At 46.1% G+C, this 72,089-nt stretch overlaps 1 protein-coding gene and 1 long non-coding RNA gene across 2 annotated transcripts in view; one reads left to right on the top strand and one right to left on the bottom strand.

Moving 5' to 3' along the window:
- Positions 1-11,334: 11,334 nt before the first annotated feature.
- LOC128626157 (uncharacterized) lies at positions 11,335-30,514 on the bottom strand. The gene is made up of 3 exons (XR_008390083.1): positions 30,436-30,514; positions 27,023-27,115; positions 11,335-11,612 (listed from the first exon to the last, which is right to left on the bottom strand). It is a non-coding gene; the product is annotated as an uncharacterized LOC128626157 (long non-coding RNA).
- Positions 30,515-70,478: 39,964 nt separating this feature from the next.
- Positions 70,479-72,089, top strand: part of LOC119039771 (histone-lysine N-methyltransferase PRDM9-like) — an 11,355-nt gene continuing 9,744 nt past the window's right edge. The window contains exon 1 of the mRNA XM_053657425.1: positions 70,479-70,677. Coding sequence (XP_053513400.1) covers positions 70,489-70,677 — 189 coding nt within the window. The 5' untranslated portion in view covers positions 70,479-70,488. The remainder of the gene's footprint in view (positions 70,678-72,089) is intronic.

A 72,089-nucleotide genomic window follows, 5' to 3' on the forward strand; every position in this document is an offset into this window, starting at 1 on the left:
CAGGAGTTAGCAGTGTCTCACCATTCATTCCACACTTCCGGCTTTTCTAAACTGTGAGGGATTTAAAACGAATTATTTTCCAAAAACCTTCTCAGCTCTAATACCTGTGGGATAATAAACAAAATAGCATAATCAGATCAATACAAGATACTCAACATTTAATACGTGCATGACTACAAATGAATACGGGACAATGAGGTGATATCAGGTATATAGGGCCCTTGGGAGTCTGGGGAAACAGGGTCTTATACCAGTACAATGGGTGATAGGACATTTATGAAAACTGCAGCCTTCATGGAATGTTACTTTTTGTTAGAGAATCCCACAAACTACAGGACACAAGCTAAATTAATAAACTCTTCCAAATGTCATCAACATAATCATTCAGTTGAGAATAGGTTGCTTTGCTGAAATTGTTAAATCTTGTGGCAACAGCAGCAGACATGGCCTGAAGGAGCAAAACCAGCTGCCAGGGGGTTGCTCGCATCACCCACAGGGGGTGAAACGACTGAGTGTTTCTAAGTGCAAACCATCCACCTGTCTGCAGCTGGCAGAAGGCAGCAGAGCCCACAAGTGCAAGGCAGGTGACCTTGAAGCCACAACCAGGAGGTGAGCCACGGCCACACAGGTGGGGGACAATGTCGCAGTCAGGACCTCAATGCTGTACGTACATCAGGTGGCTGGGATATGGCAGCATTTGAAACATCGATGCAGTTGGGAGATCAATGAGCTGGGACATCGATGAAGGAGAACAAAGGCACAGGCAAGACACTGACACAGATAGGACATCAACAAGGCCAAGACATCAACACAGAAAGGACAGCAGCCCAACTCACATATTCCCTTGGTCAAGGCATTGACTCAGACGGTACAAAAGTGCAGCTGGGACACTGAGGGAACCGGGACATCGATAAAGATAGGACAGTGGCACAGCCAAGAAATCTATGCAGGTGGAACAGTGGCACAGTGGGAACGTCGATGCAGACGGGATGTTGAAATACAGGCAGCACAGCAGCAGGACCTCGAGATCAACACACACAGGACAGTGATGTGGAAGGGACACAAACACAGACAACACGGCAGCACAATCAGGACTTCAAGGCAGAGGGGACCTACACACACAATCATGATTTGGGGGAAGCTGTGACATTACCGTGGCGAGGATGTGGACACGAGAGGGACATCAATGCTGCCATGATGCCAACACACACAGAACAATGGACCACAAAGACACGGACACAGCTGAAACATGAACACAGGTCCGGCCCACAACGGGTGCCTAGTTACCTGACATAGAGACACTGCTGTTGTACATGGGAGAGAGAAGGAAAAATGAACTACAAAGTTCATTTATATGAGAGTAATAACATCCATGACTAAGTACCATTCCATTCAACATTCGTACATCATTCACTACAGCCGACCACCTTTCCTGCCGGCCTGCACTAAGGGGTTCTTCCCAAGATGCACTTGAGATGAGAAGAGAACCACACTGAGAACATTTTGATGTGACCATAATGAACCATGAAGCAAGATTACACAAATTACAAAGAAATAAAATTATATACAGTATAATTCTGGCTCTCACTGCTCTTAATGTAGAAATCAGGAACACATGGTCGTTAACAGGTCCTTACATTTAAAAGTAATGAAACACACTTCTAAATAACACTGCAATCAACACTGGTTGATATTCCACTGGAATCAACCACTTTTCCTGCAGACCAGCACTGAGGTGTCATTCCCAGGAAAGCCCGCGACACGGCAGCAGGATGCAAACTAAAGACACTTTGGAAATGACCCAACTGTACCATCCATCAGTTTTCCACAAACTTCAAAGGACTGACATGATAAAAAAATACATGTGTTGTCCTCATAGCTGCTAACACAGAAGTCAGAAACAGAAGGAGACTAGAAAGTCCTGTCATTTAAATGTAATAAAAAGACACTTCTCAAATAACATTCCATGAACCCTGAGTAGATAATTCACTATAATTAATGACCTTTCCTGCTGGTCTGCATGAAGCTGTTATTCCCAAGTGACACGTGACATGGCAGCAGAGGGCCACACTTGGGACATGTTTCAAAGGGACCGCCCTCTGCTAAGGCAAGTTCTAGCAAATTTCTAAGGACTGAAATGATATACAGTATGTTTCTTTCTGTCATTGCTGTTAATATAGAAATCAGGAACAAAAGGTAACCAGTAAGTCCTGATATTTAAAACCAAAAGGTTCATTTGGTTTTTAGGTAAAGACACAATAAAAGAGATGTGATTCGTTTTCACCATTAATTTCACTGAAGAACGTGTTCACCATTTTGTCCCACTGCTTTCTTTCATCTCTCAGGCATCTCCATAACTCCATCTTCCCAAAAGTTTTTTCTTTTGACCAAGCCAACATAAAGCCAGTTTCAACAAGCACCGCTGCACTGAAACTATATACTATATGTTTCTCTAAGTGCTCCTATTGCACTGAAGCTAGAATTCACTAAAACTGAGTGACGGGAAAGTCCTTATATTTGGTAGTTATGTAATACACTTCCAAATAACCACAAAAATAAAACAATTTCAATTGTTACAAAATACACTGAATGGGGATAAAGATACTACATGCCAAAACCTGACAAAAACATATTCACCCTTAAATGCACAGTATCAAAATAAAACCTGAAAATGTACAACCTTTGTGCCCATACTTAGAACCTAAAACAGTAAGTGAAATCCAGACAAAGCAGACAGAAACATGCACATCGACATATCTGCAAGTGTATGTACATAAACTGATGGGCTGTTCTTAACTCTTAGGGTCCATTTTTGATTAAAAATTTTTCTCATTGTTTAGGTGAGTGGCAACAAAGTAAACTAAACATGCTTTTCAAGCACACTTCGAACTTTTTAAAAAATGACTATTTAGCTATACAGCAGTTTGCAACAAATGTCTCACAAACTATGCTATTTGCTCTCTTTGTCATTAATCTTGAAACCAGTCACAAAGTAACTGAAAGTCCCTATATTTAGATGTTTTAAAATACACTTCCAAATACCTTCCAGAAATAAATCACAGTCAAAGTGGAAAATAATTAGCAGAGGAAAATAATAAAAATACTGCATGCCAGATCAACATCTTTCTGGTTTCAAAAATGATAAAAGCTTCAAACTGTTTCTCAATCAAAGGTAATTCTTGCCCTCAATAGTACTTAGGCAACATACTGAGCCATTTTAGATTGTCCTGAGGGGAAAGCAAGTGAGGGTATTGGCAGCGAATAGAGGTACTGAATGCTAACAGGCACCTACAATGAATGCAGAGGACAATTCCCCAGGAGAATGAATTCTCTGGCCCAAAACGTCCATGGTGCTGAGAATAAAAACCCCTGCTCTGTATCATGAAGACTCCATTAGAATACAAACAACATGTCCCTTTGCATCCTACCTCTGAAATACTGCCATTCTTGGAATGGGAAGCATGGAAGACAAAACTTAAAGAAAAAAAAATGCCAGCCATCTTGCCACCATTGGGGAAAAGTATCCTGGGCAATAGGTCAGGAGGCAAAGGAAGATCTGTCCACTTAGGAGACCAGATCACACTGTGATTACACAGAGTAGTCATCTGAGGATCCCTGCTTCTTTCCGCTGCTCATACATCACTTTAATAACTGACTCATAATGTCGCTTAGAACAAAGAATCTTACTATTAGATTCCACATCTGACCATCTGAAGTTTTCTTCTTTGAAAATGTGCACATTTGCCACCTTCCGTGTTCCTCAGATGACCTACCTGGGGCACATTGCCTGTCACAAAATACTTCTGATTTCTGGAACACCGTGCTTCCGGGCCCTAAACTCATTTAAAATACTAAGAAGGATGTTACTCTTTTATTTACTCATTAATGTATTTATGACAAAAAAAGACCATTTTTCTAGCTCCTCACATTACCTCACATCTTCCTGTTTTCATTCAAGCTGTAACTATTTCTAGGTCACCTACAGCTACGACCATATAATGATCATTATAGCATTAGAGCATGTTTACCCTCATAACTCATGAGAATCAACAGAAAAGTATCACAAACAGAACTTAGTACAATAATAGGGAAATAACATGAAAAGAAATATGTAGAAATAGTAAATTAAATATATAAATTTAAGAAAAAAAACTCAGTAGCAACAACAGGTAGAAAAAAAAAACCCCCTGGGAATAAACCTAACAACAATTTACAGGATTTGTATGAGTGAAATTGGAAATTGCTACACAATAACAGACACTTGAACAAACAAAAAATATCATCTCGTTCTGGTGTTAAAAAGGGCTATCTTTGTATATCCATTTACCAAAGTTATCCACAACAGAAATATCTAGATAAACGTACAAAGCATCACCTCGTGACCACGGATATCGGCAGCTGGCAGTCCCTGACCTCTGGCAGCGCCTGACCTCCAGTTCCCATAGTTGTTCATCTCTCCACCAGAACGGGCCGCCCCTCACTCCTGCCAGCCTACATTTGCTTCCCGCCCAGCCCCACCCACATCTGGGGCCCCCTCTCACCTCCAGCCCAGTCCTGCCTCTGACCTTAGGCCCCACCCCCATCTGTAAGTTTGATTTTTAATGGACCATTTAAACAAAACCAGCCAGGACTCAGGTATATAAGTGGACATGCAGTGTAATGAAGAAATACATTAATAGTGTATACTATATAAAATTGAACAGTCTTCTGAAAAAGTTCAGAGAGTAAAAGGACAAGACACAAACTGGGAGAAAAGAAGAATGACCTAAAACATGGGGTAAAAAAAGATTGAAAATGAAAGAATGGGAAAAGACTCACAGGATGGTGCAAAAGCAGTTTTACAGTTTTTCACATGGATAATAATCTCATAATTATTAAATAATAGGACAACAAAAAACTTTGTTTCTTGTACTCACAACTCTAAACCTACTTTTGCCCCACCCTGTATTATGCAAACATAAACCACATGAAAATTACATACTAACATGCAGTGGACTTCAAGGTAACAAGCATGACTAGAGATGAAGGGCACTTAATATCAATGAGTTTAATTGACCAGGAAGATTCAAATTCATAAACAATGTCATAAACTTAAATTATATTGAACAGAGATATAAACAAAAATGTATACTCATAATAGATTTAACAAACCTCTCTCAGCAGAAATACAGCATTCCACTTTCAGAAACCAGAGACCACCTCTGTTGTAGACCGCTCTGCCTGGTACTAGGAATTGTATCTCAACCCCTTGTGGCTAACAGTGAGAGAGGACCTTTGGGTATGCGAGCAGCAGGAGACAAAGCTTGTCTCTGGTAGCAAACGCTGCCTCAGTTTCCTCTCCCTGCCCCCAAAGCTTGGGCGGAAGTCAATGACGGGTAAGATCCTTCACAGTGGGGGACAACCTAAGCCAGACTCGATCACTTGGGAGGCCTTCATGGAAGGACTCGGGGTGGGGGGGGACTGCAACAAAGAGCAATGGACTCCCGCGCACCCCCCCACTTTGACATAACCCAAGTCCCCATGTTCTCTGGGAGAAGTGTTTCCTGGCTCTCATCCCCTTAAGCCTGAATACCTGTTGGGGAGAGGTGCAGCTCCTTGCCTTGCTAGAGTGTGTCCTGGGGGAAAATTGGCATCACAAAGATTTCCTGATAAACCTGTGAAATCTGCTCTGCTAAGAGTGCTTTCATTCATATGTTAAGGGCTTGAGCAAGAAACCCTAAACTCTGTTCCTCACAGACTCTGACTCATAGTAAGCCCTCAGATTTTTTTGAAATGTTATCTACTGTTTGATCCTTGCTGCCCTGTATTCCTGTGTATTACAACCCAATAAAAGGCCGTGGAGGAGGGGCCTCCAGACCTTTTTCTCCTTGGAGAAACTGGCCCCTGCTGGCCATTTTCCCCCTGAGAAACTGGACACTGCTCACTTCTCCTCCCCAAGCAGATCACATCATGTCTCAGTCATATTCATTCTCATCCGTGACTACTAGGGGGACTTGCGAGCAAAGTCACCCCCACAAACCACCGTGTGAGTTACAAAATAATTTGAACTGAATGATGCTAAACATATTACACACTGAAACTTAAGAACAAAATCTGCACCTTTGAACACACGGGTTAGTCACAAAACGTCCAATTGTACAAGACTTGCACCCATTTTAGGAACTAAAAACAGTAAATGAAGCCAAGACACACTGGTGGGAACATGTGTCTAGACATGTCCAGAAGGGCACACACATGAAATGATAATGATGTTATTTTATTTTATTGTATTCTATTTCTGGATGGAGGATTTGAATTGTATTTTCCCCTTATTTAAGAAAGCTGCAACAGACAAAGCAAATTAACCTGCACACCACTCAAGGTAACTGGACAGTGCGGACATTTAGACGCTTTGGAATGCACTTGGAAATACCACTACCCTCAAAAGCCATTGATACTGCACTACAATTAACCACCTATCCTGAACTGCACTGAGGTGTCATTCCCAAAATAGCCACAAGACGGCAGCAGAGACCACCACTTGGAACTTAGGTCCCACAAATGGCTCAGCTGAAAGGTTCCTTTCACTTTTTACTGTGAGACGCGATGAAAGGCACACTTTTCATTTTCCTCAAACACGGTGACTGCACAAGGTCGTCACTATTCTGTTCCACTGTCTTCTGCCACCTTTCAGGTAATTTCACCATTCCATGGTCCCTCGAAAAGACAACTTTGTTATCTTTTGGAGCAGAGAGCTCTTCCAGGTGGCTTCTGCAGTCTTCCAGGGATGGAAATTTCTCTCTAATAAGAGAAATTTAGAAAGACCTAAGTAATTGGCCATGTGAAGGTGCAAGGCCTGGTGAGCACTGTGCATGAATCAGGACTGTGCAGTCAGGCTGGAACTTTTTTTCACTGGTCACCAAAGACAAACATGCATTCTCACTTTATCATGAAGCTTCTACTGACAAATTCCAGACTCATTCCCTCAGGCAGTGCTTTCAGTTGGTCTGACCTGGAGCAGTGCTTGTTGCAAGTCACCTGCTGGCTTTCTACAAGGAACTCCTTCTGCAGGACCCCCTCCAGAAACCACCACGAGGGTAGTAACATCACCTCTCTCGGATGAAGACCACCCTTTGGAGGGGCCTGGTGTTGGTTCCTTAGCTGACCCTCAATCTCTCCCACTCCACGTTATTCTAACACATAAACCATTCATCACCCCTCACAATTTATTCTGGAAACACAATGTTTTCCTTACATTTCAGTAGAGAACCACATGTGGATATGTGTTCAAGATGGGTCCCCTCCTTGTACCACCTACTTTCTGTGGAACCCAGACATCAGGATGACTAATCTAACTGTGCTGGTGCAAATACTTTTCAGTGCTTGATCAGGATACTTTGAGTATGTTGCCTGTCTCCAGCGAGCCACACCACGGTCTGTCTTCAGTAAACATGTGCCCTGGACGGCTTTGCACTACAACTGGTCTGCCAGACCCGTGGGACAACTGCACGCCAGAAATCTCTGGAGTGAAACTTGAAAATACACTTGTGACACGTTCCATCACTCAGAGCGATGCCTCCAAACACACCCCAAAAATCTTTCTTTGCCTTACACTTCCACTTGGAACATTCTCTGGGAAGGACCAGGGATGAGAAGCTGCTACTGTCTCCGACTCTCACCGTCCCTCCTCCGAGGGGCGACTGCCTCCGGGCATTTTGCTCACCATCACGCCTCCCAGAGTCCCACGAGGGAGACGTGGGCAGGACAGGGGACAGCCCAGAGGCAGAGGGTCCGAGTCCCCCCTTGTGAGGGGTCTCGGAGCGCAGAGCAGAGCACTCACATGGCTTCCAAACGGAGTTTCCAGGCACAGTGGGTCCCGACCCCACACAGGGCCGCCTGCCAGCCCAGACCACCTTCCGTGGCAGGTTTCTTCACCCAGGCCCTGGTCTCGTGTTCTGGATATGAGCGATCTCTCCACACATGACCGTAACTCGGTCTCTGAAATCACGTTTCCTGACCCCTGGCACCTTCCAGGGCACCTCCAGGCACAGGCTGCAGGGGGAAGCAGCTCGCTTGGCGGAGGCCTGGCAGAAAGACGCGGCGGGGAGCAGACGCACTCCGTCCGAAGCTCCCGGCCTGGATGGAGTTTTGAAGGGAGCTCAGATGGAACAGGGTTGGCCAGTGCCCAGAAGTGTCCACAGCAGCAATTCGCTAATAAGTATCCGTTGCTTAAAATGGGCGCAGCAGGGAAAAGTGGGGGAAAAATTAGGACAAAGTGAAGTGAAGAGAGGTGAGGCGGAAATGAGAGGAACACTGTACTTTCAACACCCCAGGGAGCCCCTCTGGTGCGCACAGCTCACTGGGTCTAAGGGCTCGGTGACACCAGAGGGACTGGGGCTGGGCGCCCCGCCACCGCATGGTCCGGGACCTCCGCCCGCCGCCCCTCTGAGCCCTCGTCCGGTCCCCTTTCCAGGTGGGAAGCACGGTTTTCTTCAGGTGCAGGAAAGGCTACCACGTCCAGGGCTCCACCACACGCACCTGCCTGGCCAACCTGACGTGGAGCGGGACCCAGACAGAGTGCATCCGTGAGTGAGCCCTTCCGCGCGGCCGCGCCCCCGGTGTCCCCCAGGGTCCGGGGAGGGCTTCCCTTCAAGGGAGGTAATGGGAGGCTGGCCTGGTTTTTTTTTTTTTTTGATTGATGGTTTTTTAGTTCCCTAAACTAGTGTCTCTCAAAGTTGGACTCCCTAGAACGAGCAGCATCAGCGTCCCCTGGGGGTTTAGTGGACACGGGGGTGGGGGAGGTGGTTCTTCGCCTCTGGTCCACACTCGCCAATCAGAAACCCCGGGACAGGGCAGGCCCGGCGAGGAGGGACAGTGTCTGGCCTACCTGGCGCTCCAGGTGATTCGGGGTCCCCGCGAGCCTGAGAAGGCCCCCTAACCCTTCACCACAGTGCAGGGCAGTGTAGTGGCATCACAGGGAGGAAGCCGCCATCCTTCTAACGCATCCCCATCTGACTGCCAGAGAGGGCCAAGTGGCTGAGGCGAGGGGTCCGGGGGTCAGCAAGAATGTTGGAAATGACCGACTGTCCCCACGGCTCCTCAGGATCCGAGTTTATGTCCTGACTAAGCTGTGAGCATTCGGAGACGCATCCACCCTGCTGGGTGGACGGTTAGCGAGTCAGCGTCCACCCCCACCTCCTTGGCATCTCTCTCTCAGTGGTGAACATCGTAAGAGCAGAATGTTGTAAAAATTACCCCCATAGTAGATAAGATACGATATTTGTGTGTATTTATCAGTATTGGGTGATACGCATTTATTTCAAAGCTATCAACTCGACCCTCAATCACTACTCAAATTATGTATATGGGTGTTAACACACACACACAGACACACGCTTGTGCTCACACCTGTGCGTGGGCAGCCTCCTGATACCGGGTCTGCATGGCACTGACATTTGCCGAAGTCCAGACTATGACGATGCTTCCAACAGCTGCGTTCACAATTGTAACGTCATAAACTTGTTCCGTAACAATCTGCCCGGCCCTGACTTGGGGCGTGTGTGTCAGTGGATAAACTTCAGGAAGGACGTGAAGTTACTCGACACTGAACATTGAAATCTTGCTGATTCCTAAATTATATCTGGAAAGGGAACGAGACTCTCTAGTAACTCAATCACTAGACACGCACCACATGTTCGCCAAAATTAATTATTCATTTAACTGAGTAGTCGATGCACTTATGGGCCTTGAGACCAAAATCAAGGCACATTTCTACCCATGTGCCAGTCTGTGTTCGTTCAGTTTGTAGGACTGGCCGTCTGAGGAAATCCGACGTGTTACTGATCTCACTGGTATGTCCCAAACAGTCTATGTTATTTCAAAGCTGTGATTTCTATTCTAAATATGCATACACACAGGTGGGCCAACGTCGGCTGGGAGAAATTCATATGGGAAGTAATACAATAACTATGAAATAATAGTTCAGGAATAAGTTCTGTGTTTTGCATACTCATAACTGTAAGCTACTTTTGCGTGTGTGCGTATATACGGGGATAGAGGGAGAGAGAGCAGCAGAGAGGAGGGAGGGAGGGGACAGACACCAGCTCTCCCTGGTGCTGAAAGGTGCAGAGGGAGGGGGCATGGGTACCGGTGATAATTCAGTTGATACTGTGTTCACACTTCCGAAATACAGACTAAGTGTAAAGCCTTTCCAGAGTGTCGCCCTCTTTCTTCATGTCTTCATGGGTTAAGTGCACAGTAAACCGGGTTTCTGCGTCCCCTAACGGGATGAATGCTGTTGCAGCTCACGCCTGCGGACAGCCAGAGACGCTGGCCCACGCGGACGTCCGGGCCATCGACCTGCCCACCTTCGATACACCTTGGTGTACACCTGCCACCCCGGGTTCTTCCTGGCCAGGGGGTCTGAGCACCGCACCTGCAAAGCGGACATGAAGTGGACGGGGAAGTCGCCTGTCTGTAAAAGTAAGTTGCCCACGAGCCTGCCTCGCAGAGCCGAGAGGAGGCCCGCCACCCACCAGGCTGGGGTGCCGGCGGGAGACCCCCACACGAACAGCTTTGTGGGCACCCAACTTTGTCCGTGCTTCCTGTGTGTGTGCACATGTGTGCGGTACGTGTCTGGCACTGTGGAGGCGTGGGCGAAGGAGAGATGCAGGCGCTACCGTGTGCTAGTCATGTTTTAACCCAGAGAGAAAAGCTGTCTGGTTGAAGAAAACCAGTATGCGTTCAAAGAAAACAGCATACATTTTGGAAAAACTTATCTTTTAATGAAAACGGACAAGTATCGCCACGTATGGGTGCACAGTGAATTAAACTGTCGTTTTTAAGACCACAAACTGTGAGGTGGTGGAATCAAAGCTTACGTGTCCTTGACACTGGTTCTGGTTTTTAAAATTGCAAAAACAATGAACAGGAACATGATGCGTCCGTGACTCCCAAATTTGTGCACTTACGAACGAGAGGAGTAATCCTGGCCCAGACTTGGTGGTGGCCGCTCTCCCAGGCCCCTTCCCCAAACTTAGATTCTGCACACACACTGGGCACAGAACCCCATCAGTAAAGGTCGTGTGTGTGTACGATCGACCCCACGACTTTAGCTTTGGTTCCTGGAGCTCATTCATAGTTCCATTCTTCACCCTTACGTTCATTGCCCTCGCCCTTCTCCAACCAGAAATCGAAGTAAATAGACTGAAAAAAATTATAATCTGTACTTTGATACAGAACTAGAAAAGCTAAGAAATCATGAGTTAAGTTTAACTCGATAGACCAAATTAAATGTTCTGCAAGAGACACGATTTGGCATTATTCAGTATTAACTTATAAGAGCATCGACCTGGGCAGGGACTTGTCGAGTTATGGCAAGTTCTGGAATCTGAGTTAGTTCATCACCTTTCGGTCGGGGGCAGCATGTCCCACGTAGGAGTCAGAAACGGACCTCAGAAACCCTGCTTTGCAAGGCTCTCTGTTGTAGACACTGAGTGGAAGGAGACGCGTAGGGTGGACTCACTGATGCTTCCCCTGGAAGCTTTTCCCACCATCGCAAGGGATGTCTTCCGGGCATTCAGGGGTTAGAATGGATGGGGATGAGACGTGCCTCTCCTGGACACTTGAGGAATCTGGAGAAGGGAAAACTGCTTCAATCTGACATTTTTTTCAAACTGATTCCAAAATACCTGTTTTTGAAAATGACAATTTTTCTTTTTACTTGTAGGTAAAGGAGTGAGAGAAGTTAATGAGACAGTTACTAAAACTCCAGGTTTGTATACCAGACCAGCTACAGATTTCAATCAAGGGCCGTGATTGGTCCTCTACTCTGGGCAGCGAGACAAATTTGGGTGTGCAAGTCTCCGACCCCACTAGTCCCCGACCGAGCGGGCACGTCGGTGACCGAGATCGCCAAGGCCACGCAGCAAATTCCTAGCGCTTTCTCGACCGCAGTTGCTTAACGCAATAGCGGTACTTAGGAGGGGGAGCTCCCGGCGTGATCTCACACTGTGCCACCAAAGGTGCCGCGGGCACTGGGTGGCAGGTGGGGGCCAGAGTTGCCGACAGAAAGTGATATAATGGAGAGCCTTATAAAGAGGGTTAAGGTCCTCTCCTCCCCTTGAGGAAGCAGACCTGGGTGAGGCCTTTGACCCCAAGTCAAGCAGCTCAAACATGAGCCCGCTCTCACCACGGGTCCCCAAGCTGCAGGCAGCCTCTGCCCCCGAGACATGAACTAGCACGGCTTGCTGCGTGTGGCGCCTGGCTAAACGCACGATGGAGCAAATCAAAAAGACACAGCCCTGCCTCTCAAGGAAGTTATTTGTTATCACTCCCAATCAACCACCCTGACTTACACATGGCATTAACTCCAGACAGCGTTTAAATGATACAGTGCTCCCCAGGTCATCACTTAAGTCAAGCTTTTTTCAAACAGCAATAGAAAATCTTGGTAAATATACAAGGCCACTTCCCTGGATTTCCCACACTTGGGTTTTAACACTGGTTTCTTGGGCTTAAGGATCTATTATCACGTCAACTGTGCAGGGTGTGAAAAATGCTCTTGCTGGGTCACACTTGAAAATCCTCAGAGGAGGCCAAAGGTCACTGTGTGGTTACAGGAACTGCTACAAGTGCATCACGGAAACCCAAATTCCCAGGCTCTTCCGTGTAGCTGTTATTTACAAGTTGAACGCTGAGTGAAATCAGCACTCCCTCCCCAGGCTGCACTGTCCCCCTCGGAAGGAAGGAAGGAAGTGTCGGTGGTGGTGGTGGTGGCTGAGGCGTGTGTCCCCCTCCTGTGTGCTTACGTTCTGTTTGAGAGACCGAAACAGTGTATCCACTCTGTGTGCTTTCTGAGGCGCACGCGTGGCCACTGGTAGACCCCATCTCCTCTTGGGAGGGGCGTGCATGCGTGTTAAATACGGCTCTGATCAGTGTGGCACGCTCTGACACGCCCGCTCTCTGGTGGCCGCACCACTGCACACTACCAGCTGACAGTCCGATGACAAGGACCCAGAACGACCCATCAGCTCCTCACGGTCACGTGCGAACAAGAACGGGCCACTTCCTAGGCCCCCACCAAGAGTCCCTTCAGTGAAGCCCCCGCAAGCACATTAGAAGCCCCACCCAGTGGGTAAATTCTGAGTAGGGGAAATCAAGCCGCCTCGACAGTATTTTAAAGGCTGCTCATCTTGGTAAGGGAAGCCGCGAGGGGCTTGCCGGTGAAGACCCGGCGGCCATGAGGCTGGCAGACAGCGGCCGTGTTTAATGTCAGTTCTCAACCAGCAAACGCATGGGACCCCGGCGTTGATATCTCCGTGTTACTCTTATTTCATTTCTTGAATTGTTGTGATTCGGGAGTCGGGTCCACTCAGAACAGCAGGGAGTGACGACGTTCCCTCCGTCTTCGACTCCCCCGCTGCCAGGCTGTGTCCTGCGGGTCAGCCTGTCGGGGAAGGCAGGGAATCGGCCAAGCGGACCTTTGGATGAGGGGCCACGGCCACAGGTGTGTCCCGGCATCAGCTGCTCTAAGTGGGTCTGCAAAAAAGTGCTTTTTGGGAGAAACAAATCTTTCATTCCACCCCCGAGTCGAGCAGTGTGTTTCCTCCGATGCCACTTGTGGGGGCTCCTGTCCCACTGTCCCACGTGGTCCCTGCCTGGGGCCCATCCGAGGGACAAGCAGTGAGGCCCCTTCCCCGGTGCACCCCCGGCCAAGGCCGTGAGATGGGCGGCGGTTCAGGCGCGTGGGCCAGCAGAGGTGTGGGAAATGGGTTTAATTTTCAGTCAGTGAACAACCAGAGAGAACGTCTCAGCAGTCTCTGTGAGTTATCCTGTCCCAGGTGGACTTTAATGTCTTACACAGACTGCCTGCCGTTTCTTTCTGAATTCACCCACACCCGCGACGTGGGCCACCCTTCCATCCGTCTGTCTTCCCTGTGGTGGGGCGTCTCCACGGGGACAGGGCAGGGGGAGACGGTTTGGCCCGCGGAACGCAGCAGGCTGTCTCTGTGAGCGGCGTGGCCAGCCCACACGGGGCCGGGCCGAGCAGGCTGCGTGAGGGCGGGACGTTCCTGACACAGGTCCCACGTCTGTCCCCCGAGCCTCTGTCTTTCAAAGCGAGTGTCACTGACGCGTCAGCAGCGATTTTCTGGGGCCGTTTGCCATGCGTCTCATTAAGCACAACCCAGCCTAACCTGGTGTCGGTGGTCCCGGCCCCACATACGCTCCAGCCACACAGGTCTGCTTTGCATCTGCACTCTGTCTCCCCCAAACTGACAAACGTGTGTCCGCCCCTCGAGGGAGCCCCTGGGGGTGCACTTGAGCTCCACACGCCGTGAGGGGCCTGCGTGTGGTCCGTCACCATCGTCCTTGTCACTGTGCTCGTGTCTGGCATCTCCCCGAGCGAGTCCGCCTTCTCTGTTGTGAAAGACCCACGTAGCTCGGTTCCACGTGGGCTGATCTGTGCCTGTGTCTCCTCCCTCGCAGTTCCTCCCGACGTGTTTTTCGTCAGCTCCGTGTGGCAGGGCCATTACGAGTATTTGGGGAAGACACAGCTGGCGACGCTGACGGTGGACGGCTTCAACGCCACCAGCCGCAAGGTGAACGCCACCTTCCGTGCCGCCGGCCAGGTGGAGCTGAAGCTGACAGGTAGGCCCGGGTTGTCCTAAGCGGGGGACCTGGGCGGGCAGCCGCTCTGGGCGTGGGGGTCACCCTGCCCCAGAGCCCGTCCCGCCACGCCACGTCACCTCGGGCCCAGGCCGGGCGCTTTCCTCCTTTTCCGGCTCACAGACCAGCACAGAAAAGTGCACCAACGTGCTCAAGGTTCTGTGCACAGCATATTGAGTCAAAGATGGGGGATTTAGTCCAGAGAGGCAGGCCTCTCAGAGGGATTCTTTGATAAGTGGGGTTTTTTCTTTTTAACCCAAATCTTAACTCTAACCCTAGATATTCTCTCTTTTTTAAATGTGTTTGCTCCTGGTTTTGTGGTGTTTTAGTTTTTGAGGGTTTTCTGGGGGATCATCCCCCAGTTGATAAAATAACGACAGCTTAGACTTGCCGGCCAAAGGTCGTTCCCTCCACCTGCAGCGCACAGAGTGGGTCGGAGTTTGAGAGGTTCCAGAGACGTAGCCCCCGAGGGTGGGAGGGGACCCTCGGCCACAGGCAGGCCCTCGGGCGTCCTTGTCATCTGGGACTTCGGTGGTGGCTCCCCACGGTCCCTGTGCCCAGGGCAGCTGGGAGGTGAGAGCGCTGCTTCTCTCATTTCCGTGGGAGATTGCGCTGCTGTGCACTCCAAGACAGCAGGGCTGCCCCTCGTCCTGCCTTCTCCACACAGAGGAGACAGGCTCACCAGTGTGTGTTTCGGTGCCTTCGTCCCCTCCCGCAGGCAGGGGACTCGAGGCATTGCCGACAGGTCCCGTGCGTGCCGACCACCGCACATCTGAGTGAGGAGAGTGGGGGACAGTCCCTCCGCCTCCCGAGGAGCCGGGCAGTGTGACTGTGGAGTCACCTCGAGCCTGAGAGCATCCGGGCCACCGGGGCGTGTCCGTCACCCCCTGGCCCCCACACTGCTCTCTCCACCCTAATGGGTGAATCGCCCCTTTGTGCACAGCTGTCTGTGGGGCTACGGCTGTGGGGTGGGGGCCAGACTCCCGGCCCCTTGTCAGCACATTGTAAACAAAAAAATGTTGGATTTCAAACATGAATATAATTGAAAGCATGTTAGTTTTGTTTTGTTTTCCGTGGGATAAACAGGTGGAAACGTTTCACCAGAGTGAAGCGGACGATGCCCAGTCGAGAGAGACAAGGACTTTCGTTAGAGGTGATTTTGAGGAAAGAGGTACCAGAGCTCAAATTTGAAAACATAATAACAATCTTTCTTCTCTGTGGTATTACCACCTCCAGGCCGTATTCCCAGCCAATGGCTGCACGCCCGTGCCGGTGGGCCCGTGAGTCCCAGTCATGCAGGGGCACCGCCCTGGTCTCTTCGCAGGCGTGTACAAGAAGGAGGAGGCCCACCTGCTTCTGAGAGCCGTTCGCACGCACGGCCCGGCGGACGTCTTTGTGGGCAAGCTGGATGACGGCACCTGGGGCCTGGACGGCTACGTAAGTGCCTGGGCGACGGCTGAGCTCCGCCGGATGGGCCCCGGGGTGCGGGCAGCAGGGGGCGTCCATGAGTCGAGGGGGAATGGCCGGTGCTTGGAGGGATGCTGTGGTCCCCCTGCAAAGTGACTTGGCTCTGGTACCCCTCATCTGAGCACAGAAGAAACCGAGTCCCCAAATGAGATGCCTACGGGCCGAGGCAAATGGGCTGTCCCTGCCGGGTCACAGCCAGGTGTGGACTCCGGTCCCGAGGCCGCTGACAGCCACTCCGAACGTCCCAGACTGCCACTCCCAGATGAGCAGGGACAGTTAGGACGCCCCCTTGAAGGGGCTTCTCTGCACCTTGAGCATGTGTTTGCTCTGTGATTCATCCCCCGACCCATGGGCACAGCCTTACATGACGCGTGTCAGCCAAGGCGGTGACACAGGGTGTTTTGCATAACTCGGGTTGTGTGTGGTTTCCTATCTTCATCCCTTTCATCGAAGGCAGCTCATCCACACGCGTGTTGTAAATTTACAAGCCACTTTTGAGGCCAAAATGAGTTAGGATTTACATTAGTTACATGGTCCATCTGTATATTTCGCCATTTAACTACATAGTTTCACCCTAAGGAATGGCGAACAGAGAACATTAGCCTGTGCTCTCTGAGCAGGGAAGGTCCAGTGATCTTAGGGAAGGAGGGGCGAGCGCTCGGCCCTCATTCCGCACCCTCTGCCCCCTCCCCTCCCACAGCAGGTCTCGTCGGGACTCGAACGGGGAGGGTTCACTTTTCAAGGTGACATCCGTGGCAAGGACTTCGGAAAGTTCAAGCTGGAGAGGCAAGGTGAGCGGCTACTTCCAAAGGGAGGGAGGGGCGGGCAGGCCGGCCTTTGAGCAACAGTGCAGGGAAGTGACCAGGAGGCCAGGGCGCCAGAAGGGACCCAGTCGCAAACAGCGGGGGAGGCAAACAGGTTTCGAAACTCAATGGGGAAAAAAAGAGACAAAGTGGCCAGACAGAGCTGGAAAGACACAGGCGGTGTGCCCGGTGTGGCATTGCTGCCTCACTGTGGAGAGGGGCGGGCGTGAAAGTGAGGGGGAGGAAGAAAAGCCAGAGAACTCAGCGAACTCTCTCACCTGAAAATTACACGTAAGCACGACTACAAGTCACCAAAGAGCAATGAAAAGAGCGTCAACTTCAAAAATGTATATGATGGACTCAGAGATAGGTCATCGTTAGTTATCAGAATTCCCCAGTGTTTCAAAAATGATTTTTGGGGGGAGAGCAGACTCCCTGTGGGAGTCCGTCCCAGCGGGAGTCCCGGAGGGTGTCACGAGTAGGTACGCACAGCCCGGCAGCACCCTCTCACCCCACAGTTCCACCCCAGGGTGTTGCAGACGGTGTCACAACTTTCGTTTTCCTAGCCGGGTGTGTCTCAGGCAGGACCGGTTTTAATAGCTGACATCCGAAATAATCTCTCCATTCCACATAGCGATCATAGAGGAACTGCTGAAAGAAACAACTTGGTGCTGGGTTGTAGATCACACAGAAATAATGATTTCACTGAGCGCATTCTGTGACAGTGACGAGGCTATGTATTGGTGTGGGCAGACGTCCCTGCATCTGTGAGAAAGAGCCCACTGGAGACAGACAGGCAGGCAGGTGGACACACCCTCCTCCTTTCTTGGTCTCTCTGTCACTGCTTGGGCTTTACCCGGATCCTGTAGAAGGAACGCACTCAGCAGCCTTGGACTCGGGGTGAGGGACGGCATCCGTGTCTTCCTCGGCCGTCCCGCCATTCTGAGGGAACGAAGCCACTCACCGAAATCCACGTGTCACCTTCGTTTCTAGGAAACGCCCAGAACAGGCCAGTCTATAGGCAGAGGGTAGATCCGCGTCTGCCTGGACGTGAATCAGGAAGGATGAGAAATGCCTGTGCAGGGACCCCGGGTTCATTCCAGGGGAGGGCACAGTGTCCCGAAAGTGGATCATGGGCGTGGCCGCAGCCCTGGAAACACGAGGACAGACAGCGAGCTCGCAGACCTGGGCTGGCCTGTGTGCTGTGAACGGGGAGCTCGCTGGCCTGTGCGCGCCTTTCCATGGCGCTGCCTGCAAGTGGAGGGGCCCAGGCCGTGGCAGGCGAACCGCTGTCGGCCCTAAATGAAAAGGTGCAGGTGAGACAGTGAGAGCAGCCAGAGCAGCGGCAGAGGGTCACACTGATGTGGAGACCTGGGGGGTGGCAGAGGGAGGGGGAGGCGAGGGGAGCAGGTGGCAGTTCCTCATCGCATGGGGGCCAGGATGGTTTTGTCACGGCCCCTACGAAACAACACTGAGAGGAAGCCGGACCACCGCCTTGGAGGGCAGTTGGGTGAGGAACAGGGACGCAGGGGGTATGTACTCAGCTAGACTCCGTCCCAAGTGGTCAGACCCTGCTGATGGGCAGACGCGGCCAAGGGACTGCTGCACCATTAGCGAAGGACGCTGGGAACACCCCGATGGCCATCAGCAGTGGGTTGGCTGGACAAACTCTGGCTCGTTTCATGAACACCACAGAGCACTACGTTGAACCTGACCTCCGGTGGAAGAACCTAAAGTGCCCAGTTCAGGTGAAAAAGCCGAATCTAAAAGCCGTGAGTCATCCTCCTGGTTGTTAGAAAGGTAATAAAAGAGACACAATCATGTGTGTGAAGAGTTCTTTCCACAAGGTCACTACCAACACTCCAAAGCTATGGCTCACGGGGGCCCAGGGGACCTTCGTTTCCATCGACCCTTCGACTATTTATTTCCGTACCTTTTTATGCCATTTTAATTAATACCGTGTGCATGTATTGCCCTTTAAATTGCTAAAACAAGGTAAATAACTGAAAGTATCTAGGAGCTTCAGACGGCCTCGTAATTTCTGGGAAAGGTTAGCTGCGTGATTCACGCACCCTCCTTCCTTGTTAGGGGGTGAAGTCCCTGGTGATGCATAGATTCTCCAGGACTTTGTTGATCGGGAGGCTGACACCTAGTATGGCCAACAGTATGCAGTCTTGTTGCAGAAAACACCTCAGTGAATTTAAGCAGAACACAGATTTGGGAGAGTGAGGGAGGAGACCCCCAGGATTGCAGGACCTGGAGCAGGCCGTCGGGCAGCTTCCTGGGAGCCAGGGGACACAGCCCGCAAGGCTCCAGAGTTTTGTCTCAACTCCAGTGTCAGAAAGCCCCCTTTACTTTTTCCTGCTGGTTTTCTAGGCACCATGTTTTATTTTACCCACAAAGGACTTAATCTTGGCACGGGAGAAGGCTATTTCCCTCTGACCCACCAGAAATCCATGAGGCAAAAAAACGCTCAGCGCGGCTCCTGAGCTTTTTCTTAACTGGTGAGTGAGCAGGGCTCCTTTACATTTTCCAGTCTAGTGTGCAAGCCCAGTTTTCATAATTTAGTTTCTCTAAACTGAACGGGGCACTGGAGAAGGCTATTTTTCATATGAAGAACTTGAACCAATTCCACAAAATCCTCCTGGTGTCGTGTAAGTCTCCCGAGTGTTGTCTTAACTTCTCAGTCAGCAAGGCTCTTTCTGAGATGGATCTGGGCTTGAAAACTGTCCTGAAAAAACTGTTCCAGATTTCCCAGGCCAGTTTTCAAGCCCAGTTTTCATATTTTGCATCAAAGAACTCTGCAGGGCACAGGAGGAGGCTATTTTTCATATTAAAAACCGGAAACCAATTTGACAAAAAATACCACCTGGCGAGTCTACACAGTTCTGTCTTACCTGCAGTGTGAGAAAGGCTCCTTTACGTTTCCAAGGCTAGTTTTCTGAGCCCTGTTTTTATCTTTTAGTCTCAAGGAACTGAAGAGGGCACAGGGGAAGGCTATTTTTCATGTTAAAGACCTGAAAGATGTTATACCCAGCTAGGAAAATTACAGCTAGGGCATTACCCAACCCTAAATCTGCAGTTCCTGGAACAGGGTAATGAACAAACATCCGGGAACAATTGGGTTTAAAATTCCAGCCAAATAAGGTAACTAACCCGGGCCGCCAGAAAGTGCCCGCCAGCAGCAGCACCCACCAATCAGGGACCCTCGCCGTTTCTAAATAAGCCAATAGCTAACCGCCACCTCTGCTTCTGTATGCCTTTGCTTGCTTGCTAGAAAATATAAATACCCAGTAGTCTGTAAGCCAGGCGCGACTTCCATTTTGTAGCTCTGAGTGGCTACGTGACTCCGGTCACAGTTGGGGAAGTTCGCCCCTGTGCAGGAAAATCTTTGGCCATTAAAATTTTTATCAATTCGGTTCTGGACTCCGAGAGTGTGTATTTACCCGCCGATCGTCTACAACACTACCAAAGAGACTTAGAACGCTAACCAGAGCGGTGGCGCCACACTAGCTGTTTCCTAGCAACAGGTAAGATTTCAGTGAGCAGGCTGGGCTGGTAGCATTGAAGCTGGGTTTCTAAGTTCCAAGTCTTGCTGTGTGAGGAATTTTTAGTTCTAAGATATTTGCCAATAAAGACCTTATAATCCAACTGGTCTGGCAATTGTAAAACGGGCTCATCATATTTTCAAAAATCTCTTTAAGAAACAAAAAGGGAGAATCTTGAGCCTTCCCCACCCTCAAATTTAATTTTATTGGCCATTTTAACTCTTAACTTGGAGAAGAGGGTATGCTGTTTGCTTTTCAGAATGACCTTTAGAACTGCAGGCGATGAGAGTGAAGCCATATCACAGAAAAGGCTTCCCCAACGGGTGACGGATCTCCACACATAGACACTCCTGTCCAGATTTCTCCAAGCTGCGTGGAATTCCAACCAACACCCCTGGAGTGGTCACCTAAGAGAGACTTTTCCTACCAACTTACAGGGACTAAATTTATGCTGCCGGACAATTAACGCTTAACCAAGCAGGAGTTTTGTTTTTTTTTTAGATTCTTCATGCTGAACTGTCTTACCCTGAGTTCAGATACTAGCCCTTGCTGCATATCTTTAAAGTAACTTTGTGAAGTCTGTACTAATTCTTCCCAAAATTGAAATGTAACCAGACCTGTTACTTTTGTCTTTCCCATGCATTTATATCACTTTTCAACTGACTCAATTTAGGAGTTTGAGTTATAACAACCCAGGAATGCATTGTTTTAATTCTTGTTTGTACTCTATGATGTATATGGAAGTTGTTTTCTTGTAATTGCATTCGAGAATAGCAAATAGTGGATTTCACAGGCCTATTTTGATTTAATTTTATAAACAAGAATAGGGAGATATTGCTGACCGCTCTGCCTGATTTTAGGAATTATACCTCTACCCCTTGGGCTAACGGCAAGAGACAACCTCTGGAGTGCCAGCCGCAGGAGACAAAGCTTGTCTCTAGTAGCAAACGCTGCCTCAGTTCCTGTCCCTGCCCCCAGAGCTTGGTCGGCAGTCAATAACGGGTGGGACCCCTCACAGCAGGGGGCAACCTAGGCCAGACTCGATCACCTGGGAGGCCTTCATGGAAGGACTGGGGGGGTACAACAAAGAGCAATGGACTCTCACCACCCCCCTGGCTTGGACTAAGCCCTGAGTCTCCATGTACTCTGGGAGAAGCACTTCCTGGCTCCAATCTTCTTAGGCCTGAATGCCTGCTGGGGAGAGGTGCAGCTCCTTGCCTTGGTGGAGTGTGTCCTGGGGAGAATCTGGCGTCACAAAGACTTGCTGATAAACCTCTGAAATCTGCTCTGCTAGGAGTGCTTTCATTGATATGATAAGGGTCCAAGGGGGGATGGTGTGTCTCCCAGGGTTTCTGCAACTCTCTTCCTGACAGACACTCCCTCAGACCTCTTTGAAATGTTATCTACTGTTTGATCTTTGCTGAAGAAGGGTTAATTGGGTCTGATGTGTGCTTCAGCCTGAGACAAAGCAGCGTGTCTCTGCCATGAGACCGGGTCTGAAGGAGCATGCCTCTGCAAGACACCAGTGAACGCACTGGTGCAAGAGAATGCCTCTACCTGTGTTGTTTTAAAACCGTGTTTCGGATTTTGCTCTGTGTCTACTCTGAAAGGAAAAACAAGGAGCCCACTGGCAGGTGACAAAAGCCAGGGTTACAGGGGCCTACAGCCCTCAGCCTAGCTGGCTTGGACTCAGACCAGACTGCCACAGGGCTTCAGAGACTCTCCCACTCCCCTTAGGGGGGGGACTGGCCAGAGATCTGGAGTCATTCACAGAGAGGGAGACTAACCCAGTGTTGCTGCGGTGTGTGGGTGGCCTCCTTTCAGCCACACTGGCCCAGGATGGCTGCCGGGAGGGCCCTTGCCAGCTGTTTGAGCTCTCTAGGACAGGGCACCGGGTGTCCTTGAAGAAGGGGCGCAGGTCGGGGCAGAGTAGGTACACTGTGTGCTGACCCCAAAGCTCGAGAAAGATAGAGCGCATGGACCGGACTCTCGGGGAAGCTCTGGCTGGGTTCCACTGGGAGGCTGGACTGATTTGCTGCCACTGACGCTGCTTAGGGTTGGGAGTGCCCCTAGCCCTTTGGGCTGTGCCCTGTGCGGATTTGTCTTTAGGAGACCTCCTCCCATCCTCAAAATAAATAAAAGGGGGCCTCGCCCCATCCCCAGAGTGGATGGGGGGGACCTCAGACAGCAGGGGCTCCAGTAGTGACACTGCCCTCTAGAGAAGTGAGGCCCACTACAGCTCTTTTGCCCTGCAGGTGGGAGAAGTCTCCACCACAAATTCATAGCCTCTGCAAGTGGGCTCTACTCACCCGCTGAACCAAGAGTTAGCAGAGGCTTCCTTGACTCCCGAAAACGGAGCTGCAGGGCCCCCACCTTCAGAGGCTGGCGGGACCTCTGCCCCACCTCCACTAGTGACTGCAGCCTCAGTAAACCACCCCAATGGGTGAAGGGTAGCTTTGTGGTGCCTCCTCACCCACAAGTAGGAAGGGGCCTTGGGGGCTTCCGGGGTTCCTGAAACCGGAGTCCTAGGACCTTTGCAGGTAGGCAGAACCAGAGTCGGGGTACTGCTATTTTAGGTAAAATAGATGAGCCACGTGAGTGCCCCACCTGGAGGACAGAGCATTCATGGGCGTCACCATCTTAGAACTGGCTAAGGCTTCTTTTCAGATTATGAGCTGTATGCTGCTGCTGTGTGGACACTGCAGCAGTCAGGTTCTCTGTGCAACTGGTTCTGATAGGAACACCTCTAGTTTTGAAGGTCATGATCTGAGGTCCAAGGCTGACCATCTGATTTATAGGGTGTTTGCAAGGTCTAAGCTTCAGAAATGTGGAAAATGTCCCTGCAAATATAGAGACTTTTAGTAGAAGATGCCTATAGTGCTAGGGACTTTTAGCTGCCAGATATTGAGTTTAAGGACAGTCCTTCCCAGTGTGAGAAAGGAACAGGGATTAAAAGTGAATTATGGATAAATCTGGATAGGTAAAAAGGCTATAGAAGGTCTGTAAATATTGCAGAAAGTCTGTGGGAAGCTATAAAAATAAATGGAGATGTGAAAGTTTTAGAAAGAAATTATGTGGTGTTAGTGATAGAAGCTGTAAGGCATGGAGATGCATCTTGATAGGTATTAGAAGGAGAAAGATTTCCCTTCAAGCTTTGTGGGGTTTTTTTTCTCCCTACCTGATCCCTCCAGAATTTGGCATTCTGAAGGATTAAATGATAATGTAAGGTTTCTTTGCATAAAACCAATAAGACCAGTCATTAATAGTAGTTTTGTTAACCAGGACTTTGACTGGAATGTCACGCCTGAAGGAGGCATGTATGGGTTCTGGTCATTACCAGAAAGCTCAGAGGAACTAGGATTGACCTGTGAAGCTAGCGAAAAAGCCCACAAGAAAAGCCTGGTACTTTGGTTAGTTGTGTGGTTCCAGCCAGCCTTTCCAGGGAAGGAATGAAGGTTGCTTTGCTGAAAGATCGCTAAAAAGGAACCTGTAGATACAACAGAGGCTCAAGGGTTTGAGTTAAACGACTAGTACAGGTGAAGCCAGATGGCAGATGTGTGGCTCTGCTTCTGTGCCCCGAGGGGCAGACTGAGAAGTCAATCTGAAGGTTCCCTGTGTGAGTTCCAGCAAAGCAGACTTAAGGATCAGAAGTGATCCAGGCTGCTCTTGGTGTGTTTATGCAAATGAACAGTCAAAATCAAAAGCAGGACCCAAAGTAGTCCCTGTAATAACAGTGAGGGTAATCTTAAGGAGAAAAATTATAGTTCAAGGAAAAATCACTATATTCAGTATTAGAAATCAGAATGGCACAGCTAACTGTCTTAAAAGTTTATTTTCATTTAAGAGTTGAAACCAGGGTTGTGATGTCACCAGAGATGTACAATATACAAGTGCAAAGGACCTGTCATAATCCCACAGTAAATGTCATTGCAAGAAAGGCCTTGCAATAGAATGTCACCCCAAAAGACAGTCTCATAGGCACAGAGACTGGTTTGGGGATTATTATATGAATTAACCTGTATATTCTGTTTTCATAGGGTGTATGCCTATGCCTATGAGTAATTAGTTACAATGTAGGCCTCACTTAAGGAACCCATCTTTGTCATCGCCCCCTAAGACTCCACGGTTTGATTGAACTAAGTAACTAACTTGATAAAAAGTTAGGGCAGTCTATAGGCTTCACTTTAGAACTGATTTTCCCCTTTCTGCCTTGATAGCTTGGACAGAAAGGGCTCAGAAATCTGAAAGGAGGGAAATCCTAATGTATTCCCCTCAGCCTGAGTAAAGTATAGTAGGCCCCAAGAGTCTTGGATAGGTGTAGCATGCCTTGTACACCTTCCTCCAGATAAGCCATTCTTTACTGAAGTATCTGCCTTTGTCAATTAATAGTTATGATTTAATTGTACTTCCAATTTCTTGCCTAATCTGTCACCTCCAGAATACAACCTGACCAGGATGCCAACAGTCCAGTAATGGCAGCCTTTGGACACCAAGCCTGCGACGTCCAGGTGACAGGCTTGTAAGGTCTTTCCCCTTACAGGAAGGACCCTGTAAGGTCTTTCCCCTTACAGGAAGGACTCTCTCTGTGCTGCACCCCCCCCTTTCAGGGCACCCCTGACCCAGGGGTAGGTAGGACAGCATCCATTTCCAGCCTGAAGCAGTTACAAGAAGATAAGACCTTCGTCCATTTTCCTTTATATAATTATAAAGTAGATATAAATCTGAAAGGAAGAATATTGATACAAGGTGCAGCCAAGGGTGGGGCCCCGGAAAGGATTTAGGATAAAGTCCGAAGTTCAGGGTGTCCAAAAATTATTGAGATAACTTCACCCCCCAGGGGGAAAGGACGAATAGAGCAGGGCCATTGAGAGATATTTTGCATAGCAACGGTTTTGCAGCTGACCTCTAGAATAATTATTTGACATATCTATAACCTTTAACTAGTTTTGTAGATATATTAAATAGTGTGGCCAAGCTTAGAACTGGGGATAAAGTCACTTACCCAGGATGTAACTAAGGACTGAGCCCCTGAGGCGGGGGGGGCTGTATAAGAGGTTAGAAAAGATCGACTCCAGGACATGAAGGGATAACTGCCCAGGTGAGGAGAGCCACACGGTTTGGGGCAGAGTGAGGATTTCTACAGTCATGTGGGAGAGAGCCATGCGGCTTCAGTGAAGTAAAAACCCCCTCTTTCCCAGGTAAAAGGGAAAACCATGCAGCTTTGCCAGAATAGAGATCCCTACAGCCAGGTGAAGAAGAAAGCCACACACTTTTAGCAGAATACAGACCCCTGCAGCTTTGGTAGAGGAGGCCCACGCGACTTTGGGGTGCCCCCTTTGGCCGCGTGGCCTAGAAAGCAGGAGAGACTTTGACTGAAACTTGGTACAAAAGAGCTCTTGCCAGTAGACCGTAAAAGAATGCCACATGACTTTAGATTAACTAAAGATCCTGCTTGATACAGTTGACAATGCCAGCGGCCCGAAACACAGATGTGTGCTATTTCTTGATTTACAGCACCTGGAGTTAGGACCGTGAGAATAAAGAGCAAAGACATGAAAGTATTTTAAGTTAAAAAAAACTTAGTTTCTGACTGCTCTTTTGCAATAATGAAACCCAAATTGTAGGCCATAGCAGGAGGAAATACCTAGTCTTTACACCATCTGTATTCTTTTTGTTCTGAATCTTTGTTTGCTTTATTAGAACTATGTAAGTAGTTCTACAAAGAAGTATATAATAATCCAGAAGAAGAAAGGGGCCTCAGAACCCCTCCCTGATAGTAGATCACAGGAGGAGAAAAATGAGAAAAGAAACCTCATCAATGCTCTGAATCCAGGAAAAGGGGGGACTTGTTTATTCCTACAAGAAGAATATTGTTATGCTTAAACAAGCACAAATGCTGTTTAGCGTAAAAGGGGGGGAATGTTGGGGGAAATTGATAGCTATTTTAAAATATAGCACAGCAATTAGGGGACTGTTTTTTACAGCCCAGATGTTTAACAGCCCAGTGATTTACCTCGTTTCTTCTAGCTTATCACCTACATACCAGAGACAGTGAAGCGCTCTGCTTTCTGCTTCTGTAAATTATCTCCAGCTTTGGTCTGAAGGACAGGCCTCCCCCTCGCTCTATCCCCCAGCTCTATAAAACGGCTGCTTTTCCTTTGTTCAGGGCTCAGAATTTGGAGACTTCCTCCTCTGAGCCCGTGCACGTTAATAAACCTCGTATTCCAGAAACCCTCGGTGTCTGGTTGCTTCATTTTCCTGCAACAACACAACCGAATACATTTTGATTCTGAAGCACAGGCCCTGGACACAGGACGCAGACCTCTAACCAGGATGCTGATTTGTAACCAGGATGCCATGGCCAGAATATGCAGCTGGAGCCAGACACGGGGCCCCAGTTGCCAGAGGCCAGAGGCAGGAGCTGAACCAGATCCTCCCGTTGTAAACAAAACTGTGATTCAATAAGATAAAACCCTTGTTTCTCTAAAAGCAAACTTCAAAATCTTGCCAAACCCAAAAGCAATAGGCCAAAAGACAGTGAACAAAAAGGATGCTGACCTTGGAGGGCAGATGTCCATGATCTCTCAGCTTCAACAAGTTCAGAAGTTAGCACTCTCTCACCATTCATTCCACATCGTCAGCTTTTCAAAACTGTGGGGGATTAAATAGTCATTATTTTCCACAAACCTTGTCAGCTCTAACACCAGTGGGATAATAATCAAAATAACATAATCAGATCAACACAAGATATTCAGTATTAAATATGTGCATGAGTACAAATGAATACCAGACAATGAGGTGATATCAGGCGTACAGAGCATTTGGGAGTCTGGGGAAACAGGGTCTTATAGTGGTAAAATGGGTGATAGACAGGAAATTTATGAAAAGTGCAGCATTTGTGGAATGTTACTTTTTATTAAGCAATCCCACAAACTATAGGACACAAGCTAAACTAATAAACTTTTCCAAATTTCATCAACACAATCATTCTGTTGAGAATAGGTTACTTTGCTAAAATTGTTAAATCTTGTGGCAACAGCAGCAGACACAGCCTGAGAGCGCTACCAGCTGCCAGGAGGGCCTTGCATCGCCCACAGGGGGTCAAAGGTCTGAGCATCTCTGTCCAGTGCAGTGCGGACTGTCCTCCTCTGCCTGCAGCCACCGAAGTGCAGTGGGGGCAGCAAGTGCAAGGCAGGGGACCGTGAAGCCACAACCAGGAGGCGAGCCATGACCACACAAGTGGGACAATAAGATTTGTCATCTCAGTGACACATGAGATGGCAGCAGAGAGCCGCACTTGGGACAATTTTCCTAGGGACCATCCTGTGCTAGGGTAAGTTTTAAATTTTTCAAAGGACTGAAATTATATACACTATGTTTCTTTCTGACATTGCTGTTAATATAGAAATCAGGAACAGAAAGTAACTAGTAAGTCCTGATATTTAAAACTTACTAAACGCGCGTCTAAATAACATTGCAATCAACAGTCATATTCTACTGCATTCAACCACTTTTCCTGCTGACCAGTCACTAACATCTTATTCCCAAAAGGCCCACGAGATGGCAGCAGAGACACACCTGGGAACATTTTACTATTTGCTTGGCCAACAGGTTCATTTGGTTTTTAGGTAAAGAGACAATGAAAGACGCTTTTCACTTTAACCAATAATTTCCTTAAAGAACGTATTCACCATTTTGTTCTACTGCTTTCTGCAATCTTTCAGGCATCTTCATAACTACATCTTCCCAAAAGTTTTTATCTTTTGGCCAAGCCAATAAAAAGCCAATTTCAACAAGCATCGCAGCATTGAAAGTATATACGATGTTTCTCTAAGTGCTCTCATTGCACTTAAGCTAAAATTTACAAAAAACTGAGTGACTGGAAGCCCTGGCTGGTGTAGCTCAGTGGATTGAGCGCGGGCCTGCGAACCAGACAATAGCGGTCTGATTCCCAGTCAGGGCACATGCCAGGGTTGCAGGCAGGTTCCCTGCAGGCCAGTTCCCTGCAGGCCAGTTCCCAGCAGGGGACGCACGAAAGGCAACCATACATTGATGTTTCTCTCCCTCTCTCCTTCCCTTCCCCTCTAAAGATAAATAAATAAAATCTTTTTTAAAAAAAACTGAGTGACTGGAAAGTCCTTTTATTTGGTAGTTATGTAGTACACTTCTAAATAACCACAAAAATAGGACTTCCGCCAAGATGGAGGCATAGGTGGAAACACCTTGCGTCTGTGCACAACCAAATCTAAGAACAAATTTTTAACAACAATAAACACAACTAAAAATCGACAACACGGAGTCCAAAAACAATGAAATGCTCAGCTAAACTGGTAAGAGGGGCGAAGCCAGCAGCGGAGCAGGTTGACCAAAAAGATCCCGACCTGGTGGTGCGCAAGCAGGCGAAGGTGCAGATCACAGGTGCGGGCTAGCTAAGAGGCACGGCTGGCTGTTGGCGGTAGGTCGCACATTTGCATGCAGATAAACCAGTGAAGAGGTGAGCATTGAGACCGCACGGCGCAGGGCAGCAGGCTTGCACAATTCTGCTCCGATAAACAGACCAGGGGGAGTGGTGGGACGGACTAGGCTAGTGGAGAGGACAGCCATTGCTCCCTCTCTGACCCCGCCCCCACATACAGCATCACAAACCAGCGACCTGGGTGGCCCCACCCTGGCAAAGAACTAAGGCTCCGCTCCTCATACTTAACGGTGCAAACAGACCAAAAATGGCTCAAGAACAACTCAGAGCCCCAGAGATGATAAATCTAAGCGATGAAGAAATAGCCAAACTTTCAGATGCACAGTTCAAAACACTGGTGATCAGGATCCTCACAGAACTGGTTGATTTTAGTCACAAATTAGAGAAACATGAAAGCTAAACTAATTGAAATGAATGGTAATGCACAGGAAGCCAATAGTAATGGAAAGGAGACTGGGACTCAAATCAAGGGAGTAGACCAGAAGGAAGGAAAAAATGACCAAACAGAAAAGGATAAAGAAACAAGAATTCAAAAAAATGAGGAGAGGCTTAGGAACCTCCAGGACATCTTTAAACATTCCAACATTCGAATTATAGGGGTACCAGAAGGGGAAGAGGAACAATCACAAGTGGAAACCTTATTTGAAAAACTAATAAAAGAGAACTTCCCCAATCTGGCAGAGGAAATAGACTTCCAGGAAATCCAGGAAGGTCAGAGAGTCCCAAAGAAGTTGGACCCAAGAAGGAACACACCAAGGCACATCATCATTACATTAACTAAGATTAAAATGAAGGAGACAATCCTAGAAGCAGCAAGAGCTAAGGGGACTGTCACCTACAAAAGAGTTCCCATTAGACTGTCAGCAGATTTCTCAAAAGAGACCTTACAGACAAGAAGGGGCTGGAAAGAGGTATTCCAAGTCATGAAAACCAAAGACTTACAACCAAGATTGCTCTATCCAGCAAAGTTTTCATTTAGAATGGAAGGACAGATAAAGTGCTTCTCAGATATGACCAAATTCAAGGAGTTCATCATCACCAAGCCCTTATTATATGAAATGTTAAAGGGACTTATCTAAGAGAAAGAAGTTAAAAAACATGAACAGTGAAAGGACAGCAAACTCACAGTTATTAACAACCACACCTAAAACAAAAGCAAACTAAAAGGACAGCTAGATCAGGAGCAGAACCATAGAAATGAAGATCACATGGAGGCTTAGCAACAGGGGAGTGGGAGAAGGAGAAGGGGGGAGAAGGTACAGAAAATAAGTAGCATAGACAGTAGATAGAAAATAGATAGGGGGAGGGTAAGAATAGTAGGGGAAATATAGAATCTAAAGAATTTGAGACACATGGTCATAAAGTAAAGGGGGAAATCGTGGGGGAGGGGTGTGCATGGTGGAGGGGAATGGAGGGGGGAATAGAACAAATGTAATGGCATAGTCAATAAAAAAGTTAAAAGAGAAAAGAAAGAAAAACAAACATGCACTCCCACCTCAACCCCAGGCTTTCCTATCTTCTGCTTCAACTCTTTCCCTCAGGCAGTGCTTGCAGTCGGTCTGATGGGGCAGCACGTGTTGCGAATTTCCCCAAGGAGCTCCCCCTACAGGACGCCCTCTGGTATCAGCACACAGGCAACATCACCTCCTTTCAATGAAGACTGCCCTGTGGAGGGGATGCTGCTGGTGCTTCCTTCATTTGCCTACAATCTTTCCTGTTCCACATTATTCTCAAGTTTCATCCGTTCACACCACCACACAATTTGCTTGCAAGCAGAATGGTTTCTATATATTTCCATAGACAACCCCATGTGGAAATGAGGTCAAGAAAGTTTCCCCCACACACACACCCAGCTTAACTTCTGGGGAACCCAAACATCAAAGGGATTCACTGTAATCTTGCAGGTGCATATGATTTTTGACACTGGATTTGGATACTTTGAGTATGTCATCTGTCTCCTGCATGGCATGGTGTGGTCTGTCCTCAGTGAACATCTGGACTCTATGGCTCTGAACTGCCAATGGTCTGCCAGACCTGTGGGGCACCTTTGTGTGAGAAATCTTGGGATGAAACTTTGCAAACCACCTCGGACACATTTCATCACCTACAACGCCTTCTCCATACACACCACCAATCTTTATTTTGCATTCCAGTTGCGTGTTCACCTTTCTTGAAATGACAGTGTAATGTGCCAAAAGCATTCCTTCTGTTCATCCATCTTCAGTATGAAAATGACCACAAAATCGCAGTGGTTTCGATGAGTTTTTTTCTTTCAATGCACATTTGTATGACATTTGTCACAGTGCAGTCTGACCCAACGCTTTTCAGTAAAATTAGACAAGTTAGCAAACCAGAGTCACAGGACAGGGCAGTGAGAGGGGTGAGGGCCAAACTGACTTTTGGGCCAACTTGATATAAATGAAGCTTCAACCAGAATCGCATCATTTACAGTATGTTTTTTGTTCAGGCAGCACTTAAGCTAGAATTCACTGAAAATGAGTGACTGGAAAGTTCTGCTTTGTACTTCTGAAATAGACCCCTACAGACCTTCCAAAATGAACCACCATGTGAGTTACAAAATAATTTGAACTGAATGATGCTAAAGATACTACACACTGAAACTTAAGAACAAAATCTGCACCTTTGAACACATGGGTTAGTCACAAAACCTCCAACTGTACCAGAGTTGCACCCTTTTAGGAACTGAAAAGCGCAAATGAAGACAAGACACACTGGAGGGAACTGTGTCTAGACGCGTCCAGAAGGGCATGCACATAAAATGACAGTGATGTTATTTTATTATGTTTTGTTTTATTTTATTGTATTCTATTTCTGAATGGAGGATTTTGAATACACTTTACTTTCCCTTTGTTTAACGAAGCTGCAACAGACAAAGCAAATTACAAACAATTTTCAAACACACTTCGAACTTGTGAAGACTTCACTCTATGACGCTACAAAGCCATTACCAAATAATGTCGCATAACACACGTTCATCGCTCCCTTTGCCCTTAACTTGCACACCACTCACAAGGTAACTAGACCGTGCTGACATTAGACGCTTTGGAATGCACTTGGAAATACCACTACCGTCAAAAGCCATTGATATTCCACTACAATTAACCACTTTTCCTGCTGAACTGCACTGAGGTGTCATTCCCAAAAATAGGCACAAGATGGCAGCAGAGACCGACACTTGGAACTTCTTTCCCACAAATGGCTCAGCTGAAAGGTTCCTTCACTTTTTACTTTGAGATGCGATGACAGGCGCATTTTTCATTTTTCCTCAAACACAGTGACTGCACAAGGTCGTCACCGTTTTGTTCCACTACTTTCTGCCACCTTTCAGGTAATTTCAACATTCCATGGTCCCCGAACTTTATCTTTTGGAGCAGAGAGCTCTTCCAGGTAGCTTCTACAGTGTTCCAGGGAATGGAAATTTCTCTCCAATAAGAGAAATTCAGACAGACCAAAGTAATTGGCCACGTGAAGGTGCAAGGTCTGGTGAGCACTGCAGATGAATCAGGACTGCGCAGCCAGGCTGGAACCTTTTTTCACTGGTCACCAAAGAGAAACATGCATTCTCACCTTATCATGAAGCTTCTGCTGACAAATTCCACACTCATTCCCTCAGGCGGTGCTTTCAGTTGGTCTGACCTGGAGCAGTGCTTGTTGCGAGTCACCTGCCAGCTTTCTACAAGGAACTCCTTCTCCAGGACCCCCTCCAGAAACCACCAGAAGGGTAACATCACCTCTTTCGGATGAAGACCAACTTATGGAGGGGCCTGGTGTTGGTTCCTTTGCTGACCCTCAATCTCTCCAATTCCACATTATTCTAACACATCAACCATTCATCACCCCTCACAATTTATTTTGGAAATGGAATGTTTTTCTTACATTTCAATAGAGAACCACATGTGGATATGTGGTCAGGATGGCTCCGTCCTTCTACCCACTTAACTTCTGTGGAAACCAAACATCAGGGAGACTAACCTAACTGTGCTGGTGCAAATGATTTTCAATGCTTGGTTAGGATACTTTGAGTTTGTTGCCTGTCTCCCACCTGCCATAATGTGGTGTGTTTTCAGTTATCATCTGCGCTGGATGACTCTCCACTTCGACTGGCCTGCTGTCAGACCAGTGCAGCAACTGTGCACCACAAATCTCTGGAATGAAACTTGGAAATACACTTGTGACACGTTCCATCACTCACAGCAATGTCTCCATACACACCCCAAAAAAATCTTTCTTTGCCTTACACTGGCACTTGTACCTGTCTTGAAATGACAAAGCCTAAAGGACTGAAAATGTTGCTTATGTACTTCCATTTTCAGTGTGAGAAAGTGGCACATATTCTCCAGTTGTGATAAGATTTCTTTAATGCAAGCTGGTATGACAGCTGTCATGATGCAGTCTAACAAAATGGTTTCAAATGACATAAAGGCAAGTATGTGAGACCAGAGCCAGGTGATGGTGTGGGGTGTGGCGGTGGGAGAGGGTGGGGGGCTGAACTGACATTTCTACCAGCCCCATTTAAAGCAAGTTTCAACCAGCATCGCAGCCTCGAAATACTATACAAAATGTTTTTGCCCTCATAGCACTGAAACAGCATTCACTGAGAATAGATGACTAGAAAGTTCTGTTCTTTGGGACTTCTGAAATAAACTCCTAAAGAACCTCTGAAATAAACTGCCATTGGCATTACAAAGTAACTGGACCTGAGTGATGATAAAGATGCTCTGTAACAAAACTTGAGAAAGAAATCTTCACCCTTGAATGCACAGCTTAGGCAAAGAAGCTGGAAATGCACATGTTCTGCACCCGTACCAGGAACCTAAATTAGTAGACAAAGTCCAGGGAAAGGGAAGAAACAAGCCCGTAGACAGGTCCCAAAGGGCAGGTACAGACAATGATGGCGCTGGTACTTTACTTTGCTTTTTGTGTATCTCTTGTAGCACCATCATATATAAATTTTACCTCCACATTGTTTAAGGAAGCTGCAACAGACAAAGCAAATTACAAATGACTTTCACTCACACTTGGCACTTGTAAACACCTCCCTGTATTACGCTACAAAGCCACTTCCAAGAAACGTCCCATAAAACACATTTATTCCTCCCTTGGCCATTACTCTGGAGACTAGTCAGAAGATAACTGTATAGTCCTGACATTTAGATGTTTTCCAATGCACTCGTAAATACCACTGCTGTTATGGGAAATGAAGCGACCAGACACCGAGGGATTCTGGAGTACGAGGTTTATTCCTTTTTACGTGCAAGGGCCCAGAGGAGTCAGTCTCCAAATTCTGAGCCCCGAACAAAAGATTCTTAGGGAATATATAGATTAGGGGTCTTCCTATCTACGTGGCAAAGCAGGATACAGAAGCAGAATGCGGTAATTAGTTCTAAATTCGGGGCAGAAGCAGAGTTCAAAGGCTAAATGTGAAAATTGGTTCTATCTGCGGGGGTGCTAGCCCTAGTCCTAGTGACTATCCGCCTATCTGCTCTTCCTAGATGGCCTTATTGTTCTCCTATGGCGCCTGGGGTCTTGGGTGAGCAAAGTCTCCTGGGACCTCTCCCTTCATTTCCAGTCCTCACTATCGGGCCACCTGCCCTCCCAGACGGCCCCATCATTCTCTCTAGAGTGCCTGTGGCCTGGACAAATAAAGGTTAAACAGAGGTTTTTCAAAGTTTCCCATATCACTGCCATCAAAAGTCATTGATATTTCACTGGAATCAACCACTTTTCCTGCTGACCTAAACTAACACGTCATTCCTAAAAACAGCCACAAGACGGCAGCATAGACAGACACTAGGAACATATACTGTACAGTGGGCTTGGCCACAAGGTTCCTTCATGTTTTCCAGTAAAATTCAATAACAGGCACATTTTTTCATTATCCTCAACAATGTGAGTGGTTCATGTGAGTGGTTTCAACATTTACTTCCATTGTCCTCTGTTATCATTCGGCTCACTTCACCATTCCATCTGCCCACAACATTGTTATCTTTCTGAGCACAGAACTCTTCCAGGTCCCTTTTGCAGTCTTCCACGGACCAGAAATTTTCTCCACTAAGAGAATTTAGGAAAGGCTGCTGAAATACCTGGCAGTCTGAGGATACAACGTTTTGTGTGTACTGTGGATGTATCAGGACAGCCCCGCCAGGCTGGAACCGTTTTCCCCTGGTCACCAAAGAGAAACCTGTTCTCTCCCTTTTCCTGATGAATGATTGATTACACATCTTCTGCTGACAAATTCAGGACTCTTCCCCTGGGGCAGTGAGTTCCACTGGTCCAATGGGGAGCAGTGCTTTGGAAGTAAACACTTGGTATACGGCAAGGAGCTCCTAGTACAGGACTCCCTAATGATCCCACCATGTCCAGAGCATCACCTTCTTTGGGTGCAGAACACACTTCAAAGTGGCTGGTGGCCCTGATGAAGAGCACTGCCTTCGTGTTCCCACGATCTCTCCCACTCCACATTAGTGTCAAATATCAACGATTCATCCCCCTGTCCACAATGTCTTGGAAACATAACATTTTTCTCACATATGAGCAGACAATTTGATGTGGAAAGGTGATCAGGCAGGGATCACCTTCCTCCTCCCCCCTTAACTTCTGTGAACCCAAACATCAAAGCAATTAATGTAACCATACTGGTGGAAATAATTTTTGATGCTTGCTAAAGGGTTTTTGACTATGTTGCCTGTCTCCCGCATGGCATAATGTGGTCTCTCCTTGATGAACGTCTGGATCGGATGACTATTGACTGTGACTGGTCCATCCGACATGTGGAGAAGAACCCTCACACAAGAAAACTCCAATGAGAAATTTCACAAACCACTTCTGACCCATTCAAACTGTCATAACACCTTCTTCTACATGGCACTAATCTTGTATTCCATTCAATTGACATTTAACTCTCTTGATATGCCACAGTGTAATATACTGAAAATATTACTTCTATTCATCCATCTTCAATATGAAAATGGGCACACACCCAACAATTCTAATGAGCTCTTTTTTTAAATACACGCTGATAGGACATCTGTCATGATACAATGTAACCAAAGGGTTTCTAATAATGTTAAAGACAAATACGTGAACCAGAGTCCACATGATGGGAGAGTGAACGTGGGGGTGGTGAGAAACTGAACTGACTTTTTAGCCAACCCAGGATGAAGCAGGCTTCAGCCAGCATTGCAGCGTGAAAATCATACACAGTGTGTTTTTTGCTCTCATAGCACTTAAGCTAGAATTCACTGAAAGTGGGTGACCAGAAAGTTCTGTTGTTTGGTATTCATGAAACAGACACCTAAATAATTTCCAAAGTGAACCACCCTTTGAGATACAAAATAACTTTAACTGAAATATGCTTAACACACTACGTGCCAAAACTTAAGAAAGAAATTTTCACCCAGAAATATGCATGTCAGAAACAGAAACTGGAAATGTACCAGTTTTGTACCCATGAGGAAACTAAAATAGTAAAAAACATCCAAACCCCACCAAAAAAAAGAAAGAAAAAGAGCCCCAAGACATATCCCTAAGGCTACATACACAAAACGATGACACTTTCATTTTCTTTATGTATTTTATTTTATATTTGACACCATGGTAGAGAATACTGAATAACCTTTATTTTTTTTCATTGCTTAAGGAAGCTGAAAGAGACCAATCAAACTACAAAAGCTTTCCAACCATGCCTGCAACTCATCAAAGCCTGACTTTATTATGCTACAAAGCCAGTTCCCAGAAAGGTCACTTAGAATGCATCAATCGCTCCCTTTACCCTTAACCTGCAAACCAGTAACAAAGTAATTGGACAGTGCTGATATTTAGACATTTTCTAATGGTTTTGTAAGTACCACTACCATCAAAAGAGCCATTGATGTTCCACTGGAATCAAACACGTTTCCTGCTGACCTGAACTGGGGTGTCATTCTCAAAAATGACCACGAGGTGACAGCAGAGACCGACAGTAGGAAACACAATTGTTAACTATTAGCTTCACAAAAAGGTTCCTTTGCTTTTTGCCGGTACAATGAACTTAAAACAGTGAAGTCAATCTAGGCAACGCTGAGGATGTTACGGGAAATGAAGTGACCAGACACCGAGGGATTCTGGAGTACGAGGTTTATTCCTTTTTACGTGCAAGGGCCCAGAGGAGTCAGTCTCCAAATTCTGAGCCCCAAACAAAAGATTCTTGGGGAATATATAGATTAGGTGTCTTCCTATCTACGTGGCAAAGCAGGATACAGAAGCAGAATGCGGTAATTAGTTCTAAATTCGGGGCAGAAGCAGAGTTCAAAGGCTAAATGTGAAAATTGGTTCTATCTGTGGGGGTGCTAGCCCTAGTCCTAGTGACTATCTGGCTATCTGCTCTTCCTAGATGGCCTTATTGTTCTCCTATGGCGCTTGGGGTCTTGGGTGAGCAAAGGTCTCCCAGGGTTTCTCCTACCAAGGAAACGAGCCCATCAACATGTCTGTATGGGCACAAACATGAAATGAGGGGGCTTGTGTTTTACTTTACTTTCTTCTAACTCTTGGTGAATTTCAAATAAATTTTACCTCTGCATTAAGAAAGCTGCAGCAAAGCCCTGGCTGGTGTAGCTCAGTGGATTGAGCGCGGGCCTGCGAAGCAGACAATCACAGTTCGATTCCCAGTCAAGGCACATGCCAGGGTTGCAGGCAGGTTCCCTGCAGGCCAGTTCCCAGCAGGGGACGCACGAAAGGCAACCATACATTGATGTTTCTCTCCCTCTCTCCTTCCCTTCCCCTCTAAAAATAAATAAATAAATAATTTAAAAAAAAAAAGAAAGAAAGCTGCAGCAAAGCAAATGACAATTTTCAAGCACACCTGGAAATTGTAGAACCTGACTCTATCACATTATACAACCAGATCCAAGAAATGTCACATAAAACACGCTAATTGATCTCCTGGCTGTTAACCTGGAAGCCAGTGACAAGGTAGATGGACATCCCTGACATTTAGATGTTTCAGATGCACTTGTACAAATCCCTGCGATCAAGCCCTGGCTGTTGTGGCTCAGTGGATTGACCGCTGACCTGCAAACCAGAAGGTCACTGATTCGATTCCCAGTCAGGACACATGCCTGGGTTGTGGGCCCGGTCCCCAGTTGGGGACATGTGACAGGCAACCGATCAATGTTTCTCTCATATATTGGTGTGTCTCCCTCTCTTTCTCCTTCCTGTCCTCTATCTCTAAAAAAAAGTAAAAAATAAATAAAATCTAGAACAAGACACTTTTAAAAATAAGAAAAAAACTGCCATCCAAAGTCATTGATATTCCACTGGAATCAACCACTTTTACTACTGACCTGTACTGAGGCGTCATTGCCCCAAATAGCCAGGAGATGGCAGCAGAGACCGACACTTGGAACACATCGAACTTGGCAGAAAGGTTACTTCACTTTTTACTATCAGGTGCCATGACAAGCACGCTTTTCATTTCCCCCCAGCAATGTGACTGGACAACATAGTAGCCACTTTGTGCCACTGCGCTCTGAAACTTTTCAGGCAACTTCACCACTCCATCAATCCCACACTGTTCTCTTTCAGGGCACAGAACTCTTCCAGGTGCCTTCTGCAGTCTTCCAGGGAATGGAAATTTCTCTCCATTAAGGCAAATTTGGAAAGACTGAAATCAATGACCTTGCACCTTCTGCGTCTTCTGCTGACAAATTCTGAACACTTTCCCACAGGTGGCTTTCAGTGGCTCTAATGGGAGGAACCCGCTGGGTTTCTGCAAGGAGCTCCCACTGCAACCAAAGGATCTCGTCTTAATTCCCAGTCAGGGCACATGCCTGGATTGCAGACCAGTTCCCAGCAGGGGACACAGGAGTTGCAATAATAGGCAACTTTTGTCCGTACTTAGAAACTAAAATAGTAAATGAAATCCAGAGAAAGTAGACAGAAACATGCACATTGACGTATCTGCAAGTGAAGTACATAAAATGATGGCAGTTCTTTTTAACTCATAGCATCGAATTGTGAATAAATGTTTTCTCATTGTTTAAGTGAACAACAACAAAGTAAAAGAAAAATACTTTTCAGGCACACTTGAAACTTTTTTTTAAAGGATTACATTTAGCTATAAAGCAGGTTTCAACAAATGTCTCACACTATTATTATGGCTCTCTTTGCCATTAATCTGGAAACCCATCACAAGGTAACTACAAAGTCCTTAATATTTACATGTTTTAAAATACACTTCTAAATACCTTTCCAAAATAAATCACAGTCAGAGTGGAAAATAATTTACATGGAAAAATAACACAAATACTGCATGCCAGACCAAGATCCTTCTGATTTCAAAAATGAAAGAAACTGGCCAAGATGGAGGTTTAGGTGGATGTGCCGTGCCTCCTCACACAACCAAGTTTAGGGACAACTAAATAATAGCATCAGAAAACACAACCAGAACACGGAAAACTGAACTTTTCGGAAGTCTGCTAACAACAAATTCTTCAGCCCTACCGGTAAGGGGCGAAACCGGCGTCTGGTGAGGAGTTACAAAGGAGGGCTCGGTCGGACCCGGGCGCGGAATCCAGACGCGCGAATCCAGACGCACGGGTTCCAAACGCAGGATTGGACCTAGTGAGCGACCGAGCAACTCACCGGGTGAGCGACTGCAGAGGAGACAGTGGGGAGGCCGTGCAACGTGTTGACTGCGGTTGCCTAATTGCGCGCGAGCGAGGGAGTGGGCGGTTGGACCGCCCCGGTTGGACCGGCCGCAGCGGAGGCAGCGGAGGCGATAGAGGGCGCCGCCATTTCCCCGCTCTGACCACGCCCCCACATACAGCGTGCGTCACAACCCAGCGACCTGGGAGTCCAAGCCGCCGCTTCTCACATTTAAAGGGCCAGAACAGACCAAAAATGTCACAGGAAGACCTCAAAGCCCCAGAGATAAATCTAAGCGACGAAGAAATAGCAAAACTCTCAGACGCACAGTTTAAAACACTGGTCATCAGCTTCCTCACAGATCTGGTTGATTATAGCCACAAATTAGAGAAACATATGAAGGCTAAATTAAGGGAAATGAATGGAATTCCACAGGAAACCCATAGAGATGAAAAGGAAACTGGGACTCAAATCAATGGAGTGGACCAGAAGAAAGCAAATAATGGCCAAACAGAAAAGAGTCAAGAAGCAAGAATTCAAAGAAATGAGGAGAGTCTTAGGAACCTCCAGGACATCTTTAAACGTTCCAATATCCGAATTATAGGGGTACCAGAAGGGGGAAAGACACAACCACCAGTGGAAAAACTATTTGAACAAATAATAAAAGAAAATTTCCCCAATCTGGCAAAGGAAATAGACTTCCAAGAAATCCAAGAAGCCCAGAGAGTACCAAAAAAGTTAGACTCAAGAAGAAACACACCAAGGCATATCATAATTACATTAGCCAAAATTAAAATGAAGGAGAGAATCCTAGAAGCAGCAAGAGCTAAGGGGACAATCACCTACAAAGGAGTCCCCATCAGACTGTCAGCAGATTTCTCAAAAGAGACCTTACAGGCAAGAAGGGGCTGGAAAGAAATATTCCAAGTCATGAAATCTAAAGACCTACAACCAAGATTGCTCTATCCAGCAAAACTTTCATTTAGAATGGAAAGACAGATAAGGTGCTTCTCAGATAAGACCAAATTCAAGGAGTTCATCATCACCAAGCCCTTACTATATGAAATGTTAAAGGGACTTATCTAAGAAAAAGAAGTTAAAGAAACATGAACAGTGAAAGAACAACAAGCTCACAGTTATTAACAACCACACCTAAAACGAAAGCAAACTAAAAGAACAGCTAGATCAGGAGTGGAAATATAGAAATGAAGATCTCAAGGAGGGTTAGCAACAGGGGAGTGGGAGGAGGAGAAGGGGGGAGAAGGTACAGAAAATAAGTAGCATAGACAGTAGATAGAAAATAGATGGGGGGGGCAAGAATAGCATGGGAAATATAGAACCTAAAGGACTTGAGACACATGGACATAAACTAAAGGGGGGTAATGGTGGGGATGGGGGGTGGGGTGGAGGGGAATGAAGGGGGGAATAGAACAACTGTAACAGCATAATCAATTTAAAAAAATAAATTAATTTAAAAAAAAGACAAAAAAAAAAAAGAAAGAAACTTCAAACTGTTTCTCAGCCAAAGGTGACTGTTGCCCCCAAGGGGACTTCAGGCAACTTACTGAGCCATTTTAGATTGTCCTGAGGGGAAAGGAAGTGAGGGTGAACAGAGGTATTGGATGCTAACAGGCACCTACAATGCAGAGGACAATCCCTCAGGAGAATGAATTCTCTGGCCCGGTGCTGAGAATAAAACCCCCTACTCTGTATCACGAAGACTCCATTAAAACACAAACAGCATAGCCCTTTGCATCCTCCATTTCAAAGGCTGCCTTTCTTGGAACAAGAAGCATGAAGGCTAAAACTTAAAAAACAAAAAATGCCTTCCATTTTGCCAACATTGGGGAGAAGTGTCCTCGGCAATAGGTGAGGCGGCAAAGGACGATCTGTCCACTTGGGAGACCAGATCACACTGTGATTACACAGAGTAGTCACCTGAGGATCCTGCTTCTTTCCATTGCTCACACATCACTTTCATAACTGATTCGTGATATCACTTAAAAACAAAGAATCTTACTCTGTTAGATTCCACATTTGACCATCTGAAGTTTTCTTCTTTGAAAATGTGCACATTTGCTACCTTCTGTGTTCCTCAGATGACCTACCTGGGACACATTGCCTGTCACAAAATACTTCTGATTTCTGGAACACCATGCTTCCAGGCCCTAAACTCATTTAAAATACTAAGAAGGATGTTACTCTTTTATTTACTCATGAATGTATTTATGACGAAAAAAGACAATTTTTCTAGCTCCTCACATTACCTCACTTCTTGTTTTCTTTCAAGCTTTAACTGTTTCTAGGTCACCTACAGCTATGACCATGTATTGATCACGATTGCATGAGAGCATGTTTACCTTCATAACTCATGAGAATCAATATAAAAGTACCATAAGTAAAATTTAGTGCAGTGATGAGAAAAATAACATGCAGAAATAAATATGTAGAAATGGTAAGTTAAATATATAATATTTTTAAAGAATCAATGACAGCAAAGCAGGGGGGAAAAACTTGGGAATAAGCTTAACAATGTACAGGATGTGCATGAACAAAATTGAAAATTGCTATGCAATAACAGAAACTTTAACAAATGAAAAATTTCATCTTTTTTTTATTGATTATGCTGTTACAGTTGTTCTATTCCCCCCTTCATTCCCCTCCACCCCACCCCCCGTCCCCACCATTACCCCCCTTTAGTTTACGACCACGTGTCTCAAGTTCTTTAGATTCTATATTTCCCGTGCTATTCTTGCCCCCCCATCTATTTTCTATCTACTGTCTATGCTACTTATTTTCTGTACCTTCTCCCCCCTTCTCCTTCTCCCACTCCCCTGTTGCTAACCCTCCTTGAGATCTTCATTTCTATGTTTCCACTCCTGATCTAGCTGTCCTTTTAGTTTGCTTTTGTTTTAGGTGTGGTTGTTAATAACTGTGAGTTTGTTGTCCTTTCACTGTTCATGTTTCTTTAACTTCTTTCTCTTAGATAAGTCCCTTTAACATTTCATATAATAAGGGCTTGGTGATGATGAACTCCTTGAATTTGATCTTATCTGAGAAGCACCTTATCTGTCCTTCCATTCTAAATGAAAGTTTTGCTGGATAGAGCAATCTTGGTTGTAAGTCTTTGGTTTTCATGACTTGGAATACTTCTTTCCAGCCCCTTCTTGCCTGTAAGGTTTCTTTTGAGAAATCTGCTGACAGTCTGATGGGGACTCCTTTGTAGGTGACTGTCCCCTTAGCTCTTGCTGCTTCTAGGATTCTCTCCTTCATTTTAATTTTGGCTAATATAATTATGATGTGCCTTGGTGTGTTTCTTCTTGGGTCCAACTTCTTTGGGACTCTCTGAGCTTCCTGGATTTCCTGGAAGGCTATTTCCTTTGCCAGACTGGGGAAATTCTCCTTTATTATTTGTTCAAATAAGTTTTCCACTGGTGGCTGTGCCTTTCCCCCTTCTGGTACCCCTATAATTCGGATGTTGGAACGTTTAAAGATGTCCTGGAGGTTCCTAAGCCTCTCCTCATTTCTTTGATTTCTTGCTTCTTGACTCTTTTCTGTTTGTCCATTATTTGCTTTCTTCTGGTCCACTCCATCGATTTGAGTCCCAGTTTCCTTTTCATTGCTGTTGGAGTCCTGTGCACTTCCATTCATTTCAATTAGTTTCGCCTTCATATATTTGTCTAATTTGTGGCTATAATCAACCAGTTCTGTGAGGATCCTGATGACCAATGTTTTAAACTGTGCGTCTGAGAGTTTTGCTATTTCTTCATCGCTTAGATTTATAGGCTCTGCGGCTTTGAGATCTTCTTGAGCCATTGTTGATCTGTTCGCGCCCTTTAAGTGTGAGGAGCGGAGCCTTGGACTCCCAGGTCGCTGGGTTGTGACTCTGTATGTGGGGGCGTGGTCAGAGCGGGGAACTGGCGACCCCCACTGCTGTTTCTCACAGCTGGGTGAGGAGCAGCGCCTTACATGGTTCACCTGGGCCGGGCCACTCAGAGTCGCTGGGTTATGACGCTGTATGTGGCGGTGGGGTCAGAGCAGGGAAATGGCGGCGCCCTCCGTGCTGCTTGCTGCGGGGACCGGCTGGGTCCTGGTCCAATCGCCCACTCCCTCGCTTGTCTATCCGCGCATCAATGCACAACCATAGTCAACCCGCAGCCTGCTCCCTCGCTGTTTCCCCGTGGTTGCTCGCTTGGTCTCTTGCTCGGTGGCTCACTAGGTCCAACCGTGCGCCTGGATTCCGCGCGCCTGAGTCCATCTGACCGAATTTTCCGGTACTACCCGGCTCCACCAGCTGCTGGTTTTGCCCCTTACCGGTCAGGCTGAAGAATTTGTTGTTTACAGACTTCCGAAAAGTTCAATTTCCTGTGTTCTGGCTGTGTTTTCTGTTGCTAATATTTAGTTGTCAAAAAATTTCATCTTATTTGGGAGTTTTAAAATGGCTATCTTTATATTCCTATTGTTCAAAGCTATCTATAACTGAAATATCATCTAGATGTATAAAGAAAAGTGCTCTCACAGAAGTAGTCAGCTAAACTGGACCTGAGACATGTACCCCAGAAACAGTCTGCCCCCCCTTTGATGCTTCCCACAGGGTGGCTGTATCTGCCCCCCACAGCCCCATCACCTCATAGCCCCCACGCAACTCACCTCCTGTCCTTGGGCTGCATTGCTTGCATCACATTAGGATGTGAGCATCACCTCGTGACCACAGAGAGCAGGAGCCAGCGGCGGCGCCTAACCCCCAGCCCCCAGCCCAGATACTGGTTCATCTCTCCACCAGAACTGGCTGCCCCTCACTCCTGCCAGCCTATATTTGCCTCCCGCCCAGCCCCACCCACATCTGCGGCCTGGCGACCTCTCACCTCCAGCCCACTCAGGCCTCTGACCTAAGACCCCGCCCCCATCTGTAAGTTTGATTTTTTTAGTGGTCCATTTAAACAAAACCAGCCAGGAATCAGGTATATTTGTGGACGTGCAATGTAATGAAGAAATACATTACTAGTGTATACTTTATAATATTGAACAGTACTCTGAAGAAGTTCGGAGAATAAAGGACAAGACATAAACTAAGAGAAAATAGGAATGACCTAAAACATGGGGTGAAAAAACATCAAAACTGAAAAAATGGGAAAAGACATACAGGATGGTGCAAAAGCAGCAAAACAGTTGCTAATTTTAATAATTATGACATGAACAATAACGTCAAAATTATTAAATAATAACACAACAATCAATTTTGTTTCTTGTACTCACCCTGTCTAATGCAAACATAAACCACATGAAAATTACATACTAACATGCAATGGACTTCAAGGTAACAATGGCTAGAGATGAAGGGCCCTTCATATCAATGAGTTTAATTTACCAGGAAGATCCAAATTCATAAACAATGCCATGAACTTAAATTATATAGAACAGAGACACAAACAAAAATGTATGGTCATAATAGACTTAACAAACCTCTCAGCAGAAATGCAGCATTCCACTTTCAGAAACAAGACACCACCTCAAACAATTCAGTAAGGATATGAGAAACACCATGAGCAGCAAATTGGATTCAACATTCACAGAGAACCGACTATGCACAGCTTTTCCTGCTGGCCTGCCCTAAGGTGTTATTCCCAAAAATGACCACAAGAAGGCAGCAGAGATGCACACTTGGAACATTTTTTATATTGACCATATTATAATGAAGTTTCAAAAAATATTCAAAGGATTGAAATTACATGAAGTTGCTGACTCTCGTTGTAGATAATCTAGAAATAAGTCGTAAAGGTCACCAGAAAATTCTCACACTTAGATGTTATGAAATTCACTTCTAGGTAATCCTCCAAATGAATCACAATTGGAGTTTAAAAATGATTTCAACTGAATAATATTAAAATACTTTAAAAACCTAACAAAATGTAGAAATAAATCTGCACATTACATGGAAACAGTTAAAAATTCACATGTTTTGCACCCATACTACAAACCCAGAAAAATAAATTAAATCCTGGAAAGTAGAAGAATGGAAATACGCAAGGAGAGATGTCTAGAAAGGGATATACTGAAAACAATAGATTTTGAATTCATTCTATTTTTCTGTATAATTCAAGTAAGCTGCCACAAAAAAAAAATCATTCTCAGTTTGGGTAATAAAACAGTACAAGAGGAAATCATGGCATAATTTAAGAATAAACAGACTGCTGTGGTAACAACACCACAGGCCTTTTCTCTGCTCTCCCAGCCCAATCTCCTCGCTCAGAGGGGCCCCTTCTCCAAAGTGCACTTCTTTGTGTGCAAATGCAGCCCAGCAGAGAGGAAATGACAAGACCAGACCTGAATAAGCAGAGCACAGCTGGGCGGCACAGCCTGAGGGGCAACTTTTCCTGGGGCTGCCTCATTTGGGGAGGGGCCCTCACAGCCAAGACACTTCACAACTAAGCAGCAGCACCACTAGGCTGACCCACACAGGTGCTGCTTCATGAATCGCCTGGACCAACACTGAGCTTCCTAACAGCCATGCTGCACTCACACCCATTAGTACCAAAACGGAGCTATTTGCACTAAATACAGTTTCCTTCTCCCCCACACCCCAACTCTGGAACTCCTGCTGGCTTTGACTTGGAGCCAATGACCATCAGTTCACAGACACCAGATGCCACAGACAGACTCAGGACCAGACACAGGCCCTAGACTCCAGAACCTGGGCCCCAGAGCAGACCCAGAACCAAAAGCTGAACCCCACACCCAGGCCCCAATCCCAAAACTGTCCCCACAACCCAGGCCAGACCACTGACCCTGAATGCCAGACCCCAGACGCCAGGGACTGATGGCAAATGCTGGACGCCAGATTCCACACATCAGAGCTAAGAGCCAGAGCTGCACATGGACCCCACACACCCTCCCAGGACATGAAGCTGCACCCAAAGAGACTCCAGATCCCAGACACACAGACACAGATTCAACCCCAGACCACAGACCCAGGAGACAGAACCCAGATCTGGAACCAGGACCCCAGAGTCAGACCCCACAGCTGAAGCTGGACAATGTGTTGAGATCTGGGAAATTGAGAACATAGCCTGACCACAGCAAAGCAGGATCAAGGAACAGCGTGCAAACAAAGGCTGAGCAGACATCCTGCAGTATGTAAGTGTTCTACTCAGAGCAAAACAGGCTGATTGTAATCTGCTTAGCTTTGAATTTTGAACCCCACCCCGTTCCCGCGTGCGGTCTCTATCAGCAAACAGCTAACTGCCACGTCTGCTTCTGTTCAACGCTTGCTTGCTCGCCCCTATATAAGGACTTAGCTGTAAGCACGTGGCGCGACTCCCAACTGCAGTTCTCTGGGCACCGTGTCTCAGGACACTCTGAGAGTTCACCCCTGCACGGGTTAAGCTTGGCCAATAAAATAAGATCAAAACCCTGAAAAGTCTTCGAAAGTTATTCTCACATCTGGTGGATATAACAAATGGACCCCACTTACCAGATGCAGGAGTGGAACTGAGTCCTTGATACAGGGTGCAGCGGGGGGGGGGGGTTGCCCAGAAAAAGGATTTGGAATGATGTCCAGAATTCAAGTGTATAGGAATATTGGAGAGACATATAAAATGTCCTCACCTCCCCGCCAAGGGGGAAGGGACGAATGGACTGTTGTAGGCAACAGATGGGTCGATACACGCTCTCGGAGACGAAAATTGGTTTCAAAGAATTTTAGTTTTATTAATCACAAAATAATGGTCCAAATATGAATTTAGTGGCCAAGATTTACCTGCGCAGGGGCAAACTTCCCCAACTGTGACCGGAGTCACGTAGCTACTCAGAGCTACCAGATGGAAGTCGCGCGTGGCTTACAAACTACGGGGTTTTTATAGGGCAGAGCAAGCAAGCGCGGGCTTACAGAAGCAGATGTGGCGGTTAGCTATTAGCTAGGTTGCTAAGTTGAAAACGGCGAAGGTCCCTAATTGGTGGGTGCGGCTGCTGGCGGGCCTCTTCTGGCGGGCCCTGGTTAGTTACCTTATTTGGCTAGAATTTTGAACCCAACTGTTCCCGGACGTTTATTCATTACCCAGTCTCAGGAACTGCAGATGCCTAACGGCTGTTTGTATGTTTCTACTACTAATGGCTATTACAGGACCAGGGCCATCGAGAGCTGTTTTGCATAGCAACAGTTTTGCAGCTAACCTCTGGAATGATTATTTAACATATCTATAACCTTTAACTGGTTTCATAGATGTGTTAAATAGCTGTGGCCAAGTGTTGAGCCACGGAGAAGGGAGTAGCTTGGACCCAAGATGGAACGAACAAGGGGCTGCACCCCTGAGTGACAACGCCTGTGTGAGAGCTTGGAAAAGATGGGCTCCAGGACATGAGGGGATAACTGCCCAGGTGAGGAGAGGGCCACGCAGTTTGGGGCAGAGTGAGGACCCCCTCTTGGTGAGGTGAAAGAGGGAGCCACGTGGTTTTGGCAGAGTGCGGACCCCCTCTTTCCCAGGTGGAAGGGAAAACCACGCAGCTTTGCCAGAATGGAGATCCCTGCAGCCAGGTGAAGAAGAAAGCCACATGCTTTTGGTGGAGTGCAGACCCCTGCAGCTTTGGGGAGAAGAGGCCCACATGGTTTTGGGGTGCTCCCTTTGGCTGAGTGGCCTGGAAACCGGGAGAGACTTTGACTGGAACTAGGTACAAAGAACTCTTGCCAGTGGACCATGAGAGGGTACCACAGTACTTTGGATTAACTCGAGATCCTGCACAGTGACACAGCTGAGGATACCAGTGGCCTGCAACACAGACGTGTGCTCTTTTCCTGATTTACAGTATCTGGAGTTGGGACAGTGGGAGAAAGGAGCACTGTGTGGGTGTAGGTGTATACCCTAAAGGACTTTGATATTTTAGTGGAGGCGTTAGGCCTAAATAGCATGAAATAAACATTTCGTTTCCTTTTCACAAATCTCTAGTATTGACAGATGTCTTTCCAATTGGCGGCGGACAGAAGAGCCCAGTAGATATTAGTGTTCTGTCCTTGGGAGGGGCCCCTGTTGTATAGCAGTTTTTGGCATCCCTAGGTGGGCCAAATATTGCCCCCTCCCTCGGACCTCTTGTTCAGTAACATTAATTCAACATCTACTATGTGAGCAAGGGAAATTCATATTTAAATAAATCCAAAACATAATGAGGTAATATTGAGTATATGGGGTATTTTGGAAAATGGAAGAACAGAGTCTGAGATTTCAAAGGTCAAGTGGGGGACACGCAGATAATTTACAAAAAAAGGCAGCATACCTGCCAGGTTGGTTTCTGTTGGGCAACTCCCACAGCTTTCAGATGCAACGAGTACAGGAAGAGGGTCAACAAGCTCTTATTAGGATAGGAGTCTTACTGTCTGAAGCTGAGCTGATTGGGCTGAAGCTCTCTTCCTAAAACAAATTGTGGCAACTAAACCTCTTAGGAAGAACCAAGATGACAACCCTAAGGAATTTCTCAGTCTTCCCTTTCTGAACAGCCAGTTTAACATCAACGTGCCAAGTGCAAAATGCTGGCCCTCTCATGACCGCCCCTGATACTTTACACAGAAGTTGTATATCCACCACCTACATTAGTACATTGTTCTATATTTCACTGGCATAATCATTCAGTTTTGAGAATCAGTTACTTTAAATTGTTAAATCTTACTTAAGTAAATGGTGACATGCATGTACTCCCCAAATTCACCCCATATTAAATACCCGACTGCTTGCTTATGTGGTAGGGAAACAACCTTTTCTGGAACCTCAAGAATCTTTGGGCTGCTCTAATAATTCAACAAGTACGATACAGATTAGCAACTAAAAATTGCCAACTGTCAGACGTACACAGCCAGGAAACCTCACTCAGAGGATAGAGTCAGAAATCCCACACAGACAAGAGCATTAATGAGGCGGTGATGATGTGAGGTGCCGTGGCCATTTTCTATGACAAAGATCTCTCCTTAGATCTGTGGGAATATACTTGAGGTGTAATAAAAGATGTTGGAACAGCTGAATGAGAAAAATGTTGGGCCCCCTACATTGTATCCTCCACCAAAATCAATTCTTTAATAGATTTCAATAGCCACTCAGAACTAACATTAAAACACTGAGAGCCATCTAAAACATACCAAGAGATCTAAATGGAAAGAATTAAAAAAATATACTATAGAAACATGAACCAAATGAAAAAAATACAACATACAGTAGACATGAAGGCAAAAAAATGAACCACTACTACAAATAAAGATGAGTACTTCTTATCAGTAACTTCAATGTACCAGTTACTTCCAAATTTTTATTCACTTACTAACATAAGCTCAAAAATACATGCATGGAAAAATATACAAATTAACAATCATAATAGGAGAATTATCCAACCTCTATCATTCAAGTTCTGTTTCAGAATCAATAAAACTCACAAAACATAGTACAAATATTTTTAAAATAACATGAGAAAAAATGGCATTCAGTGTGCATAATTACTTCACTACAACCCAAAACTGCAAATTACAGATGCTTTCCAAGCTCCCTGGGAATTTTTTTTAAAACTGACCATATTGTGATATAAAGCAAGTTCCAACAAACTTTAAAAAGACTGAAATTTATATATATTTATATATTTATATATATTTATGTATTTATATGTGTATTTATATATAATGTATATGCACATATATATGTATCTATAAACATGTATATGTTTATTGCTCTCACTGCCATTAATCAAGAAATCAGTAACAACACATAAATAGAAAATATTTTTATTTACAAATTATGAAATACACTCCTAAATAACCACCCCAAAATAAACCACAATTGGAGTTAGAAAACTATTTGCATGGAATGATAGTAAAAACACTTCTTACCAAGGACAGATCACTGAGGTTCCAAACATAATCACAGCTTCCAGCTCAGTGGTTTTCCACCTCAGGTGGACTTTTCCCCCAAGGGGACATTTGGCACATTGTATGGAGACCTTTCACATTGTTCTTGGGGTGGGGTTAAGGTGGGAGTTACTGGCATGAACTGAACAGAGGGAAGGATTACTAATAAGCACCTACGATGTGGAGAAAAATCTCCCAGGAGAAAATATTATCCATAGCAATGAGAAACCCTACTCTCTATGGAGCAGGATGGAGAGTCCATTAGAATACAAACAGCATGTGACTTTGCACCCTAGATCTGAAATCACACCTCTCTCTGGACAGGCAACCTGGAGGCTGAGAGCTAAAGAACAACAACAAAAAATAAATTAAAATGTCAGCCATCTTGCAAAGACTGGGGAGGAATGTGTTTGGCTAAGAAGACACCCGGGAAATCTCAGAAGCCAAGGAAGATATGACACTTTAAGAAACTGAACCACAGTGTGATAAACCACAGCACTGAGGGTCACTGTCCCTTTTCACTGCCCAGAAATCACTCTGCAGTTGTTTCTTAAAATTACTTAGAATCTACAATCTTACTCTATTACATTCCAGAACTCACCATCAAATGTTCTCCTTTTGGAAAATGTGGACATTGCCATATTGTGAGTTCCTCAGATAACCTACAAGGGGCACAATTTTACTTACAAAATACTTCTGATTTCTAGAACACCACTGCTCCAGGCCTTGAACTCATTTACAATGCTAAGAAGCATGTTACTATTTTATCTAATTATTAATGAACTTATAACTAGCACATTTTTAACTCTTCATATCCTCATGTTTTATTCCAAACTCTATTTTTCATGCCTTATACAGCTAAACTAATGTAATTTTATTATTGCACGATATCTTATTTATCTTGACAACTCATGAATATCAACCTAAAGGTATTATAAATAGTACAACTTAGTAAATTGTGTGGTAAATAACATGCAGAAATAAATATCTTTTATATATACAAAGAATAATTTAAAGACATAATCAAAGAACCAAGGGTGAACCTCTAAGTCCGATGTCTGGTCCAAATGGTGTGTGCATAAAAAGTGGTTCCAGGGAACTGGTCACTGACATTGGGACCTGAGACTTGTACCTCAAAACAGTCTTTAAAAAAATCAGCAGTTGATTGATTTATTTTTTGATTTATCTGTTAATATTCCACTATAATCAACCACTTTTCCTGCTGTCCTGTACTAAGATGTTATTCCCAAATGTCCCACGAGATGGCAGCAGAGGTGCACATTTGATAAGTATCAGTTGCTCGGCCAGATGGCCAGATGGTTCGTTTGATTTTTATGTATAAAATAATAGCGTTTTATTTTTTTACCTCTTGCGTTAAAATTCATTTAAAATATATGTTACTTTCTTTATTGTTTAAGGAAGCTGCAACAAACAAAGCACATTACAAATGTGCTTTTCACACCTGGATCTTCTAAAAATCAGACTCTATTACACTATAAAGATAGTTCCAACAAATGACACATAAAACACATTTATTGCTTCCTTTCCCTAATGTGAAAACCAGTCACAAGGTAACTGGGCACTCCTTACATTTAGACATTTTAAAAAAACCTAAAATACTGACATTTCTACCAGCCCCACTTACAGCAAGGTTCAACCAGCATTGCGGCCTCAAAATTCTATACAGTATGTTTTTGCCCTCATGGCACTTAAGCTAGCATTCACTGAGAATGGATGACTAGAAAGTTCTGTTCTTTGGGACTTCTGAAATAAACTCCTACAGAACCTCTGAAACAAACTGCCATTGGAATTACAAAGTAACTGGACCTGAGTGCTGGTAAAGATGCTCCGTAACAAAACTTGAGAAAGAAATCTTCACCTTTAAAAAAAAGAAAAAAAAAGGTAAAATAGGGTGGGCTGGGATGGGAGAAATAAACAGAAAACTGTACTTGAAAAATAACTAAATAAAAAAAATTAAAAACAAACAAACAAAAAAAGAAATCTTCACCTTTGAATGCACAGCTTAGAAACAGAAGCTGAAAACACACGTGTTCTGCACCCGTAACCAGGAACCTAAAATAGTAGACGAAGTCCAGGGAAAGGGAAGAAACGAACCCTCAGACATGTTCCAAAGGGCGGTACAGACAATGATGGCGCTGGTATTTTACTTTGCTGTTTTTGTATTTCTTGTAGTAGCATTATATATAAATTTTACCTTCACAGTGTTTTAGGAAGCTACAATAGACAAAGCAAATTACAAATGACTTTCAAGCACAATTGGCACTTGTGAAAACCTGCCTCTATTATGCTACAAAGCCACTTCCAAGAAACGTGCCATAAAACACGCTTATTCCTCCCTTGGCCATTACTCTGGAGACTAGTCACAAGGTAACTGTATAGTCCTGACATTTAGATGTTTTCCAATGCACTTGTAAATACCACTGGAATCAACCACTTTTCCTGCTCACCTAAACTAACATGTCCTTCCCCAAAACGGCCACGAGATGGCAGCAGAGACTGACATTTGGAACACATTACTGTACTATGGGCTTGGCCACAAGGTTCCTTCAGGTTTTCCAGTAAGATGCAATGACAGGCTCATTTTTTTTCATTTTTCTCAACAATGTGACTGGACAGCAATTTCATAGTTTACGTCCATTGTCCTCTGCTATCATTTGGCCCACTTCACCATTCCATCTGCCCACAATATTGTTATCTTTTGGAGCACAGAACTCTTCCAGGTGCCTTCTGCAGTCTTCCACAGACTGGAAATTTTTCTCCACTAAAAGAATTTAGAAAAGGCAGCAGAAATACCTGGCATTCCAAGGATACAACATCTTATGTGTACTGTGGATGAATCAGGACAGCCGTGCCAGACTGGAACCGTTTTCCCCTGGTCACCAAAGAGAAACATACTCTCTTGCCTTTTCCTGATAGATGATTGCTTACACATCTTCTGCTGACAAATTCAGGACTGTGTCCCTGGGGCAGTGACTTCCATTGGTCCAATGGGGAGCAGTACTTTGGAAGTAACCGCCTGGTCTCTGGCAAGGAGTTCCTAGTACAAGACTCCTAGTGATCCCACCATATCCACAGCATCACCTTCTTTGGGAGAAGACCACAGTTGGGAGTGGCTGTGTTACTGAACAAGAGGAGGTCCGAGGGAGGGGCAATGCAATATTTGGCCCACCTAGGGATGCCCAAAACTGCTATACAACAGGGGCCCCTCCCGAAAACAAAATACTAAAATCTACTAGGCCCTTCTGTCCGCCGCCAATTGGAAAGACATCTCTTAATGCCAGAGATTTGTGAAAAGGAAACGAAATGTTTATTTCATGCTATTCAGGCCTAATGCCACCACTAAAATATCAAAGTCCTTTAGGGTATACACCTACACCCACACAGCACTCCCTTCTCCCACTGTCCCAACTCCGGGTACCGTAAATCAGGAAAAGAGCACACGTCTGTGTTGCAGGCCACTGGTATCCTCAGCTGTGTCACTGTGCAGGATCTCGAGTTAATCCAAAGTACCGTGGTACCCTCTCATGGTCCACTGGCAAGAGTCCTTTGTACCCAGTTCCAGTCAAAGTCTCTCTTGCTTTTTCAGGCCCTGCAGCCAAAGGGGGCACCCCAAAGCCGCGTGGGCCTCTTCTACCAAAGCTGCAGGAGTCCGCACTCCACCAAAAGCATGTGGCTGTCTTCTTCACCTGGCTGCAGGGATCTCCATTCTGGCAAAGCTGCGTGGTTTTTGCCTTTCACCTGGGAAAGAGGGGGTCCGCACCCTGCCAAAACCATGTGGCTCCCTCTTTCACCTCACCAAGAGGGGGTCCTCACTCTGCTGAAACTGCGTGGCTCTCTCTCCATCTGGCCAAGCTGGGACCCTTCATGTCTCGGAGCCAGTCTTTTCCAAGCTCCCACACAGCGGCACCCTCCCTCAGGGGCGCAGCCCCTCATTACCTCCTGAGTCCAAGCTCTCCTCACTCTGGAGAGCAGCCCCTAGTTCCCATCTTGAGTCCCCGCCACAACCTTCTCCCTCACTCAGGAGCGCCAACCCTAGTTACATTCTGAGTCCAAGCCCTTCTCACTCAGGAGTGCAGACCTTAGTTCCCATCTTGAGTCCCTGCCCCAACCTTCTCCCTGGCTCCAAACTTGGCCACTCCTATTTAACATATCTATGAAACCAGTTAAAGGTTATAGATATGTTAAATAACCATTCCAGAGGTTAGCTGCAAAACTGTTGCTATGCAAAACAGCTCTCAATGGCCTTGCTCCATTCGTTTCTTCCCCCTGGGGGGAGGTGTGAGGACATCTTATATGTCTCTCTAATATTCTTATACACTTTGAATTCTGGACACCATTCCAAATCTTTTTTTGGGGGCCCCCCTGGCTGTACCCTGTATCAGCTGCTGGTGGTTCCCTTCATGTGCCTGCCATCTCTCCTGTTCCATGTTAATGTCAAATATCAATGATTCGTCCCTCTGTCCACAACGTCTTGGAAACACAATGTTTTTCTTACGTATCAGCAGACAATCTGATGTGGAAATGTGGTCAGGCAGGGATCCCGCCTCCTCCCCCCTTTACTTCTATGAACCCAAACATAAAAACGATGAATGTAACCACACTGGTGGAAATGATTTTCGATGCTTGCTTAGGATTTTTTTTAGTGTGTCACCTGTCTCCTTGGCATAATGTGGTCTCTCCTTGATTAACGCCCGCACTGGATGACTATCAACTGTGACTGGTCCATCCAACACGTGGGGAACCCTCAGACCAGAAATCTCCAACGAGAAACTTCTCAAACCACTTCTGACACATTCAAGCCATCATAACGCCTTCTCCTACATGCCACAAATCTGGTAATCCATTCAACTGGCATGTAACCCTCTCGATATGCCACAGTGTAATATACTGAAAATATTACTTCTATTCATCCATCTTCAATATGAAAATGGGCACACACCCAACAATTCTAATGAGCTCTTTTTAAAATACACGCTTATAATACATCTGTCATGATACAGTTTAACCAAAGGGTTTCAAATGAAGTTACTGACAAATACGTGAACCAGAGTCCACATGATGGGAGAGTGAAGGTGGGGGTGGTGAGGGACTGAACTGACTTTTTAGCCAACCCAGAATAAAGCAGGCTTCAACAAGCATTGCAGCATGGAAATCATACACAGTGTGTTTTTTGCTCTCATAGCAGTGAAGCTAGAATTCACTGAAAGTGGGTGACCAGAAAGTTCTGTTGTTTGGTATTCATGAAACATACACCTAAATAATCTCCAAAGTGAACCACCATTTGAGATACAAAATAACTTTAACTGAAATATGCTTAACACACTACATGCCAAAACTTGAGAAGGAAATTTTCACCCAGAAATATGCATGTTAGAAACAGAAACTGGAAATGTACCAGTTTTTGTACCCATATGAGGAAACTAACATCAAGAGTCAAAAACATCAAGAGAAAAAGAGCCCCAAGACATGTCCTTAAGACCACATACACAAAATGATGACACTTCTATTTTATTTATATATTTTATTTTATATTTACACCATGGTAGAGAATACTGAAATAACGTTACTTTTCTCATTCTTTAAGGAAGCTGCAACAGACAAAGCAAATTACAAAAGATTTCCAAGCACGCCTGTAACTTGTCAAAGCCTGTTGCTGGTACATTACAAAGCCAGTTCCAAGAAACATCACATGAAACACATTCATTGCTCCCTTTGCCCTTAACCTGCAAGCCAGTCACAAGGTAATTGGACAGTGCTGATATTTAGAAAATTTTTAATGGTTTTGGAAATACCACTGCCATCAAAAGCCATTGATATTCCATTATCCGCTTTTCCTGCTGACCTTAACTGAGGTGTCATTCTCAAAAAATGACCACCAGATAGCAGCAGAGACCAACAGTTGGAAACACACTGTTACTATTGGCTTCACAAAAAGGTTCCTTTGCTTTTTACGGTTACAATGAACCTAAAATTGTAAAGTCAATCTAGGCAAAGCTGAGGAAATGAGCCTATAAACATATCTGTAGGGGCACACACATGAAATGAGGGTGTTTATGTTTTACTTTCCTTTAACTCTTGGTGGAGAATTTCAAATAAATTTTACTTCTGCGTTGTTTAAGAAAGCTGCAACAAAGCAAATGACAATTTTCAAACACACCTGGAAATTGTAGAGATCTGACTCTATCACACTACACAACCAGATCCAAGAAATGTCACATAAAACACGCTAATTGCTCTCCCGGCCATTAATCTGAAAACCAGTGACGAGGTAGATGGACAGCCCCGACATTTAGATCTTTTCAAATGCACTGGTAACCGAGAAAACCCCCTGCCATCAAAAAGTAATTGATATTCCACTGGATTCGACCACTTTTACCACCGACCTGTACTGAGGCATCATTTTCCAAAATGGGCAGTAGATGGCAGCAGAGACCAACACTGGGAACACATCGAACTTGGAAGAAAGGTTACTTCACTTTTTACCATCAGGTGCCATGACAGGCAGGCTTTTCATTTTCCCCCAGCAACATGACTCACGGCTGGACAACATAGCCACCACTTTGTTCCACTGCCCTCTGAAACTTTTCAGGCAACTTCACCATTCCATCAATCCTACGACATTGTTCTCTTTTAGAGTAGAGAACTCTTCCAGGTGCCTTCTGCAGTCTTCCAAGGAATGGAAATTTCTCTCCATAAAGACACATTTGGAAAAACTGAACTCAATGGCCTTGCACCTTCTGCATCTTCTGCTGACAAATTCTGAACGGTTTCCCACAGGCGGCTTTCAGTGGCTCTGATGGGAGGAACCCGCTGGGTTTCTGCAAGGAGCTCCCACTGCACAACACCCTCAGGAATCCACCACATACACAACATCACCTCCTTTGAATGAAGACAAGCCTTTAGAGGGGCTGCTGGTGGTGGTTCCTTTCTTTCCCTCAACTCTCCCATTCCACATTATTCTACCATGTCAACAGTTCATCCCCCCTCAAAATTTGTCTTAGAAGCAGAATATTTTCCTTAGGTTTCAGTGCAGAACCACTTGTGGAAATGCAGTCAAAAGGGGCCCCCCAGCACCTCACTTAACTGCTGTGGAATCCAACGTCAAAGCGATTAACATCACCATGCTGGTGTAAATAATTCTTCATACTCAATATTCACCCTCCTAGTATGTCACCTGCTCCTCCATGCCATGACATGGTGTGTCCTCAATGAACGTCTCCCCTCCATGGCTTTCCACTGCACCTGGTCTACCGAATCGTGCAACTTCACTCAAGAAATCTCTGGCATGAAACTTTGCATTCCACTTCTGACATGTTCCATCACTCACAGCAACGTCTCCATACATACACATCACAGACCTTTTGTTGCCTTGCAGTTGCGCTTGTACCTTTCTTGAAGGGACAAAGCCAAAGGGGCTGCAAATGTTGCTTATGTTCATGCATCTTCAGTGGGAAAAGGGCCACACACACATTCACCACTTGTGATGAGGTTTTGTGTCTTCCAAAAACTTTAAGACAAGGAGTAAGGTAAGAGGGTCAACAAGCTCTTGTTAGGGGTATTACTGTCTAGAGCTGTGCTGAAGCTCTCTTCCTAAACCCAGTTTTGGCAACTAAATTTCTCAGGAATAAATGAGATGACAATCCTCAGTAATTCCCCAGTCTTCCTTTTCCTAAAAGCCAGTTTAAAGTCAATGTGCCAAATGTAAAATGTTGGTCCTCTTCATTACCGCCTCTGAAACTTCACATAGAAGTTTTGTATCAACAAACTAAATTAGTACATTGCTCCACATTTTATTCAGGTAATCATTCAGTTTTGAGAATAGTTACTTCAGTTAAGTTATTAAATCTTAAGTAAATGGTTACAAATATGTATTGCCCAAATCCACCTCCTATTAAATATCTGACTGTTTGCTTATGTGGTGGAGAGACAATCCTTCCTCCAACCTCAAGAATCTGTGGGCTGGTCTGATAATCCAACAGGTATGACACAGATTAGCAAATGAAACCATCAAATTTGAGACGTGGATAGGCATGGGAACCTCACTCACATGAAAGAGTCAGGAACCCCACATGCAGAAGAGCATAAAACATGGAATGTAAACGTGGACACACAAAATGTACTGAGGCGGTGATAGTGTGAGGTGCCATGGGGTTTCAAAGTGACCTTGCAAAATGATAGGACCAGATGCTATGAAAAAGGTGGTATTCCCAAGGTGTCCATAAGGTGGTGACAAAAAGAGCATCTCCTGCTGGCCTCAACTCAGATGCTATTCCACAGATGCACACTAGATGGCGGTGTGCAGCAGAGTGTGAAAAAGGGTCCCACCCCCAGAGACCAGGGGTCCTGCTAAGTTGGCCCTGGGTCCTCTGACATCTGGGAAAAGTAATATTACCTAAGAGAAGATGGAACCTCGTGGGATGAGCTCTGGGTCCTCACCAGAGACCATAAGAGGTCATGTCAAGTCACCTCTGGGTCTTATAAGCAAAGGGAGGGGCCTCACCTGAGACCTGTGGGTCCAAGGGTCCTGTGACCTCAGGCCTGGCCCACTTGAGTGTGGAGAGGACCACATGAGAGACAGGAGTGTCCTGTTACTGCACACCTGTGTCCTGTGAGGGTTGAGAAATGTCCCTCCCTGTGAAATGTAAGTGTCCTGACCCTCCACCTCTGAACCTGCTGACTGTGGGGAGGGGTCTGACTTGAGAGAGCACGGGGTCCTGTCACTTTAGCTCTGGATCCTGGGAGCCTGGAAACAGCCCCCCTTCCAAGAGTACAGGGCTTTGCCACAGCGGCCCTGTGATCGCGAGGTGCACAGAGGCTCTGGGTCCATGACCTTGGGGAACATCCCTGCCTGTGAGTGTGATGGGTCCAGTCCCATCACCTGTGTCCTGTGGGTGCGGCAACAGGGGCTTCTCGGAGAAAGCTGTGGGTCCTGTCACTTCAGCCCTGGGTCCGGGAATTACAGGAAGAAGCCCCACCAGGGAGAGGAGGCTGTGGTTTCACATCAGCACTGACTGTTGAGCAGGAGGAGAGGCCCCACCTGAGAGAACACCTGCTCTTCTGACATCAACCAGGGTCCAAGACAGTGTGTGGGGGTTCAACATGGGATAGTCTGGGCTGCTGTCTCACACCTCAGGGTCTCATGAATGTGGGTGGGCCCCTCACTGAGAAAGTAGGGGGCCCTACCATCTGAACTCTGGGTCCTGAGAGTGTTGGAAGGGACTTCTCCCTACCAGGAGTGGGATCTTGTCACAGTGAAGAGGGACACGACCTGGGAAAGACAAGCATCCTGCCTGACAGCTGAGTCCTGTGGATCCGGGAAGGGCTCCCACCTGACAGAGTAGAGACCTTGCCACACTGGCTCTGTCCCCTGTGTGTCTGGAAAACTGTCCCACCAGGGAGAAGACCAGTTCCCCTTCCACTCGGCTGTGGGGCCCCTGATTGTAGGGAAGGGTCCCTCCCAGAAAGTGCAGGCGATCCTGTCACATTGGCTCTGGGTGCTTTGACGCTGGCTCAGGTCACACTGGAGACAGGAGAGGGCAGAAGAAGGCAGCCAACGCTGTGGTCCCAATTATTCAGCAATGCAAGTCACAGACTAACACCAACCCCGAGGACTTCCGGACGCAGGAACTCCTGTAAAGAAAGGTCCCAACTTCAGCAACGGGGTTGGGCGGGAGCTACTATCCTCTGACACCTTCTGCCTGATTCCTCCAGTCCATATGCCACCCGCCTAGTTTTCTTAGCAATAGCAAAGTTTACTTTCATCTTTAGGGAGAACTGCTCACAGTGGCCACAGCAAAGAAGACCCTCTCTGTCAACCACTTCACTTAGGGGACCAGAACTGCCCCCAAACTCTATCTCGGCCCTTTTCCAGGCCGAACACACAGTGAAAACCAGACCCCCACTGGGGAGACGTCCGCTCGGACAGGGACGTTTGTCTCACCGGGGGCATTTCTGACATATAAACGTCGACTCTCCCTACTGGCACCTAAACAAGCAGAATGTCTGGGGAGAAAAACCCGCGTGTAACGACCCTGCTGCGGAGGCCGCCCGTGTGCGCAGGTCCCTGGCTCAGGGGTCCGGAGCCTCCGCCTCCGCACATGGGGTCCAGCGACCCTCCCCCTGTTCACGCAGCGCGGAGAAAAAAGAAGACCTTCACCCCCTCACCAGGCTCCCCGGACACCAATTCTCCTGGTTTTCGTCTTTCACAACCAGGAAAGAGAGGGGTGAGCTAGGCAGCCTTGGAGAGCGCATCCACGCGAACCCTCAGCCGGCTGCGGCTCCTCGAACCCCCGGACCCGCGCTGCACCCTGCCCGCCCGTGAAAGGCCTCGAAGGCGGGCGCACAGCCTGTTCGTGGCGCCGCTCCCCTGCGCTCTCTCTTCCCGCCCACGGGGGAGAGGACCCCCAAATCTGTACCAGTGCGCAGCCCACTGTCCGGTTTCCCGCCCCATCGCCCTTCTCCCAAACCCTCCTGCGGTCCCTCACGGTCTCCGGCACCTCCGCCCACGCGCAGGTCCCGGTCCCCAAACCTCCGTTCTCTCAGTTGCACCCGAATTCTGCGCAGGCCCTTCCCCGTCTCGCTCCTAGTGTTACCGGTTCCGACCTCCCCCAGCCGGCTCCGGTCCAGCCTCCTTAGTTAGTACCCGCCGCCTCCCAGCAGGGTCCAGTCCTCCTTCCAGACACTCCGCAATCTTCCCTTCTCACCCCGGCTTCGCCCCCCCCGAACCCCGACCCCGACCCACCGGGATCGCAGCCCCGCCTGCACCTCCGGGATCCTAACACCCCTCCCCGACCCCTCCGTCCCTCACGGGGCAGGATTCTGGTCACTCCTCCTCTCAAAGTTCTGGAAGTTCTGGGACCCGCATCACCCGCGTCCCTCTCTGCTCTTCTTCCTGAGACCTTCGCCCCCGCAGGGTCGTGCAGATGCCCCTTTGCCCACTAGGGATCCTCCGCCCGGCACGTCCAGGTCCTGCGGCCGCTGGGGGGGAAGACGGGGGACGGGCAGGCCGAGGGGGGACAGGCTGGGTCTGAGAAGTGCTCTGAGACCAGAGGACCAGCGGGAACATCAGGTCCGCAGGGAGGCTGAGCGCAGCGCCAGACAGGTGCGGCCCCACCCGCACACGGAGGACACGGACCAGAGGGCGGTCTCGGCCCGGGAAGGGAGCGCGTTCACTTTGTTAAGTGGCTGTGAAGACGCATTTGCTGGCGTCAGGCCCGGGCACGGGCTTCTCGTGCGTAATACAGGACACACACTGGTGAGAGGGACACACGTGCCTTCGTGGAGCTCACGGTCCCGGCCTGTGGCCGAACAGCGGTGGAAGCGTCCAGGCCAAGCGGGCACCTGCCCAAGCGCAGCGGGCGGAAGGGACCGCACACCTGGGGAGACTGAGTCACGGTGGTGAAGCTCCGCAGGTGTGCGAGGATGACAGGTTTCTTATCATTGCTCACACGTTACTCCTTAATAACTGTTCTGTCAGGTCACTAAAAGTAAATACTCTTTCTTTGTACAGTCCAAAGTTCACCATCTACAATCTCCCTCATCGGAAATGCGCACATTTGCCATATCCTGAGTTCCTCAGATAACCTAGAGGGGGCGCCATTTCACTTACAAAACACTTCTGCTTTCTACAAGACCAGGGCTCCAAACCCTGAACTCACTTAAAAATAAAAATCCTGTCCCTCTTTTGTTTCATCATTAATGAACACCAACAAAATTTTTTCTAACTCCTCACGTTACCTCATTCCTTCATATTTTCTTTCAAGCATTGTCTATTTTTACATGTTTTTCACACAACTAAAGTAATACAACTTTATTATTGTATGATCCGTTATTTACCTTGATGAATCATGAAAAGCAATGTAAAGATTACAAATAATAAAATTTATTACAGTGAGAGGGAATAACAGAGCAATAAATACGTATATGTGTATATATATGTGTGTATATATATATATATATATATATATATATATACACACACACATAAACACTAAGTTGAAGATAGAATCGAAAAGAACCAATAGTAACAAAACAGATACAAGGGCTAACATTAACCTCAGCAAGAATGCGCATGATCTGTGTGAACAAAATGTTAAAACGATGCCCAAAGAAAGACACTTGAACAACTGGAAAGTAACTTCGTATTCTTTGATAAAAAACATAAGGATGTCAATTTCCCAAAGTTGCTTATAAATTTATTGTGATAGTTTAAAATATCAACATTTTAAAACTAAAACTCATTTTCAGTACACTCGTTAAAATGAGGAGTGAAAAGAGATTTCTGGAAAACGAAATTAATAAATACAACCTACCCAACTCAACATAACTATATATTGTGTTATAAATCTACATTAATCTAAACAGTGGGGTAATGGCCTTTGAATAGATAAATTAATGGGACAGAATACAAAATCCAATAATAAATGCAAAGTCAGATGGAAATTTTCTATGACAAAGATCTCTCCTTAGATGTGTGGGAAAATATTTATAATGTAATAAAAGGTATTGGAACAACTAAATAGGAAAAATACTGGGTCCCCTACATTACATCCTCTGCCAAATTCAATTCGTTGATTGGTTTTAATAGCTACTCATACTTAATATGAAACACTGAGAGCTATCTGAAATATGCAAAAAGATCTAAAGTGAAAGAATGGGGGAAATGTAGAGAGCTGTTCTGAGTGGCGTGGAAATGTAGCTCAGCACTCATGTAGAAAACCAGTGGGGAGCAAGTGGCATGCAGGACCACACCCACAGAGAGGTTTTCCCTTGCAGAGTCAGGCCTGCATTGTACCTAGACTGCTATGAGACTTTCTTTTGCTAAAACTCCCTAACCCTGAATTGGGGCAGCAAGGGCTTACTGCAGCTTCCTAAAATCTGAGCTAAACCTCCCAAGTATGGAGTGTGACCAGTTCAACCACTTTTCCCCTCAGTCTGCAACATCCTTCTCTTTGAAGTAATTAGCAGCATTCTTTCCTTTGTTATCTGTAAAAGGTAGTCCCCTGCAGTGAACCTGTGTACAGTAAATGAGGACTACCCTCCATGTAATATACCCAGAAAAACAATAAAAGCTTGTCCAGACACAGGCCTCTGGCCCTCTTGCCCTCTCTCTGTCGGAGAGTGGCCATGCCATCCCTTTTTGTCCACAGGACTTCTGTTTTCCGTGTGTATTTGTTCACTAGCAGCCACAACACACAGAGATGCTGCCAGCCAAGATCCCTGCATTTACTATACACATCCGGAAAATATGCTATATGAACATTAACCAAATGAAAATTATATCATGGCATAGCAGACTTGAACACAAAAAAACAATACTACACATAAACAGGAGTACTTCATATTAGAAAGTTCAATGTACCAGTTCCAAATTTGTATTCACTTTATAACATTAACTCAAAATTATATGCATGGAAAAATACACAAATTAACAACTATAATAGGAGATTGAACCAACCTCTATCATTGAGGTTCTGTTTCAGAGCCAGTAAAACCCATAAAAAAATAGTAAAAACATTAAAAAAAAACATGAGAATCAAATGGCATTCAATGTACATAAGTACTTCACTACACCCCAGAACTGCAAATCACAGATGCTTTCCAAGCACCCTGGGAATTTTTGTAAAAACTTACCATATAGTGATATAAAGCAAGTTCCAACAAATGGCACATAAAACACATTTATTGCATCCTTTGCCCTCATCCAGAAACCAGTCACAAGGTAACTGGACAGTCCATACCTTGAGATAGTGTAAAATACACTTCAAAATACCATTGCCATCAACAGTCATTGACATTCCACCAGAAGCAACCATTTTTCTTGTTGACCAGCGCTAAGGTGTTATTCCCAAAATAAACAAGAGATGGCAGCACAGAACCGAGCTTGGAGGTTTTTTGTTTTTTGTTTGTTTTTTGTTTTGTTTTGTTTTTTACATTGACTGTATTCTACTGTGGAGCAAGTTTCAAAAATATATATAAAAGGATTGAAATTATATAAAGTATGTTTCTTGCTCTCATTGCAGCTTATCTAGCAATCAGTAATAAAAGATAACTAGAAAGTCCTTATATTTAAAAATTATGAAATACACTTCTGAATAACCCATAAATTAAACTACAATTGCACTTAAAACATAATTTAAATGGAATGATAATAAAATTTTTACATAAAAATGCTCTGGGAAAAAGTACTGATAACTATGCACATTAGGAAGAAAGCCTGAAAATTCACAAATTTTGCATATTACAAACCTGGAATAATAAATCCAGAGAAAGTGGAAGAATGGAAAATGCAACTAGTGATATCTGTAAGGGTATATATATATTTTCTAATAAATGGTTTTTATTGTTATTCTATTACAGTTTCCCAATTTTTCCCCTTTGTCCCCCTCCGCCTGTCCCACTCCACACACCCCCACCTTGTTTAGAAGCATATACACTTAATATAATAGCAGCTACTACCTATTCGGGTAGGATTTTCAATTATATTTATTTTTCTATATAATTTAAGTAAACAGCACCACCACCACCAACAACAAAAAGGCTGTCTCAGGGCTTAAAAACTACAATGGGAAAACAATGGCATAATTTTCAAATAATAATAGTCTAGTCTGTTGTGGTGACAACACCAGAGGCCTTTCTTTGCTCACCCAGCCTTTCCAATTTTCACTTCTTCATGTTCAAATACAGCCCAGCAAAGAGGAAATGAAGGTCTAGACCAGAAGTCATGTAGATGAGCAGAGAAGCCCTAAGCAGCTCAGCAGGAGAGGGAGTTTGCCCCAGGGCTGCCCCACTTCAGGGCCTCCTCACAGCCCTGATGCTACATAACTAAGAAGCAGCAGTACTGAGTTGATACACAGTGTGCTGCTTCATAATTCACCTGTGACAATACTGAGCTTCTGAACAACCATTCTGTACTCATGGCCATTCTGAATTAAAATTGAGATATTTGCACTAAAGTTTTCTTCTTCACCACACCCCAACCTTGGAATACCTCTTGACATTGACTTGGAGCCAACGACTATAAATTTATAGACATGTACAGGGACCCCACACACAAACCCAGAGACCCCAAAGCCACACCCAAAGAGACCCCAGATCTGAGACCCATAGCCAAATAGATTCAAACCAAGGCCACAGACCTCAGAGACAGGACCCAGATTCATAACCAAGACTCTACAGCAGACTCCAGAGTGGAAGCTGGACAATTAACCATAGTTGCCAGATGCCAGACACCGAAGCTGAACCACACTAGTCAGGGTTTGTAATATTCTTAATTGCGTTTCTGTAAATGACTTTGGATCCAGTACTTAAATACAAAATTGATTTTTCATAATAAATGATTTGTATCTCCGAAACAAACAGTAACTGTGTGACAGTATATTTTGCACTGTGGAAATGTTCCTGCTGGAATAGACTTTTGGGTGCAAATGGACACTCTGGGTGGTTAAGGTGCTATTCAGATAAAGAAGGCAGCACCGGGCACTAGATCTAATGAAGATGTGCAGCATTTTTGTTGAGTCATTTTTAAATGCATACATATATAACCAACTACTGATCTTATTCATTCTTTTATCTACAAAAATATGCATAACAGATGAGGTTAATTTAAGTAAAAGAGAAAAGAAATGACACAACAGTTCCAAATGACATGAAGGAAAAGCAAGTTTTCCCCTGCACATTGCCCAGACCCTGATCCCTGTGGATACTACTAGTCCCTGTGTCTCCTTTCAGCACATGTTTTCTGCCTGGGTTTTTTTTTAAACACAATTTGTTTTGCAGGTCACTTTTCTCACATGACAACATTGCTTAGAAACCATTCTCTGTTATATTCCATTAGAACCACCTTACAATGGAATATTTCTTTAATGAAATACCGTGTATCCTCACCCATTTTCAACATTCTATAATATTTCAGTGTGATTAAACCATACTTTAACAAATTCTCTTCTACTGAAAACATTAAAATTATGTTATTATATAAGTGTTGGATACAATATTTTAATCATATTTCATTTCATACACAGGGAAGCATAACTAGGGGGATTTTTATGCTTTTTAAAATTTTTCATTTATTAATTTGAAAGAGAGAGAGAGAAAGTGTTGTTCCACTTATGCATTCATCCATTGATTGCTTCTTGTATGTGCCCTGACTGGAGAATGAACTGACCACCTTGGCATATAGGCAGGACACTCTAACCAACTGAACTACCAGGCCAGGGCTACTGGAAAAAAAACTTTGAAAAGTGGAATATCTGGGTCAGAGGGTATGAGGATATTATTTCTGAATAGCTATTCTCGAAATGATCTGGAGAGTCTGCACCAAAAGACCTTTCCCCAAGTCTTTCAGAGCAAGAACACTGCACCTGCTTGCTCATCAGCCTCAGAGATCTCAGCAGTCCTCTGGATCCCAATAAGAGCCACCAAATTATGTTCACCTTAAAAATATAGCAGGCAGTTATTTTACCAGAAGAAAAGGGATTTATTCAGAAATAGTAACAAAAATTGCAATTTAGGACAAGCAAGCTTTAGCAAAAGATGATTACTATCAATAATGATAGGCAAGATTGGCAATAAGGATTATCAGTAAAGGAGATGAACGTTATTTTCATAGGGAGAAAGGAGGGAGTTGGGAGGGGTCATTTGAAAAGAAAGTGCAGCGGAGAAAATCCAGTTCAGGGTGACGATGGCTTCTATCTGGCAGAGTTGCTGGGGAGTCAGTTTCTCCTGGAAGCACACAGTACATATTCATGTTGGGGCCTGAGACAATTTTTCCTGTAATTGACCCTGGGTGGTGCTATGTGGAGCAACCCCACTGACCCCCAACTCCTCTTTAGTGAGGTTTCCCTTTATGCAGTTTCACAATAATAATTACAGTTAGTTGGCGCAGTTCCATCCATGGAAATGAAGTTATATTTACGTGCTCAAAACTAGGTATGGACCAGAAACACTCTTCCCTCTTTATCCCATGAAAGCCAGTAGCATCGACACTGACTCTGCTCTGTGGACCCCGTCCTTAAACTTGATACGTTATTTTTATGCAAAATACTTGTTGGTTTTTCACACTATTTCAAAATTTATTTAGTTTTGTTTGGTTTTATCTCGTCTTCCTATTTCTAAAATATTTTTGCAACAGAGTTACTTAAACATACATATTACTCATACAACGCGACTTCTTTTGAGACTTGAAATTCTCCAAGTGTGTTTTCCAGTGTACTTATTCTGTCATTTGTTGCGTTTAAATCTTTGAGACCTTATTTTGTGTCTGTGAATAGCGTGGTCAGAATTTACTGACCTGTTTCCACCAAATGCAGTCTTGACCATGTACTCACTGGTTCTGCACATCTTGCAAATGTCGGTTTGACAAGGGAGGGCAAGCACGGGCCTAGACGAATGTTGCGGATCGTGACCACGGTCTGATGGAACAAAGACACTTTGTCATGCGGCAGGAGGGCCACGTTCACCCTAGACACAGGCCTGGGCTCCGAGCTCCCAGCTCCTGCGGGTCAGGTCCCTCACCGGCCCATGTAAATGCCAAGTAAACACTTTACAAGCTGCGGGCTGTGTGACGGGAGGTTGGGGACCCAGAGTAGCCTAACCCCCCGAGGGGCGGGGCGGATTTTCAACTGGCCAGTCCGGGAACCCCGGGAGCTGTGCCAGTCCCCGCCCTTTGAGGTTCTTCTGACCGCCCATTGGTGAGCAGGGCCACGGGATCACAGCACTGATTGGCGGATTGTTCCCAGGTGGCTTACTCAGTACTGGGCCCACACCCCCTCGGGCGGGAAGCCCCGGAGCTCAGAGAAGAGCCCGGCAGAGGTGGGCGGCTCGGCAGGGGCCGCGGGAGACTGACGGGTAAGCGGGGAGCCCTGCCACGTGGCGCCCTTAGCCCGAGACCTTCAAAGTCCAGCCTAAGAGACCGTAGGTGTCCTCATCCTGAGGGGGCCACGTGCGCTAACTCAGAAGACCTCCAACGCTTAGACCCCCAAACACCTTGAAAACCCCAGCTCCCCTCAGCTCGGGGCACCCAACCTGCAGCTCACCCGGAAAGACCGAATCTCCCCAAACTCAGAAACTCCGAATGCCGTCGTCCTGGAAACCGACTCTGCTACTCAGTGGTGGGAACCGGAAGCCCCTCCACGGGAGGCCCCAAATCTCCTCAGCCGCAGGGTCTGACCCTCCCCCAGCCTCAGCCCGGAAGACGCCCCGGCCCGTCCAGCCCCTCCTCCCGCGTCCCCCTCCGGGCGCCCCGCCAACCAGGAGACAGATGTTCGGTCCTCTCAGCGTCTCCTCCTTCCACAGGCTCCTCGGACTCGGGGCTGGGATGCCCTGAACCCCGACGGGGGCCCTCAGCACAGCCCTGAGGGAGAAGCATGGCGGACGCAGCGCTGGTGGGAGAGACGGGACTCCGCGGGGCAGGGAAGTGGGGGAACAGGGTGCGAACAGAGCCCGCGGGACCCGGCCCGGGTGGAGAGCCTGCGGGAGACCGGGGAAGAGACTACGGGCTCCGCGTTGCCTGCGGCACAGGGACCAGGGAGACCCTTCCAGCATCACCGAGATACTTGCGTTTCCACTCTGCTCTCCAGGCGGAAGAAGCTTCGGAAGACGCTTCCCTCTACTTCTCCAGAGGGGAGTGGGTCACTGCGACCGGGAGACCGGGACAAAGGCCCGTACCGGAACGTGAGGAGGGACTCGCACGTGCTCCCCAGCCCAGGTAGCTGAGTGCGCAGGCGCTGGGCGCGAGGAACCCGCCGGCTTGGCTCCGACTCAGGCGGCTCCATCCGCCTGCAGCCCCCCGCCTTCCTCCTGCGTGGACATCGACCAGGGGGAATTTGCTCCTTCAGTCACAGCATCACAGCAGGGCTCGCGCTGCTGGTGCAGCGCTCACAGCAACTCGTTTCACTCTCCCATCCCAGCCGAGCCAGTCACACGGGCTTCCTGGAGCTTGTTCCTCCTCCAGGCTCTTTGCTTTCAGGACAAAAGTTTTGTCTCTTTCCAGGTCTCAGGGCCCCGCGACCAGCTTTTATGTGTCACTGCGGGCAGGCCACTGAGCTCCAGGAGGAGGACCCTGAGGACTCTGATGAAGAATGGGCTCCAAGGCGGCAAGGTGAGGGGCAGGAGGAGCCAGAGCTACCCTCCTGGCACGGACCTGGTTTAGGTCAGGCTGCATCTCAGGAGTTAACCAGGGGAAAGGGTTTGCTTGTTCAGTGAACACGCAGGATGCAGAACAGTGTGTGGTACAGTGAGGGGCTATTCCTGTGAACTTTCAAGTGTGCAACATAATCATATATATTTATAGACACATTAATAACCAGTAAATGTATAGGAATATACAAGTGAATAAGAAATAACTAATTCAGAAGAGTTGTCATCGAAAGAGAGGGAGGCAGGTCTGGCCGGTGAGGAGTGTCCCTACACCTGGCTGCCCAATAGCCTGCATGGAAACCGAGGAGAACAGTATTAACATGGTGATGGTGGGAGCTGGGGGGAGGGCCAAGGTCGGAAGTGGTTGATCACTGTATCATTTTCTGATGTCGGCCATGGTGCCCTTCTGTCCCGTATCATGAGTGTTCGGTGGGGTCAGTCCACTTTCATGGGTCTGGGACTGAAACACAGGTAAAGTCAAGATGTGATCTTCGACTTGACTGGAATTCTGTTTCTGTGGTCATCAGATTGTGGATGCTGACTAGAGTCTAGAGATTAAAAAAGGGTGTGGATGGCCAGTATGTGCAGAGGGGGGAGGATACCAGAGAAAGGAGGCGAGGTGGTCCTGGTGCCCTTAGCTGGTCAAGGCCAGTTTGAATAAAGAAAATGGGCTGGAGAAAGGGTTATGTTGAAGACTTGGAGTTTCTGTGCAGTTACATTTTCTTACATTTTTGTCAGGAGAGGCCAGTGTATCTTTTAGTAAATGATAATAGATGCTTTATGAACATAGGGTGAAGCATAGATAACACTTTGTCTATTTTTTTATCATTCTAATGAAATGAGTGAATGGCCCCAATAGAAGCCTAGGCCTTAATGAAACCTCAGAAAACATTCTTCAGTCATCCTGGGTTTGTTCTTGGACTACTCATTCAGAATTCTGTGTCCCTAATAAGAATCTCCATATTTTGGAAACATTTACCAGCGAAAACACTGATTTCTCATCATCTTTCAGTGAAACCTTCTTGGGTGGCCTTCAGAAGGGAACAGAGTAAACACCAGAAGGTGAGTATGTCCCAAATCCTGTTGACAAGAAAATTTGCCCCATGGGTAGAAATGCAGGTAAGAGCAGGAAAATGCTGAAAGTATCCTAGGAACTGCGGCCTTCCTTTCCTGGTCTCTTCAACACATTGTCTGACATCACCATCTTTTTAAAAAGATTTTATTTATTGATGTTTTAGAGAGAGGGGAAAGGAGGGAGAAAATGAGGAGAGGAGCATGTGCAAAACACACCTGTCTGGGTTGCCACTCATCCACCCCCAAGTAGGGAACCTGAATTGCAACCCAGGTGTGTGCCCTGACTGGGAATGGAACTGGTGACCTTTCAGTCTGCAGGCCAGTACCCAATCCAGTGAGAAACACCAGCCAGGGCTCATCATCATCTTAATAGTTAACAACTACAGCAACAACAGTAACTACCATTTGTTTCATTCTCACAATGTTTCAGACTAAGAATTCTATGTGAATAAACTCACTCAAACATTACAACACCCCGATGAGGTACGTACTGTAACTGTCACCATTTACAATGAGGCAAGTGATCTTTCAGAGAGATAGAAATGTTTGACTATATGTCTAAGATCACAGTATCAGTGGTAGTGCAATCTGATTCATAGTTGCTTCTCTAAAACACTTACCAACTTACTAAAACTTTCACAGTTTTGCCCTGGCCACCGTGACCGGTTGGGTGTCATCCTGCAAAGCGGAAGATCACCGGTTTGATTCTTGGTCAGGGCACATGCCTGGGTTGTGTGCCAGTTTCCTGGTTTGGGTGTGTGTGAAAGGCTACTGATCAATGTTTCTCTCTCTCCTTCCCTTCCTCTCTCTCAAGAAAATAAGCAAAATCTTTTTTTAAAAATTAAAAAAATTGCCCTGGCTAGCTCAGGATCATCCTGGCAAGGTTCGCCGGCAATTCCCAGTAGGGCACATCAGTGCAGGGGTCCCCAGAGGAGAGAGGCAGACACACGCCTCCCACTCTTTCTTCTTCCCATCCCCTCTCTCTAAAAATAAATAAATAAAATATTTAAAAAATATAAAAAAATAATAAAAATAAAAATAAAAAAATAAACTTTCATAGTTTCCTAAAGTTTACATTGTTTTATCCATATGTCATTACATCATTCATCTGACTGACGGTTTCAAGCAAAGTTGTCTGCTATGCTGAAGTGAGAGATGCACTAAGACCCTCTGACTAAGGAAAGTATATGATGTGTAGGCAGTTTGTCCAGGGGGTGGCCCCAGATGAAGAGGAGTGTAGTGTCCAGGATCACAGCCTCCCACTCTAATAAAAAAAAAGCATCTCCCGCCCCTGAGGAGCTTCAGGTTTGATGATTGAGAAACAACAAATAATAAAATGACTCAGGACTTCATATAGGTTACACACTCTTCTATAGAAACTTATCCATCTGGAACTGACT

This window comes from Artibeus jamaicensis, unplaced genomic scaffold, assembly GCF_021234435.1.
Source record: "Artibeus jamaicensis isolate MK-2021 breed Jamaican fruit bat unplaced genomic scaffold, CSHL_Jam_final scaffold_369, whole genome shotgun sequence".
NCBI classification, from domain to species: Eukaryota; Metazoa; Chordata; class Mammalia; order Chiroptera; family Phyllostomidae; genus Artibeus; species Artibeus jamaicensis.